The sequence below is a fragment of the Panicum virgatum genome, chromosome 7K (assembly GCF_016808335.1).
Source record: "Panicum virgatum strain AP13 chromosome 7K, P.virgatum_v5, whole genome shotgun sequence".
Lineage (NCBI taxonomy): Eukaryota > Viridiplantae > Streptophyta > Magnoliopsida > Poales > Poaceae > Panicum > Panicum virgatum.
The window spans coordinates 7081907-7153995 of NC_053142.1; the positions used below are offsets into that span (position 1 = coordinate 7081907).

The following is a 72089-nucleotide window of genomic DNA, read 5'->3' on the forward strand; positions in this document are numbered from 1 at the left end:
GTCGCCCTCTCCTCTTCTCTCTAATGTAGACGGGGAAAAGAGGAAGGGAAACGCTCCCTCAGGCCACCAGAGTTGGCCATATACAAAAAGCATCCCTCAGCCTAGCTCTGCTGGTAGGGATGGAAAACCGACAGGAGATATCCGAATTATTTGACATTCATATCTGTTTAAATATAAATATGAATATCTGTATCCGTATTCGAATTTAATTTGGTAGTAAAGTGGATACATTTGAATCTGATTTTCACTATCACTTGTAGATTTTATTGAAACAACCAGATTTTATTGAAACACAAAATCAATTGCAGGCATACACACTATATAATATCGGATTAGTTTCGCACTTTGTTCTGCTGGCTTCTTCTTCAGCTAACCAACAATATTTTTCTCTCACAGTAAACCAGCACCAGCCACCAACCACTGGCCAGCTAGCTCTCACAACAAACCGGCACCACAGCCAGGATTCGTTGCTGAGCCCACCAGTCAGCCACCAGCTGCGGACCTAGAACTGTGTAGCATTAGCATAGCGCTTTTCGTTTCTTTTCCCTTCCGCAAACCAAAATGTTGGCGGCTCGCCGGCTCTCCGCCGCCACCTCCGCCTCCACTTCTCCTCTCCTCGGCCGCCGCCTCTCTGTACAGACCCAACCCACGCCCCCTCCGGAGGCGACCGAGTCGGGGCCGGGAGCGTGGGCCCGCCGCGCGGTGGCGCTCTCGCTGCTGGGGCTGACCGGCGCCGTCGCGGCCAGCGCCGTCAGCGACCTCTCTGTGTTTCTCTCCTGCTCCAGGTCGTGCTCTCGAATCCCGTGGCGCCTTACATTCAGTATTTGCGTTTCTCGTGATGCTTGTCTTTGGGATCAGCACGCCCTTGAATGTTTGGGTTTGTAAGCCATTGTTTTAACGGTATATGTAACTGATTTTCGTTTCACCTGTTCTATAGTTAGGATTTTTTGACCTGTGACCTAGACCTATATGCGTAGTACTTTTGATCCCTACGTAGAGGATGAATGGTGACTTTGTGTCAGCCTGTAGGATTCTTGTACCTTGGAATGATGCTATGTTAGTCATGTAATGTGCTTACTTGCCATTGTTGGATTTGGTTTCCGTTGTCCACAAGAGGAATTGCTGTGGCTTACTTCTTTTGGTGCCCTTGTTGCAGCCAGGCAATAGAGAAGGCCACCCAGAACCTGCAGATAGTGAATGCCATTGGCAAGCCGATTGTCCGGGGTCCCTGGTACAGTGCTTCCATTGCTGTGAATCATGCGAGGCATTCTGTCTCCTGCACGTTCGCAGTGTCCGCCCCCCAAGGAAGCGGGCTTCTGAAGTTCAAGGCTGTTCGTTTGGGAGGTATGTGCTAGTAACATCACAAATCAAATTTGTCGAGGTCATTCCAGTCGTTATGAGTGAACTGATTAGACATTCCTATTAGGATCCTGTGATGTTACTTAAGCTACACCAGCTCAGTGCCTCCAAAAAACTGAAAGAGTCTTCCGCTAATGTCCATATTGTAGCTTAACCTTTGGATGTAGGAAATTATATCTATACTTTAGTTTTTCCCTTGTGTACTAAATGTTGCAGGAGTTGTGGTTACCTTAGTGGAAAGGAAGACTATAACAATACACATTGTTTGCAGACTTAGTTGATTGATAGCAGCTCTTAAGCCAATTTTGTCATTCCTTGGCATTACAGACCTACCAGACCTTACAATGCCCCCACTCCCCCCAAAAATTATTGTAGGACACATTAAAAAATGCTAGGTGGGCGACTGGACAAAGGTTATGGGTTATGTCTGTTATGTTAAATTTCTTTGAATTTATCAGTAAAAAATAAAAGAATCTATACTTGTTACCAATCTTTTCTATAACCTATATTGTTCTTGGCTTTTAAAACATTAGTTTTAGCTTGTTGGTCGGCTTTCATTTTAACCCATGGCCTATGAAGTTCATGAGGATTCTTATGTAGATGAAATGATGAATTGATGATTATTTACCATTTAGATAATCTGCCTAGTTAATTGCTTCGTTCTGTGTTCTCATTAAGGATTAATAATTTTAGAAGATTAGTTTAGGATTTAGCTCATGTGATAGTCATGGCATGATGACATAGGGAAGCGAACTATGTGAAGGAAACTTGATGTAATGTGGATGCAAATATAAAATACATTATCATAAGGTATGGTGCAAAGAAGAAACAAACAGATGTCAGTGAAACTACAATACTCGGTTTTAAGTGAGCTAAGCACTCATTATCAAACATCGGAGTTAGAGATTAGGAACGCTAACCACAACAAAATTGGCCCCTAGATGCTTATTACATATTTGGCATCCACATCGACCTAAATGGATCATGATACATACTTCAGATTCCTCTCTAGGAGACATCATACAGTTAGATCTTGTACCTCTCACCCAATAAATCTGGCAGTCCTGGTTTATGCTTGATATTTGGCAGTGGAAAATTTACAGAACTCAAAAAATATCAAATCATAATTCATTAATACATTAAAAACAGTATTATAATGTCAATGGACTCATTGCATACCTGCTTGATCTATGCTATCTATACTATCATGATAGCAAGATCGATAATCAGAAAATCAAGAAATAAAATGCAGGGATTTATTGATATTAAGACAGTAAGTTTTACTAATTTACCTCATGTATAATGCTGACACAACACATTAGGTTCGAAATGGTGAGGAATGGAGAGGGCACAAAGGCAACCAGAAAACTCAAGAAATTGAATATTGAAATTGCTGTACTAAATTCCTGCTGAGGGTGTGGTTTGGTGGAGTGGAAGGGAGAAGGGGGGGGGGGGGGGGGTGAAGGGAATAAGTCTTGTACTCTTGGTCTTTGTGGGGCTGCAGCATCTCCTTTTTTGCTGCAGCACGCAGTGGGTTTGTGCTGCCCCTAGAGGACAGCATCTTGGACTGTTTTTCAGTTTGCTAGGACAGCTGCAGTTAGTAGGACAGCAGCAGTTAGCATCTACTTTTCTAGGACAGCAGGAGCATCTTAGATTAGGCAGTTAGCAGTCCCTTGGCTGGCTGTATATATGTGTGGCCACCCCTCCCATTAGATGGCATGATATTGTGAGTGTGAATGAAGAAAAACCCAGAAAACTTCCCCAACTTGAGTGTCATCCTCTCAGCTCAATGAGTGAAAATTGAGCTGCTAACATCTGGTATCAGAGCCGTACTTTCCTGTAGGCTGGATATCTCCTGTTCTTCTCCCTCCCAAGCAGCAGTAGCAGCTGCTGCAGCACCAGTAACAGCTAGCGCAGCAGCAGCGGTTAGCGCAGCAGCACCTGCAGCAGCCCCTCTTCCACCTTCCTCACCCGAGCGTCTGAGGCTGCGTCTTCTCCACGCAGCAGCCCCTTGGAGGCGCGCCATGTACGACGCACCGTCTCAGCGCTCGGTCGCCTCGAGCGCACGGCGTCAGCGAGATGCCGAGCTTGCCGCGGCAGAGGAGCGCAGGCGAGCGACGGCACAAGCCGCTGCAGCAGCGGCGAGGGCAGCCAGGCTAGCTGCAGCGGAGCTGGCGGCGGCCAGGGCGGAGGTGGAAGCAGAGGCGGCGGAGGATGCAGCGCGTGCGGCGGAGGTCGAGGTTGAGACCTTGCGCGGCAGCCTCAGCGGCTCCATCGCCGGCGACACCACCGCCGACGGGGACCTTGAGGAGTTGGAGAGGGAGAGAGCGCGGGAGCGGACATCGCGGTGGGCAGCAGCCCACCCCGGCGGCGGCAGCCTGGAGGGCGGCGCGCCCGGCGACTGTCCAGGGGTCCGCGCGCCCGGCGGCGGAGGCGGCGCCCCTGGCGGCGGCGCACAGGGCGGTGGCGGCGCTCCTGGTTGGGGTGCGCGCGGCAGCGCCCCCGGCTACCACGCCCTCCAGGCGGTGGTCAGGGACGTCGGTCCCGGCGGTGGGTGGCCCACCCTCACCAAGACCAACTACGTCGAGTGGGCCGCAGTCATGGAGGTGAAGCTCCAGGTGCGGCATATGTGGGAGGCAGTCCGGTACGGTGACGTCGACTACGATGAGGATCGATGGGCGCTGGATGCTCTCATCGCAGCAGCCCCGCCCGAGATGTAGTTCACGCTTTCCAAGAAGCGAACTGCCAAGGAGGCCTGGGACTCCATCGCTGCGGCACGTATCGGCAGCGACCGCGCCCGCAAGACCACTTTCCAGGCACTTCGCAAGGAGTGGGAGAACCTGGCCTTCAAGCCAGGTGAGGATGTTGATGACTTCGCCCTCCGTCTCAACACTCTGCTGCAGAAGGTGGTGCAGTTCGGCGACGACACCTACGATGAGGAGAGAGCCGTCGAGAAGCACTTCCGCTGCGTCCCCGAGAGGTACAGGCAGACCGCTCGCTCGATCGAGTCTCTGCTGGGCCTCTCCACCATGACGATCGAGGAGGCGATAGGTTGCCTCAAGGTCGTCGACAGCGACGAGCCACAGCCTCCCTCGGGAGGCATCTCCATCGGTGGGAAGCTCCACCTTACTCAGGAGCAGTGGGAGGCCCGGCGCGGTGACAGGAGGAGGGGGGAGCCCTCTGTTAGAAGCTCAATTTTCACTCTCATTGAGCTGAGAGGATGACACTCAAGTTGGGGAAGTTTTCTGGGTTTTTCTTCATTCACACTCACAATGCCATGCCATCCAACGGGAGGGGAGGCAACACATTTATACACAGCTGCAGGACAGCCAACACTGAGGCATATTCTACTCCTAGTCTAAGATGCCAAATGAAAGGATTACTCCTAGTCTAAGATGCTAAATGAAAGGACTAACTGCTGTCCTATCTAGATGCTAAAGCAGTCCAAGATGCTGTCCTCTAGGGCAGCAATGGTGCTAGTGCATGCTGCAGCCCCACAAAGACCACAAGTACAGAGACTTATTCCCTTCATTCTCCCCCTAAGTCTTGTGCATCGTCTTGTGGGAAGATTGGACCATCCCGGTCCTGGAGCAAAGCTCAAGGAACTTGATCCTCCCAAGGGGCTTGGTGAGCAGATCCACAAGCTGATCCTTGGTGTTGATGTAGCTCGCCTTGATGCTTCCTTCCTCCAAGCAGCCTCGGATGAAGTGATACCTCACCCGGATGTGCTTGCTCCGTTCGTGGAAAACGGGGTTCTTCGCCAAGGCCAGAGCGGACTTGCTGTCCACCCTGAGCTCCACTGCTCCAGTGTCTCTGCCGAGTAGATCACCAAGCAGTCGAGCGAGCCAGAGCGCCTGAGTCGACGCGGTGGAGGCCGCTATGTACTCGGCCTCGCAGCTGGACAAGGCCACCACCTGTTGCTTGACCGACTGCCAGCTAACGAGACACTCGCCGAGGAAGAAGAGGATCCCGCTCGTACTCTTGCTGGTGTCGATGTCGCCGGCGTGGTCGCTGTCGCTGTACCCGACGAAGTGTGCCGCCCCAGGGCACCTCGGGTAGTGGAGACCGTGGTCGAGAGTCCCCGCAACATAGCGGATGATCCTCTTCACGGCCTGCTGGTGCTCCGTCGTCGGTCGCTGCATGAACCGACTGATGTAGCCGACGGAGAACGCCAAGTCCGGCCGTGTGTGGGCGAGGTAGCGGAGGCTCCCCACAAGACACCGGTACTGAGTAGCGTCCACCTCCTCCGCCGTGCTGTCACGGCTCAGCTTCAGCCTCTCCTCCATCGGAGTGAGGGCTGGGTTGCAGTCGGTGAGCCCAGCGAGCTCGACGACACGCTTGGCGTAGGCGGTCTGTCGAAGTGTGATCCCGGAGTCGTCCTGGTGCACCTCGATCCCCAGGTAGAAGGAGAGAGGCCCCAAGTCGCTCATCTGGAAAGTGGTCTTCATCTCCTCCTTGAACACCGCCACCTCCGCATCCTTGGTGCCGGTGATCACCAAGTCGTCGACGTAGACACCCACCAGCAGGGCATTGCCTCCTTTGCCCCGCCGGTAGATGGCCGCCTCGTGCGGGCTTTGCTCGAAGCCCATCCCCTTGAGCGTGGAGTCCAGCTTGGCGTTCCACGCCCTCGGGGCCTGCCGCAAGCCATAGAGGGCCTTGCGCAGACGTAGCACCTTACCCTCCTTGCCGGGGATCGCAAACCCCGGCGGCTGGTGCACGTAGACCTCCTCCTTCAAGTCGCCGTTGAGAAACGCCGACTTGACGTCCATGTGATGGACACGCCAGCCCTCCTGGGCAGCTAGCGCAAGGAGGAGTCGCACGGACTCCATCCGTGCCACGGGAGCGAAGGCATCGTCGAAGTCGACTCCCTCCTGCTGCACGAAACCTCGTGCCACCAGGCGAGCCTTGTGCTTGACGACGGTGCCGGCCTCATCCCTCTTTAGCTTGAACACCCACTTAAGGGTGATCGCGCGGTGACCGCGAGGGAGATCAGCAAGCTCCCAAGTGCGGTTCTTCTCAACCGCGTCCATCTCCGACTGCATCGCGGCACGCCATGCCGCGTGTCCCTCGGCCTCTGCAAAAGACCGAGGCTCGCCGTCGTCGCACGCGAGGTGCAACTGCGCCTCCAGGTCGTGAGGCACCAGTCCCGGCACCGGCTGATCGCCGAGAAGGTCCTCCATCGTACGGTACCGCAGCGGCTCATCGTCGTGGTACGCGTCGATGCGCTCCTCGTCGTGAGAGAGCGGAGTAGCGAACTCCACCGGGCTGTGAGCAGGTGCTGGAGTAGGCGTGCCCGGAGGAGTGGCTGTTGGTGCTGGAGTGCGCGGCGTCGCCGGCTGTGGTGGTACAGCTGAGGAACTCGGCGCAGCCGGAGTCGTAGCTGAAGGGCGTGGTGCCGCCGGTGTGGCGGGCGCCGGAGTCGGTGGAGGCTCGGGGACCGGGGTAGGCACGCTCGGCGAAGAAGAGCTGCCTACTCCCCCAGCTCCCTCGAAGTGGACGTACTCGACGGTGAAGTCGTCGTACGTCGGAGCCGAGCCGTCGTCCACCGCCTTGTCCCACGCCCATCCTCGCCCTTCGTCGAACACAACGTCGCGCGCCGTGCGCACACGCTGTGTCTCTGGGTCGAGAATGCGGTAGGCCTTCGAACCCGCCGCGTAGCCGATGAACACTCCCGGAGTGCTCCTGTCGTCGAGCTTGCCGATGTGGCCAAGCTCCTTGGCGAACGCAAGGCAGCCGAAGACCCGCAGGTGGGAGACCGCCGGCTTGCGCCCATGCCAAGCCTCATACGGCGTCATGCCGTCGAGTGCCTTGGTGGGCGAGCGGTTGAGGATGTAGACGGCCGTCACCACCGCCTCTCCCCAGAAGACAGTCGGCATCCCCCTCTGCTTAAGGAGGGCCCGGGCCATCCCCACAACCGTCTGGTTGCGCCGCTCGACGACGCCGTTCTGCTGCGGGCTGTACGGCGCGGAGTAGTGGCGCTGGATGCCCTCATCCGCGCAGTACGCCGCGAACTCGGCCGCCGTGAACTCGCCGCCGTTGTCGGTGCGCAGCACGCGCAACTTGCGGCCGCTCTCCGCCTCCGCAGCAGCCTGAGCACGCCTGATGGCGTCCGCAGCCTCTCCCTTGCTGCCGAGGATCATCACCCACATGAAGCGGGAGAGGTCGTCGACGAGCAGCAGGAAGTAGCGCCGTCCTCCTGGTGTGACCGGTGTCACCGGGCCACACAAGTCCCCGTGTACGAGCTCGAGCCGCTCCTTGGCTCGGAAGCTCGCCTGCTGGGGGAAGGAGTGCCGCCTCTGCTTCGTCAGCACACAGACGTCGCAGAGCTGCTCCACGTCGTCGAGGCACGGGAGGCCTCGCACCATCTCCTTGGCGCCGAGCCGCTTCAGGGCCTCAAAGTGGAGGTGCCCAAAGCGCTCGTGCCACTGCCATGCCTCGTCGTCCCTGCGAGCTGCAAGACAAAGAGGCTGGGCCACCCCGACATGGAGGATGTAGAGGCGGTTCTTCCCTCGAACCACCCTGGCGAGAAGCTGGCGACGGTGGTCCCAGATGCGGAGGACCCCGCTGTCGATCACCACGCGGGAGCCGCTCTCATCGAGCTGCCCAAGGCTGATGATGGAGTTCCGCAGCGCCGGGATGTAGTAGACTCCGGTGAGCATCCGGTGCTCTCCGGACTTGGCGGTGAAGATCACGGAGCCCACGCCCTTGATCTCCACGGCGGAGGAGTCCCCGAACCTGACGGAGCCACCTACGTCGACGTCCAGGTCGGAGAAGAACTCCCGCCGCCCGGTCATGTGGTGCGTGGCGCCGGAGTCGAGGTACCAGCCATCGACCCTGTCGTCGTCGGAGCCGTTGCCGAGGAGAACTCGGGCACGCGGCTCGTCGAGGTGGAGTAGAGCGGTGACAGGCGGTGCCGCCGGCTGCGGCTCCATGTCCCCGTGGAGTAGGAACAGAGCCGGCTCGTCATCCGGCTGGGCCTCCGCGACGTGGGCTTGGCCCCCACGCCTCCGCTGTGGGCAGTCCCTGGCCCAGTGGCCGGGCCTGCCACAGTTGTGGCAGGCGTCGTCTCGTGCCGCCTTGGGCCTGTCAGCGGCGCCGCTCTGAGCATCTCCGCGGGCGCCACCCTCGGTGCGCCCTTGTGCCCCGGCTTGGGCACCTCCGCGCCCCTTTCGCGGCTTGCCGCGCTTGCGGCCACCAGTTGAGGAAGAGGGCTCCCCCCTCCTCCTGTCACCGCGCCGAGCTTCCCACTGCTCCTGAGTGAGGTGGAGCTTCCCACCGATGGAGATGCCTCCCGAGGGAGGCTGTGGCTCGTCGCTGTCGACGACCTTGAGGCGACCTATCGCCTCCTCGATCGTCATGGTGGAGAGGTTTAGCAGAGACTCGATCGAGCGAGCGGTCTGCCTGTACCTCTCGGGGACGCAGCGGAAAAGCTTCTCGACGGCTCTCTTCTCATCGTAGGTGTCGTCGCCGAACTGCACCACCTTCTGCAGTAGAGTGTTGAGACGGAGGGCGAAGTCATCAACATCCTCACCTGGCTTGAAGGCCAGGTTCTCCCACTCCTTGCGAAGTGCCTGGAGAGTGGTCTTGCGGGCGCGGTCGCTGCCGATACGTGCCGCAGCGATGGAGTCCCAGGCCTCCTTGGCAGTTCGCTTCTTGGAAAGCGTGAACTGCATCTCGGGCGGGGCTGCTGCGATGAGAGCATCCAGCGCCCGTCGATCCTCATCGTAGTCGACGTCGCCGTACCGGACTGCCTCCCACATATGCCGCACCTGGAGCTTCACCTCCATGACTGCAGCCCACTCGACGTAGTTGGTCTTGGTGAGGTTGGGCCACCCACCACCGGGACCGACGTCCCTGACCACCGCCTGGAGGCCGTGGTAGCCGGGGGCGCCGCCGCGCGCACCCCAGCCAGGAGCTTCGCCACCGCCCTGCGCGCCGCCGCCAGGGGCGCCGCCTCCGCCACCGGGCGCGCGGCCCTCTGGGCCGTCGCCGGGCGCGCCGCCCCCTGGGCCGCCGTCGGGCGCGCCGGCCGCCGCCGGGCGCGCGGGCCCCTGGGCCGCCGCCGGGCGCGCCGCCGTCCAGGCCGCCGCCGCCGGGGTGGACTGCTGCCCACCGCACGGTCCGCTCCCGCGCTCTCTCCCTCTCCAACTCCTCAAGGTCCTCGTTGGCGGTGGCGTCGCCGGCGATGGAGCCTCTGAGGCTGCCGCGCAAGGTCTCAACCTCGACCTCCGCCGCACGCGCTGCATCCTCCGCCGCCTCTGCTTCCACCTCCGCCCTGGCCGCCGCCAGCTCCGCTGCAGCCAGCCTGGCCGCCCTCGCCGCTGCTGCAGCGGCTTGTGCCGTCGCTCGCCTGCGCTCCTCTGCCGCGGCGAGCTCGGCATCTCGCTGACGCCGTGCGCTCGAGGCGACCGAGCGCTGAGACGGTGCGTCGGACATGGCGCGCCTCCAGGGGGCTGCTGCGTGGAGAAGACGCAGCCTCAGACGAGCTGCTGCTCGGGTGAGGAAGGTGGAGTAGAGGGTGCAGCAGGTGCTGCTGCGCTAGCCGCTGCTACTGCGCTAGCTGCTGCTGTGCTAGCTGCTGCTTGGGAGGGAGAAGTGCAGGAAATGTCTAACCTACAGGAAAGTACGGCTCGGATACCAGATGTTAGAAGCTCAATTTTCACTCTCATTGAGCTGAGAGGATGACACTCAAGTTGGGGAAGTTTTCTGGGGTTTTCTTCATTCACACTCACAATGCCATGCCATCCAACGGGAGGGGAGGCAACACATTTATACACAGCTGCAGGGCAGCCAACACTGAGGCATATTCTACTCCTAGTCTAAGATGCCAAATGAAAAGACTACTCCTAGTCTAAGATGCCAAATGAAAGGACTAACTGCTGTCCTATCTAGATGCTAAAGCAGTCCAAGATGCTGTCCTCTAGGGCAGCAATGGTGCTACTGCATGCTGCAGCCCCACAAAGACCACAAGTACAGAGACTTATTCCCTTCACCCTCTTCCTCGACTGGTGGCCGCAAGCGCGGCAAGCCGCGAAAGGGGCGCGGAGGTGCCCAAGCCGGGGCACGAGGGCGCGCCGAGGGTAGCGCGCGGAGATGCTCAGGGCGGCGCCGCCGATAGGCCCAAGGCGGCACGAGACGACGCCTGCCACAACTGTGGCAGGCCCGGCCACTGGGCCAGGGACTGCCCGCAGCGGAGGCGTGGGGGCCAAGCCCACGTCGCGGAGGCCCAGCCGGATGACGAGCCAGCTCTGTTCCTACTCCACGGGGACATGGAGCCGCATCCGGCGGCACCGCCTGCCACCGCTCTACTCCACCTCGACGAGCCGCGTGCCCGAGTCCTCGGCAACGGCTCCGACGACGACAGGGTCGATGGCTGGTACCTCGACTCCGGCGCCACGCACCACATGACCGGGCAGCGGGAGTTCTTCTCCGACCTGGACGTCGACGTAGGTGGCTCCGTCATGTTCGGGGACTCCTCCGCCGTGGAGATCAAGGGCGTGGGCTCCGTGATCTTCACCGCCAAGTCTGGAGAGCACCGGATGCTCACCGGAGTCTACTACATCCCGGCGCTGCGGAACTCCATCATCAGCCTTGGGCAGCTCGATGAGAGCGGCTCCCGCGTGGTGATCGACAGCGGGGTCCTCCGCATCTGGGACTACCGTCGCCAGCTTCTCGCCAGGGTGGTTCGAGGGAAGAACCGCCTCTACATCCTCCACGTCGGGGTGGCCCAGCCTCTTTGTCTTGCAGCTCGCAGGGACGACGAGGCATGGCAGTGGCACGAGCGCTGTGGGCACCTCCACTTTGAGGCCTTGAAGCGGCTCGGCGCCAAGGAGATGGTGCGAGGCCTCCCATGCCTCGACCACGTGGAGCAGCTCTGTGACGTCTGCGTGCTGACGAAGCAGAAGCGGCACTCCTTCCCCCAGCAGGCGAGCTTCCGAGCCAAGGAGTGGCTCGAGCTCGTACACGGGGACTTGTGTGGCCCGGTGACACCGGTCACACCAGGAGGACAGTGCTACTTCCTACTGCTCGTCGACGACCTCTCCCGCTTCATGTGGGTGGTGATCCTCGGTAGCAAGGGAGAGGCTGCGGACGCCATCAGGCGTGCTCAGGCTGCTGCGGAGGCGGAGAGCGGCCGCAAGTTGCGCGTGCTGCGCACCGACAACGGCGGCGAGTTCACAGCGGCCGAGTTCACAGCGTACTGCGCGGATGAGGGCATCTAGCGCCACTACTCCGCGCCGTACAGCCCGCAGCAGAACGGTGTCGTCGAGCGGCGCAACCAGACGGTTGTGGGGATGGCCCGGGCCCTCCTTAAGCAGAGGGGGATGCCGGCTGTCTTTTGGGGAGAGGCGGTGGTGACGGCCGTCTACATCCTCAACCGCTCGCCCACTAAGGCACTCGACGGCATGACGCCGTATGAGGCTTGGCATGGGCGTAAGCCGGCGGTTTCCCACCTGCGGGTCTTCGGCTGCCTCGCGTTCGCCAAGGAGCTTGGCCACATCGGCAAGCTCGACGACAGAAGCACTCCGGGAGTGCTCATCGGCTACGCGGAGGGTTCGAAGGCCTACTGCATTCTCGACCCGGAGACACAGCGTGTGCGCACGGCGCGTGACGTTGTGTTCGACGAAGGGCGAGGATGGGCGTGGGACAAGACGGTGGACGACGGCTCGGCTCCGACGTACGACGACTTCACCGTCGAGTACGTCCACTTCGAGGGAGCTGGGGGAGTAGGCAGCTCTTCTTCGCCGAGCGTGCCTAGCCCGGTCCCCGAGCCTCCACCGACTCCGGTGCCCGCCACACCGGCGGCACCACGCCCTTCAGCTATGACTCCGGCTGCGCCGAGTTCCTCGGCTGCACCACCACAGCCGGCGACGTCGCGCACTCCAGTACCGATAGCCACTCCTCCGGGCACGTCTACTTCGACACCTGCTCGTGCTGAGCACAGTCCGGTGGAGTTCGCTACTCCGCTCTCTCACGACGAGGAGCGCGTCGACGCGTATCACGACGGCGAGCCGTTGCGGTACTGTACGATGGAGGACCTTCTCGGTGATCAGCCGGTGCCGGGACTGGTGCCTCACGATCTCGAGGCGCAGTTGCACCTCGCGTGCGACGACGGCGAGCCTCGGTCTTTCGCAGAGGCCGAGGGACACGCGGCATGGCGTGCCGCGATGCAGTCGGAGATGGACGCGGTTGAGAAGAACCGCACTTGGGAGCTTGCTGACCTCCCTCGTGGTCACCGCGCGATCACCCTTAAGTGGGTGTTCAAGCTGAAGAGGGATGAAGCCGGCACCGTCGTCAAGCACAAGGCTCGCCTGGTGGCACGAGGTTTCGTGCAGCAGGAGGGGGTCGACTTCGACGATGCCCTCGCTCCCATGGCATGGATGGAGTCTGTGCGACTTCTCCTTGCGCTGGCTGCCCAGGAGGGCTGGCGCGTCCATCACATGGACGTCAAGTCGGCGTTTCTCAACGGCGACTTGAGGGAGGAGGTCTACGTGCACCAGCCGCCGGGGTTTGCGATCCCCGACAAGGAGGGCAAGGTGCTACGCCTGCGCAAGGCCCTATATGGCTTGCGGCAGGCCCCGAGGGCGTGGAACGCCAAGCTGGACTCCACGCTCAAGGGGATGGGCTTCGAGCAAAGCCCGCACGAGGCGGCCATCTACCGGCGGGGCAATGGCGGAAATGCCCTGCTGTTGGGTGTCTACGTCGACGACTTGGTGATCACCGGCACCAAGGATGCGGAGGTGGTGGCATTCAAGGAGGAGATGAAGGCCACCTTCCAGATGAGCGACCTGGGGTCTCTCTCCTTCTACCTGGGGATCGAGGTGCACCAGGACGACTCCGGGATCCCACTTCGACAGACCGCCTACGCCAAGCGCATCGTCGAGCTCGCTGGGCTCACCGACTGCAACCCAGCTCTCACTCCGATGGAGGAGAGGCTGAAGCTGAGCCGTGACAGCACGGCAGAGGAGGTGGACGCTACTCAGTACCGGCGCCTTGTGGGGAGCCTCCGCTACCTCGCCCACACACGGCCGGACTTGGCGTTCTCCGTCGGCTACGTTAGTCGGTTCATGCAGCGACCGACGACGGAGCACCAGCAGGCCGTGAAGAGGATCATCCGCTATGTTGCGGGGACTCTCGACCACGGTCTCCACTACCCGAGGTGCCCTGGAGCGGCACACTTCGTCGGGTACAGCGACAGTGACCACGCCGGCGACATCGACACCAGCAAGAGCACGAGCGGGATCCTCTTCTTCCTCGGCAAGTGCCTCGTTAGCTGGCAGTCGGTCAAGCAGCATGTGGTGGCCTTGTCCAGCTGCGAGGCCGAGTACATAGCGGCCTCCACCGCGTCGACTCAGGCGCTCTGGCTCGCTCGACAGCTTGGTGATCTACTCGGCAGAGACACTGGAGCAGTGGAGCTCAGGGTGGACAGCAAGTCCGCTCTGGCCTTGGCGAAGAACCCCGTTTTCCACGAATGGAGCAAGCACATCCGGGTGAGGTATCACTTCATCCGAAGCTACTTGGAGGAAGGAAACATCAAGGCGAGCTACATCAACACCAAGGATCAGCTTGCGGATCTGCTCACCAAGCCCCTTGGGAGGATCAAGTTCCTTGAGCTTTGCTCCAGGACCGGGATGGTCCAACTTTCCCACAAGACGACGCACAAGGCTTAGGGGGAGAATGAAGGGAATAAGTCTTGTACTCTTGGTCCACCCCTCCCGTTGGATGGCATGGCATTGTGAGTGTGAATGAAGAGAAACCCAGAAAACTTCCCCAACTTGAGTGTCATCCTCTCAGCTCAAAGAGAGTGAAAATTGAGCTGCTAACAGGGGGGGTGTTCAGGGAATGAAGGAGATGCATAATGGGTTGTTTTGCCTCGATGAATGGAAGAATCGGATGGTATTACATACAGCATACAAAAGTGAAGAAATTCAGACTACTAGTTCTAAGTTAAATAGTGAAGGAGTATTAATTGTTGCTAAGAGCAGAGGATTGGTTGCCCAACTTCCAAGTAATTTTCCTATGGTTCTATCCTAGCCTTTATGTTAACTTTCAATTGCCTAGGTCCATTTGTCATTGCTGTATTTTTTCTATAGAGCTTATACTGTACTGATTTGGGCAATAATGGTAATAGCTAATCAATGGCCTCATTTTGGAAAACTGTAACAACGATGTTTAACTACAATTGGTAAGGCTTGTCATAACAAGATTCCACATAAACAAGAGCTTGTGTAGTGGAGGTAGGACTCCACTACCATGGGTATTTTACAAATGCTGTGATGTCCCCATCAATCTTTGCACCCTGTATTTCTTCTCATTCTGTACTTGTTAAATGCTGCTGTGCTTTATGCTCTTCTAGCGTTATGGATTGACTTATAGATAGGGCAGCAGGAACAAACCGGCTAGTTGTCCGCTGTGCTATTATGGCCAGCCCCTAACAAACTTACTAATATATCCTAACAAAATAACTATCCTGATGTGGCTAATAACCTGGTAACAAAAGATGGTAACAAATAAATCAACTTACCAAGGCTGGAAATATCTGGAATTACAAGTTAAATGTTCTTCTATTTCATTTTTTATTTTTGAAGTTTTCATATCCCTTATTGGGTAACAAACTTTTTGTTAGATGATGGAAAGTTGCGCAGCAAACAAACAATGGCAAATGTTGGTATGGTGATTTGCTCCGTGACACTGACAGCTGACTGGTTGATACTATTTCTAGTGCCTGCTGCTCATTATATGGAGTTATTGTCTTGCACTCTGACAGCTTTTAGTGGGTCAACTAGAAAAAAACTTAAAACAAGACAATTCCTTCTTCCTATTGTGCAACATTTTCTAGCAGATGTGAACTTTTTTAATAAAGTAGTTCATTCCCATTGAATTGAATCACTGTGGTTTGATGCTTGCAGTGGCAACTTAATTAATATCTCATCGCATTTTACTCTCGCAGATGAATCTTGGTATTCATTCCTAAAGCCCAGTGACTGGGAGATACTCATAATGGATGCCATCCTTGATATTCATAACCATTCCAGACAACACCCCTGCTCCACCTCCAGCCGACTGCACCGCATGCAAGTCCCATACAACTCCGCCTCCACTGCCAGCGGATAACTGAATTCATTTGGATATGATTTATTCATCTGAATGTGGCTACCATGGAGTGATCTGTTCTTTCCTCAATCCCCAGCAAACCTGGAGGAAATAAGTGTCATATTTTTTTTACCCAAGAAGGTGCAGATCCATATTAAGAAATAGAAGAATACTTTTTTGACATTGGAAATCCGGACACATGGGATAGGATAGGTTAGACGAAAATATGTATCCGGCCGGTCATACTCTAAACTTCTGAAGGTCATGTTTATCATTCTTAAACAGCTAAGATTTGCTTTAGGATCACTTGCTAGCAATAAAGCATGACTGAAAGTTTAGGTTGATATTCCATACGGGAAAATATAGTTAGCTAGGTTTATGACTTGTGTTCTCATTCTCTTTGCAATGCTTGCCTATTAGGACTACATAATTATGTTTTCCAGCTTTCTCGGAGAATCATGTGTCGTGTCTGCTTGCAGGGCTGGCCCTTTGGCAGGCCAGCCACAATGGGCTTTCGAGATTTGGCTAAGACCGTGTACTTCTCAATACACGGCTATGTAGTCCAACGTAAGATTAATGCCCAAGAACAAGTACTCCCTCCATATTGTAAAGAACATGTACTCCCTCTACATTGTAAAGTAAGTCGTTTTCAGTTTAAAAATATAGATATGACACTCTAAAAATATAGATAGCAAGGTATGCTGGTAATATACATGAATATGGTATTTCTATTGGTAAAATACGGTAGAATACCGCAAACATATTTCTCAAAAACGATGGAAGACGCTCAAATCATTTTCGTTTTCACTTTCATATTATTTTACCATTTTCGTTTTCATTTTTTCGATAATTATTTTCATTTTCATTTAGCTTTAAAAGTCGATAAAATTTCAAAAATGATCATCGAAAATCAAAAATTATCATTTTCGTTTTCATCCCTACGGCCTCGGCTCTGGCCCTCCTTTTTTTTTCCGTCCTCCCTGCGTCTGTTGATGTGGTGGTTCTGCAGCTAGAAGATGGGTTGCGATGCGTGAATGCGTCTCTACCTGCCCCAGCAGCTCCAGGCGTTGTTTTGCACTGCGGCGCATAGTATTTTGTTCTTGCGCACGGCCAGATTACCCTGTGTTCTGATGTTCCTCATGAATAGACCAGATTACCCTGTATTTTGACGTTTCTCATGAATAAAGGTCTTTGACGTTCGGCCAGATTACCGTTTGTTTTGACGTTCCTCATGAATAAAGATGGACCAAATTACCCTGTATTTTGACGTTTCTCATGAATAAAGGTCTCTGATGTTTGCGCTGCCGTGTTTTCTCTTTCGCCACTGGCGGTCCGTGAATCGGGCTTTCGCATCAGCACGTGCCGAGGGTTCCTCGACTGCACCTTGCTCTAGTTCTGATTCGGGGGTTAGAACCCATCGCAGAGCCCCCAAGCGTTCCTCCGCGGTCGAGCCGCCCGCTGATTGCTTTTTGGCTGAATCAGGGTGCTCGGATCGAGTGTCGAAGGGTAGACCGAGCGGAACCCTGTCGCCTCCCATACGTAGGCTTATTCTACAGATGATGCATTCGTGACTTTCTCGAAAATAAATGAAAAGGTGATAACAATGTTGCTACAAGCAATTAAACTAAAAAGAACCTCTTCAGTTTGTCATATACAAAATGGATTGGCCATGCAGATGTGAGATCCTCGTTTGCTGCACGTCAAACTTTCACATCAAAATTACGCACGCCGCATGCTAACCACACCAGACAAGCACTCTTTACACATCAAATACCTAGAGGGGTAAAAAGGGGGAAACAAGAAAAGAACTGCACAACGCACACTCTGGGAGGGCCCGGCTTCTTACATTGGGCGTAACATTTTTTAAGCACATACTGACATAAGAGCACATTCCATGAGATACAATAACCCCTCTCTTCCTCAAACGACGAATTGTATATCATGATCGATGTGTAGTGCACTATGAGCAGCCCAAACATTTACTTACTGGGCCTAGGAACTCCAGGAAGCTTGATGATTGTGGGGGACTCTGTTCCTCAGTTTTTGAAGGCAGGTGTCTGAGGAATGCCCTAACAGCACCTGCCACCCCGTCTTCAGATTCCATGGCTTTAGACAGCTCCACAGCCTTCTCTTTCACCTGAAATTTCATGGGGTATTTATTCATTACATTCAAGGGTGGATGAGTCTCCTCTAACTACTTCCATCTGACGCGGTCACAGATGTGTGGGCCAAGTGTGTCAACATCACAAGAAAGTTAAATCAGAACCCGTGCCCGTGCTACTCAACACTAGGCTACTAGTGAAATAACACATCCAACACTACTTTTATGTGGCATAGGGACTCTAATTGTAGTTTGCACGTGTGTATTCCAACCTGTCCCACGTCAATTGCCAAGAGATAAAGCTGTTGGCACCAAAATATACTAAATGTTTGTGATACATGCTAGAATTGAAGAATTTATATTCTATCACGAAACAGAAACCATGTTATGCAACACATGTCATGACTTTCTTCTTGTTAAGCTTAACCCCCATCGGAAATTAATGGTGGGGGGCATAATATTTAAGGTGCAGCAACCCTCGCTCATTAGACTAGTTATTTGGGTTGGGTCAGGCCCGAGGCCTTTATTGGTTGTGGGCTCCAGGAGACTCGGGCCTGGTGGTTCTTGCTATCTATCTCAGTATCAAGTCGCAGGGAAAAACAGCAATATCAAGAAAACAATTTATGCTCTCTAGCCCAAAAATTGCATAACTTACCGCTGGTTCAAGCATGAACTTTATAGCATCAACCAATTTCTGCAAACCAAATTGATCAACTGGAATTGGTGGAGGCCCTAGCCCTCTTGCGTGCACCCGATCGCCCCAGAAAGGTTGGTCACCGAAGAAAGGTACAATAGTTGTAGGACACTGCAAAGTCAGACACTAACATGAACAACTAAATTAAGTACAAGAAATCTCTTACAGTACTAGTGTGCAGCAAGAAAGGTGTTTTAAACATATGCCTGATTCCATCCTATTCCAAACATAGGCTGAAAGGCAAGTGGTGGTAGTTTAAAATGTCGCCCTCTTCTCAACATGTGTTTGCATCAAGGATTGCCCGGATACGCGGATACGGATACCGGTACGCGATACGGGGATACTCTGATACGCCATTTTTCCAAAAACAAGGATACGGAGATACGCCAATATATATAAAAAATAAAAATAAATAAAAGTTTCAGGAACTAGAATGTGAGAAAATAGAAGTTCCAGCGACTATAATGCGTCATAAACTCATATATTCATATGTTCTATAATTATTAGAGAAGGGAAGGGGCAAAGGAAAAAAGAACCAACCTTATCTTACCTGTTCGTCTGTTCCACGAATGGATGTCGATCGTCTTCTTCCCCAACCTCCGGCACTCTCTCTCTCTCTTTCTCTGTGTAGCGGCCAACTCCGGCGGCCGCGGCGGCTCCTCTCCCTCTCCGGAGGCCGCGGCTCATCCTCTCCCTCTCTAGCGGCCGCGCGGGCCGTCCAGAGGCGCGCTCTGGCGGCCGTGGCAGCCCGCCAGCGGCGAGCTCCAACAGCGCAGCACCACCCTAAATAGTGCTTTAACAGATGTGCGGGCCTCTGTCTGGACAGGCCGCGCAGCCGCTGGAGCAATAGGAGGCATGGACGGGTGGGCGGGCGGAGGTGATGGCAAGGGAGCGACGAGCGATGGGGAAGGAGCAGGAGGAGGCACGGACGGGTGGCCGGGCGGCGGTGACGGCAAGGGAGCGATGAGCAGCGGGGAAGGAGCAGGAGGAGGCGTGGGCGGGTGGCCGAGCGGCGGTGACAGCAAGGGAGCCGTGCGAGGCTGCTGCGGGCCTGCGGCTGCGCGAGTGGGGATGAGAGGGTGGCACAGCTGAACGGAGGACCTTTATACGAAGCGATTGAGTGGTGGTGTTAGGGTTTGAAGGTATCGGACAGGTATCCACAGGTATCCCACGAGTATCCGATTTATTTTTATTATTAGAAAATACCTAAATAGTCCGATACTTACGGGATACGTATCCGGGAGTATCTGTGGAGTACGGGTATCCGATACGGTATCCAATACCGGTACGTGAGTTTTGCGAAGTATCCACGTATCATAGGTGTGAACCACTTCCAGAGCCAGAACAAAAAGTCTGTTGTCCAGTGAAACTTACAAGAACAAATTCGAACAAACTATTGTGCATAGAACTAAAGACGTGGAGAGAGCGCTTACTGCCGCTTTAAGACCAGCAGCTGTAGTTCCAGCACCACCATGATGCACCTATGTAGGCAGGGGGGAAAAAGAGTAAAGCATAAACCTCCACTCAAATCTTAAGTAGCACAAAGTCACCCTCAAAGTATCAAATGTGAATTTGCTGTCACTATAATTAAAATTTTACAAGGTAAGACAACAAGCTAAAAGGGAGATGTTCAAAAAGTTCAAGAAGTGGCTTACCACTGCCTTACACTGCAGAAAAAGCCAGTCGTGAGGGCAGTTGTCCAGTAGATATACAAAATCTTTTGGTTCTGCCACTGCCAAAAATTCTGAATTCTGTTAGAATAGAATCTGAATATATGCCAGGCAAAAAACCGCAAAACAAACTAAGGATAGGAACTTACAGGTCCCAAGGCCACCCCAGCCTTTGTTAATGATACCTCTCTGTCCAGTAATTTCCAGTGCTTTGACAATAATTTCAGTCATCTTTTGTGGCTCTTGAACTGGCTAGTATATCAGGAGAAAAGACAAATCAAATGCCAGAAAGTTGTTAAGGGGAAACCCTGAGAAGATATTGACAGACGCACAGAGCCCCTATCACTATTTTCATTCATTCAAGTATATAATTAACTTTGTAGCTTATCCATATGCAAGCTTATAGCTTATCCATATGCATGCTTATAGAAGATATAATCAAGTAACACGTATTTATACATAAAACAATCAATGGCAATGTTCAAAAAGGCGCTAGGCGGTTTCTAGGCGGTGACCCACCGCCTAGAGCCTAGGCGAGCCTAAGCGAGCCTAGGCGTTTCAAGGCGGTTTGCTAGGCGGTGCCATATACATACTTATACCTTGTCATATACATCATATACCTCTAAAAAAACAGAGGACAATTAAGCCTTGAGTTAAAAAATAAGCCAATCAAAGCAGCCCAACAACCCAGCAGCCCAACAGCCCACCTTATCCCCTCCCCTCTCCTCCGGCCCATCCGGCCCAGCAGCCCAACAGCCCACCTTATCCCCTCCCCTCTCCTCCTCTCGTTCCCCTTCCGGTCTTCCCGACGCCCCTGCCTCCGCTCGTTCCCGACGCCGCCGCCGCTGCCTCCTCTGCGCCTCTGCTGCCGGCCTTCCTCCTCCTCCTCCGCGCCTGCCCCTACCTCCTCCTCCTCCTCCTCCTCCTCCTCCTCCTCCTCCGCCGCCGCCGCCGCCCGTCCCCTGCTTTCTCCTCCTCCGCCGGCGCTCGTCCCTGCCTCCTTCTCCTCCCTCTGCCTCCTCCCTCGCCGGCGCCGACGAGCTGGCGCCGCCTAGGGGTCCGCCTACCCCCATAGGCCAGGCGGGAACCCCTCGCCTAGAGCCTAGTCGCGCCTAGGCGCCCGCCTAATTCCGCCTTTTTGAACCGTGATCAATGGTAGCAGTAGTTCATATGCAATCACTTTTTATAATGATATATTGGAACACAGATTTGGAATGAATGGAATACTACAGATCTAGAGATGTTCATGTCACGTAAGTATTTGAGGAGAAAATCACAAAGTTCTGACATACTAGCTGGCAAAGGGTGTTCAGGGGTGATAGCACAAACTAATCCATTAGCAAAAATTAGTCTCTGGTGTCAAAACATGAACCATGCCTCAGACCGCATAATAGGCTTAGTAGCTATCAAAATTGGCTGTTTTTGAACTCAGCATTTTTGGACAAGTCATCTAAATAAATTGAGCTTAAAATTTGAAGTGAATACTTCTGTTGCACAAGGATTCTAGACTTTGTACCAAAATCATTCATTTACATTCACATATAAATGCTACCAAAGGACTACAAAGCTCCAAATGGATAAACTGCACTCTTTTAGTTATCATAACTAGTGAACATAGCATTTAAGATGCTGCTATGCAGTAAAACAGCTAAGGGTGCCTATGGTACAAGCACTGTCAATGGCATTAGGATATAATTTACAAAATACGTCATATTCAAGTAACCCTATTTAGACAAGAAGAATTAAGTACAAACCACATACACAAGTGCAAGTCAAAGAAAATTGCCAGCGTGTCTAGAATACTTTAATACAATGAATTAAACAATACAGTCAATCAGATCAAATAAGATTATAATTTGTATAAATTGAAAATAAAGACAGGTTAGCTGATCTTACAAGGCTACCAAAACCAACATATATGGGCTTGTCACCAGCTTCAAGCCATTTCACAAGTGGTTCAGGAGGCACATAATTGGAAGCCAGATCAAGGAAGCAAAATCCAACAACATCAATCTTGGGGCCCCAATCTGCACTTCGATATATGAAAATTATATTGAGATGCTGACCCATTCAAAAGTTAAAAAAAATGCTAGAGGCTAAACCATAATATACAAATGTAACACAAAATGTTTTGACAATAAGCTACTACACTAGTGCATCATGTCTCCTTTAAAATTAACTATGTGGGAAAGCTCCTCACAATACAGTTAAACAAGTAATTTTTCATGTTATACTTCAAATGACAGTTCACAGAAATTTTAGACTCCTGAAAACTACAGGCAATTATGAAGTTACTAACCAACCAGTTAGGCAGTCATAACTGAGTAACTGACGCATGCTCTCATATAATAAGAAGTCCACAAGAGCGCTCCCATAAGTCATTCAGAAGCTCAGGCACATTACTCCTCTAGTGCCATGAACAGTTAGGTTCTTCACTTACGCAAAATTTGTAATGTAATGTAAGGTAAGTTCCTTTTCAGTTAAACCAACTAGCACATGTGTTTACTCTCTTCAGAAACCCTGACTCTCCTATGACAATCTTTTCTATTCATTGCCGCTATGGTCTTGCAAGTGACAACATAGCTCAAAAGAGTGGCAGATGGATGAATGATGACCATGATCGCACCAGCATCAGGACGGCACCAAGGCGTGGCTAAGGAGTTGAGCATGTGCCACGGGGTCGAAGCACAAGATCGAGAGAAAGTTGGGAAGGAGGGAGTTCTATTTCCTTTCTTCAGCAACAACATTGCCATGTCTCTTATTAACGACCATAGTCTAAAGATAGGAGTTTGGAACCAGCAAAAGATATACTAATTTAGAAACATAGTTCCTGACTCATATAGACCAAATCAAGATGAAGTCCATTGAAGATAAACTACTAGCCATGTGAGCCACTGCTAGACATCAAGATGAAGTCTCTTGGCTGACATCTGGCTATGGCACCATGTACCACGATATGGTGCTGTGGGGCTCCGCCATTGAGCTTGAAGCCTACTATAACATCTCCATGACATGAAGTCTATCCTATTTACTCATGGTGATGGTGATAGCTCTGTCCAAAGAAAAATACATTTGTAAGTTGTAACAGTGGCTGACCCACATCACTCTGTGTAGATTGGATAACTGATTTGATCAATGACATATGGGTCTGGTAATAACATCACTTTACCATCCATATTAAGATCCACTTCATGCAAAGAGTCTTTTTTTGACATATAGCATTTTTTTCAGAATAGATCTTCAAGATTTTAACACCTACTAATAGATTAGCTGCCACCAGAAAGAGATCCAAGTTCAGAGTTCAGACCCACATGCTTTGACAACTAATATGGGAAAAGAATGACCAGTTAATTGTACAAATTTCAGCTCAAGCCAATAGATATGGCAAACCTTTTGGTTTGGGGACTAGATGAGGACTCCAAATGTATCCATGAGGAATGTCATTGCCAGAACCCTGTGCGCCACTTAGGTATGTTACAGGGCGCAGCTTCAACTTTTTCTTTCTAAATTCATTTATCATATCTCTTATTCCAAGCCAAATCATTGAGTCCACAATTTGATATGAAAGCTGCACATGGAGAAATAATTGTAAAGGCAACATATCAAATCAGATAGTCATCAAGATCATCCAATCAAGTATGTATGCTCTAGAAAATGCCTTTGGCTAGTGAGTTTGGGCTTGCTTTCCATTGCATAAGAAATAATTGTAAAGGCAAAGTATCAAATCAGATATTGTCACCAAGATCATCCAATCAAGTATGTATGCTCAAGAAAGTGCCTTTGGTTAATGAGTTTGAGCTTGCTTTTTATCACAGAAGCTTTTCATTGATTTACTGAATTTTAGCAAAAGTTTGCATCATTACATTGATCTGATATCCAGTTTGATATCAGTTGCACACTGACAAGACTGGTCTAACAAACAACATTTAACAACGTAGGATAACATATCATGAGATGATAGTAGATACCTAGATGATTCGGTTATTCACCGATACCTAAACAGTTTCTGAACAGATCAACTTAGTTCTTTTGATTTGTGGATTAATAAAGAGAATGGAATTTGCATGATGATAAAGCATTGGGATGACTATTATGATTATTCTCCTCGTGAATTTTCCATTTCCAATCATTTAGGAAGGTCCAGACCATTTGGGAGACGAGAGGAAGTCAAGTAAAAGTACTATTTTTCCCCAAAGCTAATAAGTAAAACAATGTAAACTTACTCGATATCCGGCAGATTGCTTGACACGAGAAAGAGGATGAGGAAATTCACTAGTTGGCCTGAATAAACAGCACAAGTTAGAACTGCAAATACCATAGAAGATCTGTACTCTTTAAAGAAAAAGCAGGATAACAGAGACTCACGTCCATGGCATGGTAAAGAATATATGAATTGGTACTTTTAGTGCTTCCGCCACATGCGTATGTCCTGAACAACAATCATGATTATAATTCAAATTAGTGAACTAATATAGGTCTTGATCACAAGAACAAAAATACGCTGGAAGGAGACAATCAAGTCGCAGCATGTAGAATTAACTGTAACATTGATTTTAATGGAACCTGTTTGCATTATATGACATAGACTTCAAGCTAAAAAGATTTTGCTTGTAGTACTTTTGAGAAACTGATTGCCTTCTAGAGTTGGACTGAACAACTAAGAAAAAAAAATAAAGTGTCACAGAAAGCTGGCTCATAAAGAGGTACTATGGCCTGAGCCCTCCTAAACGCTATGGCTGGGCAGTGTCTTTTCGTCCAACCTGAATGTTGCTTTTGCCGGCCTGGCCAACGCACCACATGATCAGGTCTCAGCAAATTTAAGCTTGCCTGAAGTGAAACTGATAGGACGATTTTTCTCTTGCAATCATTATGTGATTTTCTACATGAATAGTCAGACTATGCTTTTCTTCTCTATTGTAAACCAAGCCAAAGAAAGAAATGGAGGGACCTCTACAAGAAATATGAAAAGGAAAAACATGACTTTACAGATGATAAGTGTCGCTATATAATGTGTCAAAGGGAAAGATCAGCATACTACAGATGAATAAAGGAAATAATCAATCTACGGTAGAATCATCTTAAGTCAAAAATGTATAACTAACTGTCACATGCAGAATCTATCTCAAGAACTTTTTCTTTCCTTCAATTGGGGATTGTCTCTAGTGCTGGTTACAGTTATAATAAATGAAATAGATTTCGATAATCGGGAAAGAAAACAAAGCAAGATGCAAAGAACCTTTAAAATAAATGAGATATACTGACCATAAGCAGGTGGGTTCGCAATAATTGCATCTACTTTGAAAGGAATGCCAGTGTCAGGATCAGGATCCTTGCATGCGGGCAGCAAAGAAAATATTATTTCTTTAATCTGTTTTCTTTGAATAGCAATTTCTGATGGTCCCGAAGGTAGGAATCCTTTATTCTTCACCATGTCTGCTCAAATTATGAACGTATCAAATATATTATCTTAAAATAATGTAAAAACTCGGAAAAACTTGTTAAAAATCATACATTCAGCAAGTACTTTGGGATCTCCACCAAGCGGGTAAAACTCCAGGCCAGCTGTTAGTACAAACTCCTTAAAGTTGGCATGAGTTGCCAATCGCACACGGTGCCCATAATCCTGCAACAAAAATCAGAAATAACAAATGCTGGCATTCAGCTGCAAGAAGCACAAAGCTAACCTGAATTAACACAGAGAGAGCGAGACAGCACCAGAGACAGAGAACTGGATTGATAAAAAGTTTCAACAATGACTGACCTGTAAGCGTTTTCCTATAGCAACAAATGGTTGCACATCTCCTCGTGTACCCACAATAAGTATAACAATTTGCATAGGAGGCCTGTATGGTATGTCTGTTCCATCCAATGATTCGTCAACAGCAACTTCAGTATAACCATCCTCTGTCCCACAAGCTGCAGCTGGTTCCAAACCACTTGGTACATCAACAACCACAGTTCCATCATCCTTTACTGTAGCAATCCGATTTAGCATTTTGAGCTGCATGAGGTGGACCAAAGGTAAGGAAACAAAAAGATCATGAAAAAATGAGCAGAAAGCTGTCATCTTCCTACTAGGAAGCCTTTAACTTTTTCAGGAGTACATTGCAGTCTTACTTATGACTTCCTCATCAGTTCCAAATAGACATTGCATTAATTTTAAAACATACTGGGAATTAAAAGACAAAAAAAATCTCAAAAGAAACGGATAAATAGGAGCCCTGAGATATATCCACCTTCTTTTTTATTGGAATCCTTTCATCAAATAACTGTTTAGCAGGATCATCAGCTGGATTGCTTTGCCGGCGACGCTCAGTTCTGGACCTTTCCAAATTTGATGGGCCTGCAGTTTCATTGGTTATTTCATCATTCTTAATCACCCCTGGCATGGTACTTGCTCTATGGAGGCCTCTGTCATCTACTGGGAAAACAAAAGATAGTCATGTTAGCAAAAAGAAAAATAGATAGCAATTATCATCACTAACTATAAAGAATGAAGACAAAATTGTACCAACAAAAACTACAATAGTACAGATCAGTCGAATGCCAACCCCAAACATAGGTTTGGCTGTGGTTTAAAGTTTTCTGCAGCAAGCCATTCTTAATAGTTGATATCAACTAAATCATACTTAGTTATACTTGATTCACTGAAACTGAGTGCAATGCTGATTGTCAATATAACCCAGTTCTAGTAAGGTCAACTCATTGATCACACCTAAATACAAAAAATAAATAAATAAATCAATGCAATCCACTAAAGTTTGATCACCTCAGATCTCAATAGACATGACCTCTTAAGCATAGCAGACCAAGACAACAATACAATGTCCAACATGCAAGATCCTGTCAACCTAAATGAATCTAAAACAACATGCCAGCATGTGATAGCACCTAATTTTGAAGGTTCCCTCTGACTTATCTGTAGCTGGTACCAGGAAAGAAGAAACGAAGTGTTCCTCTCCACGCTTCTTGAGCACAATTTTTCACATACCATTATTAATAATCATTTTTAAACTAAAGCATGATGGATCGAAGGTCCAGCAAAGTTCAATTTCAGGTAGCAGTGTAAATTTAAGACATTTCTTAAAATCGCCAGCATTGGTGTAAGGAAAAAAAAATCTATATCTCAACAGCTTGTCAATATAGAGACTATGGATGATTTTCTTGAAAGGTGAAGAGACAACTGCAGTTGCCATTTGCCAAAGATTCTAAACCGACCACTTCAGTCCAAGATATATACAGAAGGAAATGTTGGCCCCATTTCCACAGCTTATGATTGAGCAGAACCTGCCTATTGGAAAACTGGTGAAACGCACACCCCAATTATTCTGCTTATTTGGTTCATCCTCAGATTTTGCTTGCTAATAAACTGTTGCTGAATCCTGTTATTTTGGATTTTTAATCTGAGAAGCTAAAAAATAAGAGGTGACAAACAGGGAGTTATCTTCTAGTTTGATAAGCAATAATGTTATTCACAGTTCTCAGAGATATAGCCAGAAAGCACAAACCATGAAAACCTGACAAATCCTCACCGAAATACACAAAATACTAAAATTACATATTTTTTGACCGCTCATTTGGGGTGTAACCGGAATACTAAAAAAATAAGGGCGGGCCTGGTGCAGCGGTAGAGCCTACCGTCTGTAACCGGAAGGTCCCGGGTTCGAGCCCCAGCCTCTGCACATTTGTGTGGGTAAGGCTTGTGGCTTAAAAACAACCCTTCCCCAGACCCCGCACAGTGCGGGAAGCCTACGCCACTGGGTACGCCCTTTTTTCAATGCTCTAATAAGAATGTGCATGCCTAACCATGGAGCATGTAATATCTAGGCCGCTGACTTCATTTCAACAAGCCATAAGCCTAGAAAACAACCGTAAAATGACTACCATGGGAAATGGCACATTTATGTGTCTGGCATGTTTCAGCAAGTCATAAAACTTTAAGCAAGACTAAACAGAACAAGATATCCAATGTTGCAACCTAACAGTTAGATTGTGTGACCAACAGAGACAACATCAAAGAAGCTACTAGCATAAAGCAAAACCTGTCTGCCAATGTGTATGAATGCGGAGTAATCCAGTTGTGCTAAAGCGGAGACGGGACAAAGCCGAAGCGGCCCCTGCCCCGCGCGCAGCACACCCTGGGGCGGCGGGGCGAAACCCCGGAGCCCCCACCCGACAGAAGCAGCACCGAAACCCCACGAGGCAGGAGGACCGGAGAGCGGAGGACGCGCGAGATCACCTGCGGAGGATGACCCCGCGGCCGGGGGGCTACTCCTCGTGCGGTCCCCGTTGGAAGCAGAGGGCGCCGGCTCCTCCCCTCCTGCCGCTCCCGCGACGCCGCTGCCGCTCCCCTCGGTCGCCATTTATAGACGACCCGCCCCCACCGACCGACCGGCGGAGGAGGCTCCTTCTCGCGAGCCGCCGCCTCTGCTGCTGCGGCTGCGCGCCGCCAGATCCACGCGCTCGGCGGGTGAATATGCTTGGCTTGGGCTTGGCTCCCTCCCTGGCTTGTGCGGCCGGAATTGGAATTCGCTGGCCGTGCGCCGCGGCGGAAAGCGGAGCGGGGAGAGGAGAGAGCGAAGCAAAGCGGCCGATGCGATGCCTGCAGCTCAGCACTCAAGATGCAATGGGGACCCGAAACCCGACTACCCGACGGGTTTTGGGGCTGTTCGGCTGGTCTGTTCTGGTTTCTCTCGGCTTGTCTTGGCTTATTTCCTCTCACACAATACTATTTATTCTACCAACTGAACATTATTCATTCTGCCAGCCGAACAGCCTCTTTACCCGATAAAAAGACGGGTATGGAATGAGTTTTCTATCCGTGAGTATGCTATTGGGCAAAATCTTGTACTCGTCGGATATGACAGGTACGAGTGCAGATATATACTACCCATACCCATTTACCCACGGATAAGAAATATCCGCACAAAAGTCAAGCTATCCTAAGTGCCTAACTCATTTTAACATATATGGCCCATGAATTTGGCCCAAATCCAATTAATTCTTCCTAGTATATATATTGTTGAACTCTCCTTTAAATCTTACTCCACACTCACTCCAATTTTAATTTGAAATGAATTATTTTTTATATGAATATGTGATATTTATATGTAACTCTCGGTATGCTTTTCGGGTACGGGTTACCCGTCGGGTATAAATTACTCGCCGGGTACGGGTACAGAAGCATTTTCCTACCTGTGTACGGGTACGGGTAACCCGACGAGTAAAATTTAGTTTTAGGGGCTGTTCGGCTGGTCTGTTCTAGGCTTCTCTCGACTTGTCTTGGCTTATTTCCTCTCACACAATACTATTTATTCTACCAACCGAACATTATTCATTCTGCCAGCCGAACAGCCCCTTAGCAGGTACAAGTATAGGTGGCTACTACCCGATAGGTATATACCTGTTGCCATCTCGACTCAGCACCCGCTCTTCTCCCCCTCTCCCTCTCTCCGCGCCTGCTTCGCTGTGATTATTTTTGCTTTTTTTGTTTACGTCTTTCCTTTTTTTGCCTTTATTATTTTCTGCCTTTTTTCTCGTCCCAACGACTCAACCTGAGGTGTGAGCTGTGGAAATAATAAAAAAGACAACTCGTAAATGGCCGTATCCTTTTCCGTTTCCCCGGCGGCGGAATCATTGTGTCGTGGGCGAGAGAGAGCGAGCAGGTGTGTGTTTAGGGGTCCAACTTCACTGACTTGAAGAAGCGAAGGCACAACAATGAACAGTGATCTGAGTCTGGATGAACAGTGATCCCTACCGTAAATCACTGTAGCAGGGTACTGTAGCAATCAATCCTGGCCGTCCATCTCAGATCGGGCGGCCGGAAATACACCGAAAGTCACCGCTACAGTGTTCCCCTGGCTTGCCTTCAGCAAGTCAGGGGATCCCGATTGTGTGTTTAGATCCCTAAAAAACCACTCCAAAATTCAAACTTTCTATCACATCTTCATCACATCAAAATATTAAATATAGCAAATGACTCATGTATGGAGTACTAAATGTAGGTAAATAAAAAAACTAATTGCATAGTTTTGATATACGTTGCGAGACGAATCTTTTGAGCCTATTTAGGTCATGGTAGGACAATATTTACCACAAACAAATGAAATGTGCTACAGTGTGCTACAATATATGATGTGACTTTTCGCATCCTTTTTCACTCCATCTAAACACAGCCCAGAGGGAGCGCAGGTGGTGGCGGCGGCGGTGGCACGTTGACCGCTTGCCCCGATGCTGCCTGCGTGTGCCCTGGGCAGGTGGTGCGGTGGCGAGGGCAGTTTTTTTGAAAAGTTGACGAGGGCAGTTTGGAATGCGTTTTTTTACCATCGGTTGAACGGATTTTAGGCCCATTCCAAACGCAGGCGCGGCTGCTGAGCAAAAGTGGCTACCGTATTGTGCTAAAAAAATTCAGAGAAATAATAGCTATTACTCCCTCTGTCTCTTATTAAACATCATTTTTTTTATTTTCGTGCCACAAATTTAACTAGATTTATAGAAAATACGTGCAACATTTGTATCTCCAAATAAATTTATTAAAAAACTAGATTTAAAGTTCTATCTAATAATATCAATCATGTATCATAAATATTAATATTATTTTATCTAAAATTAATCAAAGTTATTTCTCGGAAAGCGAGAACGACAGATATTTAGGGACAGAGGGAGTAGTACGCAGCAAAAGTAGCAACCGTTTTTCTAAAATTCACTAGAATAATGTAAAGGTCTTCTTGCAGCCTAAAATTATTTTTTTCGAAAAGGTTCCTATCAAACACATATAACAGCCGTTTCGTTTTTCGGAGAATCAAACTTTCTAAACTTTGGCCACCTGTATCTGTTCTTTCTAGCCTTGGAAACACATAAATTGAATTGTCCTTAATGATGACTTTGTTATAATATATTTTGCTATGAATTTATTATATATGATGGGTAACATTTGTTGATAGAACGAGTATGGGAGGGCTTTGTATGGCCAGTGTGTGCATGGGAGCTTGGGGGGTGGGGATCTATATAAGCCACGTTACTTCTATTTTTATTACCAGATTATCAGTGTCCTCTAAAACCCATCCGTCCATGTATCATCTCCTCACCCTCCACTAGCATCAACCATAATGATCATAATCCTCCACTAGCATCACACATAATTATCATAACTCGAGCGCCACTACTGATGGCTTTTCAGCTCATCGTCTGAGTTCTCTACTCCCTTCAACTATAAAAGGCACCCCCAACCTCTTAGAGTTTATCAAAAAAAAAAAACTCTCTCCGCAGCAACGCACTGGGAAGCACCTAGTGTCAATTGTTCTTGACGACAAGAGGGAATTAAAACTCCATGTTCTCATATGGGCATGCGGATGTAACTCTTGATGTTCTGTTTGATTGTTTGTAGTTGCAGATAAAAGTTACCACACGCAATGTTGATGCTGATGTCTACAAGTTTAGTATTTTCTTGTCTATTTTCTATTAGGTACTACCTACAACTTCAATGATCCCTTACAGATACCCTTGTTTTGTTTTCCAAGAAACGACTTATTTTCTATAATAAATATTAGCTTACGATATTAATTAACATGTATAGTATGTATAGGCTCCCAGACCCCGCACAGTGCGGGAAGCCTACGGCACTGGTACGTTTTTTTTATAGTATGTATAGGCTACATTGACAATTTTTGGGTTGTCTATGTGCGGAGGTCAAGCGTTTCAAGCGTGCATACCTTGGGCAAAATCACGGTACAGCTAATACGATAGAAACAAATTTGAGTGTTGGTGGGTTTCAAAGCACGTGATTGCGTGTTAGCATTCTTCTTTTCATTTTTCCCCCTTCGAAACAAATCCGATGGCGACTTGAAGGTGAGCTGTGGCGATGAGAGCGCTTGCGTATGGAAATCGTTTTGGCCCTTCCACGAATCATTTTCGTCTATCACATAGATAGAACAAATTAGATCCAACATGTGCCGCGTTGTTGGTACCGCTTCTCGCCCCGCAACAAAAACCACTGTTATATGTTCAGCAACACTACAACAGGCACATCTGTAGATAGGGAATATATCAGATGCAAAACCAACCTCTTGGTGCAAACCGTGCAAACTTGAATCTGGGCCATCGGATCAACATCCAAGGGCATAGGAGATTGGGTAATTTTACAATTAACCGTCCGCTCTTGGATTGGGTAATCACACTTTTGCAAATCCCCCCACCCCTCTGCGCCCTCTCCCCTTAAATGTTGATCCGATGGCCCAGATTGAAGTTTGCACGGAGAGTTTGGTTTGCACCTGATATGTTCCCTATCTCTACGTGCAAACCATGCAAATTTCAATCTGGACCATCGGATCAACATTCAATGGGCATGGGGGATTGGATAATTTTACAATTAACCGCCCGCTCTTAGATTGGGTAATCACACTTTTGCAAATCCCCCCTCCCACCCCCCTGCGCCTTTCCCCTTGGATATTGATCTGATGGTCTATATTGAAGTTTGCATGGTTTGCACGGAGAGGTTGGTTTGCACCTGATATGTTCCCTTATAAATATTATACGTCAACAATGTACTTTTAAGAACTTAAAATATCCAGATCCTCGATCCAAAACACATAATTCATGCCTTCGCTGTAAGGCGTGCATAATGAATCAATGTTCTGGCCAAATTTGCAGATCACATAACACCATGTACATTCAGAATGAGATCCTTACACTGATCATTTGATGGTCTTACTTATTACCCAAGTTTGCAAGCATGACGAAGATGTTATTCCAACCGCACCCAAAGTCAGTTTAAACATAAAACAGATGATGAAATAATCTCAGAAATCGGAAACGTCGATGCCGCAGTTCACTCTCAAACACCAAACATCAGGTTGAACTATTGGTGGCAAGAGGGACAGATATGATGGCAACTCCCAACGCGACACCGAAAATACGGTGCGAGATTGAGAACGTAGCACTGAACTGTGGCTTCTTCAGTGGGAGGTGGGGCGACAATGGGCGGTTTGCAACAGGAGCTGCCATGGGGCGGCTTGTGTGCATGGCTCGGCTTCCAGGTGCAGACACATTTGGTCGCAGGGCTGCTAGAGGCAAAGATGTGTAGCCTCTGGCTTGCTCAAGATTTGAGTTCGAGCCACCAATAGCACCTGAAAAGATGAATGCAATAAATTTAGAATGGCCAACTGTGTGGAATAAACGGAGCAGAGCCACACTGCATTTCACCTAAAGCACATGTAATTGATTTGCACATAATTTACAACAAAGGACGCACTACGTGGACGGTAGTTTTTTCCATGAAGCTGTATACCAAATTTTGCATTATACCCAAATAAAAAGACGAGACATAGTTGAAATGACCACGTGTTGACATCCAAAATTGGCACACATGAGGTTTGCTAAACAATCTGGGCAGATCGGTCAGACCTATTGTGTAAACCGGTCAGACCGATCAAGACAAGTTTGTCAAATTATAAATTGGACTTAACCATTGCGTAGATCTCATCAAGATGATCGAAATGCATATACATAACGTCCAATTTGGACTTCGGATGAAGAAGTTATGCCTCCCGGAAGACCTGCACCCCGGTCAGACCGGTCCAGGGGCGGTCAGACCGGTTCGGAGACCGGTCAGACTGGTCCGAAACGCCCAATTCGAGTTAGGAGTTGTATTTTGACACGGGATTTGTAAGGGTTTCGACTCCTAATGGATACAGACCACCCCATCCTATAAATATAAAGGGTTACGGCCGATTGAGACACATCCAATCGAATCAATCTACTACTCTTTACCTTTCAAACCCTAATTCTCTTCCAATCTCGACATGCTGTTCATCTACTGATCTCCACGACCAGAGATGGCGTCCTAAGGCTTGCTGGTCGACCTAGGGCACGTCCGGCGACGTTCACGCCCTGACGGGGTCCCTTCCAGGCGAGAGCTTCGACGGCCTTTGCTAGTTTGCTCATAAACTAGTCACTCTTCGTCACGTACGCGCATTGATTATCCTTTGCTAGTTTGCTTGTAAACCTCGCCGTCTTTCACCACGTAAGTGTGATAGTTACCCTTCTCGAGACGACTGATTTCGGCGAAACCCTACAAACTGGTCTGTTCAACTGGTCTGGCCGGTTTGCGCGGTCTCGCTGCCCTTCGGTCCGTTTGCGACTCGCACGCTCGAGTGTTCTCGTGTGTTGACCAAGATTTGCGTCAACATATTTTGGCGACTCCGCTGGGGAAGATAATTCTGGTTATTGAAACAGCCAAATTTTTCAGCCCTAGCCCTAGCCCTGTGATCATTGATTTACTATCTTGATTTGCCATTAATATTGCATCTAGTGTTTAGACCGATTGCATCTATACTTGTGGTATTGCATCGGGCTGCCTAAGCCGATCGCAATTCACTTTGCTTGCTGCTACATATCGAAGATCAAAAGAAAAGCAAAGTGTTGGTCATTGAGTGCTTGGATTATCGAGATTTATTGATCACAAGACTGGAAGCATCAAGACCTACTAAGGAGTATTCATTGCGAGTTATTCTTATTCTCCACAGCAGTATTACTACACCACGCCTGAGGTACAACACACAAATACATCACATATTACTAATAATTATTGTGCTAGTACCACAAATTCTCATGTTGATGTTGCTAGATATAATGATAGTGTGCATATTGCATCGGCTAGTCATTATTCAGATAATAGATTTTATTATGCACATCTTAATAATTCTGAAAATTACATGCAACAACCTATGTCAAATAACATGCATACTTCGATTTTTTATGCTACTAGCAATATACAACATACACCTTTTCATACATCGACAGCGGAACAAGTTCAAATGCCGATAAACAATTATCATGGCCAAACTAACATGGTGAGTTTGGCCAATCTTTATAAGGCACTATATGCTAATAATTTTAGTACTATTCAGCAAGGTGTTTTACATATTTATTCATCGGCATCAAATTCACAATATTTGCCTCCATCTCAGAGTATGCTGATGAATGAGAAAATTGGCCATACTGATTTTAGCTATCCAGCCAATTATTCTCAAACCTCATATACTGCACAACATGTTACTACAGCAGAGATTGCATCTATAATTTCAGCACCACATGCAGATTTGAATTCTTATGATTCGGCTCCAAGTGTTATTTCTGATCCAAGCCGAGTTAGTGAAAATTTAGCAACCTCACATGCACCTTCGAACGCTAGTGCAACAAATATGTTTTCCGAATTTTATCCACTCTTTGAGCAATTATTTAGAGCTTGGAACCAAGAGTATAAATTTGAGAAGGCCAAAGAAAGTGGTGAAATTCATCAGTCCAAAACACATGTTGATTGAGAATCCAACACATCGGACGATGAGAAAAAAAATCGGATATGGATAATAATTTGGCTGTGTTAAGAACCGAATCAAATAAAGATTGTTCTGAATTTATTGTATCACAAGAAACAAGTCTAGCTGTACAAAATCATGACAAATCCAGTAAAACAGCTATACTTGATTTTTCTAAAGCCGAAGATGTTATACATTTTAATAGTGATTATTGTGTTATTGAGCAACATATTCTGGCTGAGAAAAGTTTAAGCATTGAAGAGCGTCCAACTGTTGGAGAACATGACAATGGAGGCAAGGAAGGAACATTAGCATGTCAGCCGAAGGTGATTTCCAGCAGCTCTGGAAAGACCGGTCTGACCGGCTCTATAAATCGGTCTGACCGGTCCATGGAGGATACGACTGTGGGCTGCCATCAAGAGGAGAAGCACGATATCATCCATATCAAAGTTCCACGCCTTTCCAATATATTCGATGAGGTACGCTTTGCAAGTAATTTACCCAATTCCAAATCAAATCGTATGGTTTCAGTCGATACATCTACTTGTGACGTGATTGTGAGTAATCTTAGAAGATCAATTGAAGAAGGTAATTTACTTGCTAGCAACAAAATAATTTCAGATAGTATCGGCCAATGCATTGTGAAAATTAGAAAGGCCGATAACAGTGATATTTTGGCATTTAAACTCACTCCAGCATCATTGCCAAATTTTTTCTCTACATGGTTTACTTGTGGTCATTCTGAAATTAAAAGCAAGAAACCAAAACCGAAAAGCATTGTGAAATCCGATGATGATATAGTGATAAGCTTTAAAACATCGAATATGAGAAGCACAAGAAAAGGTATAGCCGAATGGATCAATGAGAAATCTGAACAGTTCGTTTGCTCAGCCTTAAAACCTTCTCCACAAAATTGTCGGTTAGAGAATGTAAAATACACTTTTTATTTGACTTTGTGTGATGAGTTATTTGATATCTTGCTTGAGCAGAATTTTATTAAACCTTTTGATCACAAAGTCTTGTTATCATCTCTTGATGCAAAGGATGCAAACTGCATAATTCATTTGATCATAGAATTGCAATATGTTTCACCAAATTATACAATTGGCCATTAACTCCGGACGATTAAAATTTGCTCATGCACAAGAGAATGACCAATTGAAATCAATTGGTCTTGGTGATAAGAAGTTACAAAATTGGCCAGCATCGGCCAGTTCATGTAACAACGAAAATATTGGTGAAAAGGAGGATTCTAACTCCTTGAATAATGAGAAAGACATTGTCTACGAATTGCAATTTGAGGATATTCTTGAGGATGATGAGCTTAGTGGAATTCCAAGGAGATGTGGAGGGCAACCAGGATATTCACAATTGGGACAGGAACCGGTTATTCCTGCTATGCTGGCAAAATAGGTCAAACTAGTTTGCTCAACTGGTCAGACCGGTTTTGATCAAGGACACCCAGAAAAACTAAAATCAGAGTGTCCTAAGACAAATGGGGGTAAAGACCATTGTAGGCACAAGGGCAGAAAGCCGAACTCAGTTTTGATGAACTTCTGGCTAAATATCTAAAAGAGAATGAGGCCAAACGTGCTAATCGGTCAAACGATGTTAAATCATCAAGATTGCCTCCTAAACCTAAATCCAGGAGTTGGAATTGACAAAAGAAAAACTTTTATTCAGCAGCATCATTTTCTCCTTCGGAGCCATCAATGCCAATTCCATATGCTCCACATCCCACGGATTTTCATCGTTATTCATCATGGGGACATGATGATTCATGGTCACATACTCCTTCATATTTTAGACCATATCATGTAGAGTATGCAGCGCCAAGAGAACCAGTGCATGCAGGACAGCCACATGTTGTAAGTGACCGTTTTGTGTTAAAAAATCGGTCTAGAGTGCATGAGAAGAAAAAAGGTTGTCAAGCAGATTTACATTGTGAAAAGAGATGGCCGCAAAGATACAAGTTCAGATCTGAATACAATTGATCAAAAGCCGATTAATGTGTTAAAGACTTCGGCTATTGGTGACAAAGGAAAGGAAAAATTAAGTGTTGATATTCCTAGTGTCAAATCTGAACAAAGTAAGTTCAAAGGGACAAAAATCAAGAAGGAAGTGCCACTGTCCAAAATTGAAGTACGACCGAGATGCTTACTCGGTTCATCAAATTGGCAAAAGAAGAAGCTCCAGAAACTTAATGCCCAAAAGTTGAAAGAAAAGAACATGGCATGGGTTCCTAAAGGGAGCATTCGAACTCAAGACAAGGATGATGGTCAAGTAAAAGGTGCAATGCAATTAAAAGAGAACAGAAGGTCCAAGGGGCGATCTTCGAATATGAGATTTGCACCAAATCATCAAAATTATTGGTCAATCCATCATCCATTTGATTTACAAATGCCTCATATGCCTATGTTTTGGAATTCATCCTTAGATGTGTTTGGTTATCCCTCATATTCTTATTTTGATCCTCGGATGCCATATGGGTCATTATATCATGGAGGATTATTACCAAATTATTACGCATATTGAGTAATTTCAAAAGCCGAAATATTTAGTTCCTAGAGATGGTTATAATTCTTGTGTGTGTGTGTGTGTCTATATATATATATATATATTTCTGCACTTTATTTTGGCTATACATATTTTTGTGGATGAATTCTCTTTGGACGATAATTTATATTGTTCTTGGCTGCATATACGGCTGATGAATGTCTTTGACCAACGTCCTAAAGCGTTAAGCTTCCCGATAAGAGTTCGCTTAGTTGCTTTAATACTCGGGGGGGGGGGTGCAGGGTGTTACTTAAATGAGCATTTTTTCCCTTATGGATTTATATTTTGTTGGATCGGCTTGAAAGAGTTCTCAAGGCATTGGTGCTGTTTTATTTCATCAAGTGATGCTATTTTAAAACATAGAGCTGGTTTAAATGTTTTTACGCCAATAATTAAGCTGAATAAGAAGTTTTACATTCGAGCTAAAAATCTTGTGATCCATAGGTGTGAAATATCCAAAAATGTTTGGTGGTTCAAATATTGATAGGTGCAGCAAGTACCCAAGTTAAAATTAATGCTTACTTGGATCGCTAAATGCTTATTATGGGAATGTCTAAATGTCATATCTTACTTTAATGGATTCATCATATATCATATATCTAGATATGTCAATAACGGAGTTGATATTTTGAAAAATCAAACATCTAGCTATGTGATTAGAAAGGGTCAATTTCATATTAAAAGGCCGATGTTTGTGGATGCCAAAGTATACTCTCTGGACAGACCGGTCCAACCGGTTCATCAGACCGATTCATGATACCGATCTGACCGCTTGTCAAACCGGTCTAACTACTTGTCCTATAGAAAATACTAAGTCGGCTCCAGTGGCCCAGAGTCATGATGCAGCCGAGGTTAGTGTTTGGGAACAATTTTTTATTGATTATCAACAGATTTCTAGCTGTATAAAGGTTCGGCATTTCATATTTAGTTATGTTTTGATGATGAGTTATGCCATCGAGATGCCGAAGGTTTGTTCTTGACAATAATTTAATCTTGGCCATTTGCACTATGATTGTGGTTTATTCATTTATGAGGCCGATTATGCTATTGTTGGTCGAGGAACATTGCAAAGATCAATTGTTTTTATGATGATTTGTTCACTTTATACATTTGAGGTTATTGAAAGAGTGTGAAGATGATTCTAGCCATAGCATCAAATGCTCATAGCTGAGGTGATGTGTACTCAGGCTCATATCTCAATGAAGATACGGGAACGTGAGCAGCAAGGTGAAACTATTGTCTTGAACCGTATCAAGATGTGTGGTTGACCGGGTTCCTTCATCATTAGAGATAAGGTGTGATTGGTGCATAAGTGTTTCTCAGTGTTTCAGTGCAGTTTTGTCTTTGAGAAGTGTTTCTTGGTACGCAAGCTTTACCAAAAAATAGGGGGGGACATATGTTGACATCTAAAATTGGCACACATGAGGTTTGCTGAACAATCTGGACAGACCGGTCAGACCTATTGTGTAAAACGGTCAGACCGGTCAAGACAAATATGTCAAATTGTAAATTGGACTTCACCATTGCGTAGATCTCGTCGAGATGATCGAAATGCATATATAGAACGTCCAATTTGGACTCCGAATGAGGAAGTTATGCCTCCTGGAAGACCTGCACCACGGTCTGACCGGTCCAAAACGTCCGATTCGAGTTAGGAGTTATATTTTGACATGGGATTCATAAGAGTTTCGACTCCTAATGGGTACAGACCACCACACCCTATACATATAAAGGGTTACGGCCGATTGAGACACATCCAATTGTCAGACCCGGACCCACAGAATTGTGCACACCCCTTCTTGAGTTCTACCTGTACTCGGAATTCGAGTAAAAATCAAGACGTAGGTGCTTCCTGGAAAAAAGAGCATTGCGGCTGCTTCTTTGCTGACACGGATGACAACTAGCAATCAATGTTGTCGCCCCTAAAAATCCCTCCTCCGCGCATGCATGGATGAGCTGCCCATGCATGGATCAGCAAGCGTGAATTGGGAAGGAATTGCTGGGTGCACACGAGATGGCTACCATGAAGGCTCCAATATGCTAGCTAATTGTACACGAATGTGTACGCGCGCTACTCTCCAAGATCTACACAGCAACGAGTGACGTCCATACAACTACGACTACTCGGCGTCGACTACTTCGACTACTCGGCAACGTCAACGATTTCCGTCGACTACTCGGAGGCACGGCGTCGACTACTTTTCTTGACTAGAAAACTAGTCGAGAGTGGACCTCGCACCATCAATAACTAGTCGGACCCAACTCCGACTAGTCGGCATCAATCAAGGTAAGTCACTTATACCTTTTTCAACTTGTTTTTCACAAGATCGACTACTTTTTTGTGTACGCCTCTTGACCGAACCTACGCTCGGGGGCTACACCATAATCGAATGCTTTGTGCACAACCCGCACTCTTGGCGACCTTTTTTTTGTGCGCAACCCGCACTTTTGCCGACTTTTTTGTCCGCAATCTGCACTTTCAAGTGCTTTATGCGCGCCGCGCATCTTATTTGTCGCCTTGTCGACTTCTTCTCTATTTTTGTTGTCTTCTTCAACGGTTGCTAAAATACTCGAGGAGCACACGCCAACCTCGACTCTTCTGTACGCCTATGTTCCTACACGTGCATGCGGCCAAGTTCCTTGCGCTATGGGCTACGGCTATCAGGGATCAGGTGCTTACACGTAATAGACTAACTGCTCGGGACATGACCGCAAGACACGAAAAAAAGTTTTATATGCATTCTTTAATGCTGGGATTTTCTCCCGTTCTTTTACATGCATTTTCTACAATGCTGCGATACTCCCAACTTGATATCATGTATATCATTTTACAACATATTTTTATGTTTATTTCACAGGAGATCGGACCTGGAGCATGCTGCTGGCATGTCCTGCTCTCAGGCTCGGGGGCTGGACACCTAAACTACTCAACGTGGCTTCCATGGCTTGCCTGGCTCGCAGGCTCGGGGACTGGACGCTGCAAAACTACTCGATGCTGACTCATGTGAAGACCGGAGGCAAGAAAAATTCTACACTGCCTGCCACGACTTTTGTATCCTTTATTCCAAATCTTGGAATTTGGATTCAAGGCTCGGGGCTGCGGGACACGTGTCATCGACAGTTTATTTTTCAAAATTTTGGAAGATAAAGACCAGAAGATTGAAGACTGATTTGACCCTCAGCCTGATTCTGTGATTCAACCTAAGGCTCGGGGGCTACTCCATATGGAGCGCGAGTTCATCGCGCACCATATAAAAGAAGACTTTCGGGGCTTGAGCACCTCACATCCTCGATGCAGCCGGAAGTACCCAGAAGATCACTTGAAGCACTCGACGGAGCACTTGAAGTACTCGAAGACGATTTCAGAAGTACTCGCGCCTGCAGTACTCGGCTACGAAGAGCTCGGGGGCTTGTCAGACCCGGGCCCATAGGACTGTGCACACCGCATAGATATGAAGAAGATTCCGGATACACACAAGGAAGGAAAAAATTGTAATCCTCCTAGGACTCTACTTTGTAATCCTCCTGGGACTCCTACCTTGTAAACCGACTAGGATTCCACCCCCTGGACTATATAAAGGAGGGCGGGGTACCTAGATCGGCATGAACCAGCGCAGGGCGCAATATACCAAACCACCACACAGGACGTAGGGTATTACGCTATTCCGGCGGCCCGAACCTGTCTAAATTTGTGTCTTGTGTCTTTATGTTTACCTTCAAGTTCCAGATTCGGCGATCTGCTCCCAACCATCTTCTATCTTAGGGCATCCTAAGGTAGGCGAGTGGTAAAAGTACTGACACCAATCGAATCAATCTACTACTCTTTACCTTTCAAACCCTAATTCTCTTCCAACCTCGACATGCTGTTTGATCTCCATGACCAGAGATGGCATCCTAAGGCTTGCTGGTCAACCAAGGGCACGTCCGGCGACGTTCACGCCCTGACGGGGTCCCTCCCGGGCGAGAGCTTCAACGGCCTTTGCTAGTTTGCTCGTAAACTAGTCGTTCTTTGTCATGTAAGCGAGTTGATTATCCTTTGCTGGTTTGCTTGTAAACCTCGCCGTCTTTCACCACGTAAGTGTGATAGTTACCCCTCTCGAGACGACCGATTCCGGCGAAACCCTAGAAACCGGTATGTCTGGTCTGTTCAACCGGTCTGACCGGTTTGCGCGGCCTCGCTGCCCTTCGGTCCGTTTGCGACTCGCACTCTCAAGTACTCTCGTGTGTTGACCGAGATTTGTGTCAACACCACATGATATGGATCCTTTGCCTCCAGGTCCCACAGAATTCATGATTAACCATGAACTATTACCTACCAGATATTAATAGTGCAAAATCACTGGCAACTAATGGACATTATTGATCTTCGCTTGACTTGAGCTCACCACTCTTATTTCATTTCCAACTATATTACTAAATATTCAAAATAACAATCTACTTGGAAAGGTACTAGAGTGCTTTCAGCCTGCCACCATCTCGTAACGAGTACCCAGTGTTGTTGATAACTCAAAACTACAAGAAGCATAGAAGACATAAAAAAAGTGCAGGTCTCCAAGAGTACTTACCACGGAGAGCAAATGGAGCATCTCTCAAGGGCGCAAACTGAGTGTTGTTATACTTCTCCATTGCTGCCCATTCAACCAATAGTCGTGCATCAGCATCAACACAAAATCACAGTTTGGTAAAAAAAATGAATAGAACATTTTGCAAACCTTAATGTAGAAAGAGTAACTAATTAATCAATTAAATTGAAGAATATCAAAACCAGTTGATCCTAATAAACATGATTATTTAGAACAAACCAAGTAACATATTTCAGCATATTCCTGGACCCTAGTCAGTGTCAAAGTTAACCAAAACCTGAAATATCAAAATGCAGGACAATCCAACATAACATCTTAGGCTCCACATTATGTAAAGTGTGACTGTATGCAGTGCCCAATAGGATATTGGAAGTTCTCACTGTACGGAGAACACAAATTTGAGCATTATGTCATTGAAATTTCTAAGAGCTTCACTCATATTTAAAGAAAGCCTGTCTAAAAGTCCAGTACACACGCACCCACGCACGCACGCACCCACCCACCCACACACACATTGTAAATAAGCACAAAGCATGAGTTGCCATTGTTGACACAGAATCGCACCAACACACTCGAATGCGCTAGAACGCGCAGGAGATCGTCAAAACGATCTGAACCAGCGATGCCCTGGCGGACCGGTCTGACCGGTGTGGAGCAATGAACCGCGAAGACCTAGAAACGCGAGCTCGGGAGGGACCCTGTTGGAGCTTGCGCGGCTAGGGTTGCTCTGAGGTCGGCAGGCCACTCAGAACGTCTTCAAACGTCGTCGAGACGAAAGAAGAAAGCAATCTAGGGTTGGAAAAGACTAGGGTTTGAGAGATAAAAAGTAATGCGATATTTTGATTGATTCGATTGGGAATACCTCAATCGGCCTTAGCCTTTATATTTATAGGCCGGGGAAGTCGTACCCCTCTCCAAGTCGGTTTATACAATAATTTCCAAAATAAAACGAAGCCTCCAGCCGGGGAAGGAGGGTCTGGGCCCACAGATCCGGCGGCGGGAGAGGAGAGGAAAGGGGCCGCACGGCGGAGGAGGAGCAGGGTCCGCAGATCCGGTGGCCGGAGAGGAGAGGGATAGGGCCGTGCGCCAGAGGAGGACCAGGGGCTGCCGCACCGTGAGAGGGCCGCGCCGGGAGGGGCTGCCGGACCTTGCGCCGTCCGCTGCCGCTGCCGGAGCTCACGCCGCGCAGTCCGCCCCCGCTGCCGAAGCTCGCGCCGCGCCTGGAGCTCACTGCCGGTAGGGGGCGCTCCCGGTACGCCGCCGCCGCTCCTCGCCCCGCCGCTGCTCCTCACTACCGGTGAGGGGCGAGCAGAGGGGGAGGGGAGGGGAGGCAGAGGAGGGGCCGCCCCGCCTGGCAGGAGAGGGGAGGGGAGGAGAGGAGAGTAGGAGAGGGGAGGCGACCAGGCAGGAGTGGAGACCAGGAGGGGGCGGCGGTGGATCTGAGGGAGGAGAGGTAGGGAGGTGGTGCCGATTAAGTGTGTGGGTGGGTGGGTTGGTGGGGTGGGGGGTTGTTTGCCGTGTGCCCCAGATCTGGGCACACGACAAACAGTTTACCGTGTGTTTTTTGCTCGACACACGGAAAATGGTCAGTTTGCCGTGTGCTCGAAAATTTGCACACGGCAAAAGTTTGGACACACGGCAAACTGGCCGTTTCCCATAGTGCTATCAGGTGCCATAAGGAGATTGATGAACTCTGCTTATATGAACAATGAAAACAACATGGTTGGCACTACAAGAAATGTGGTGATCTATGACGAAAATTTTATGACATTTTAATGGAGCGTCACAATTGCACATAATCTATGACGAAATTGAAGGTATGGACCCTAGGCCCAGAACTTTATGACGTTTTATTGAATTCGTCATAATTGAGCCCACAAAATATGACGTTTTATTGAATTCGTCATAACTGAGCCCACAAAACATGACGTTTTAACATTAATGTCATAAAAATCGTCATAGCTATTTTAACTATATGTTTTGACATTTTTCATTTTCAATTCAAGTTTTTGCTTCTCTTATTTGATGCTTATGTGGCAGCCTAGTCAGCACACACGAAAAGGAAACTAAAAGCCTTAAACCAAATTTCAACATTTTACTAAGTCCTATTCTGCTCCCTATCCTCCCGTGGTACATGTATGTGATTGAATAAAAAAAGTGATTGGAAAAAATTTGAATTTGGTGTTAAACCTATCTTCCCACAGTATGCATATGTGATTGGGAAAAAAATTGTCGTGTTAAAAAAAAGTGGAAACAGGGAATCGAACCTTGCATCTTTGGCTTTGGAGAAGAGAGCAAATACCACGACACCACTTCTACAATTGTGTTGTAGAGTAGTGTTGTAATTATACATATGGCTGGCGCAGTCGGTGAATAAATTTGGAAAGTAACGGCGCCAGCCACGCCACCAGGATTCGAACCAGCGTCTTGAGGTTCCAAAAAGAAAGTGTTACCAGTATGCTGCGCCTCTGTTTGTGACCAAGTGAGGTATTATTCCATTTTATCTAATCACTAAGAAAATAGATCTGCTAAGAAAAAAACGGGTAGTGTGTGCAGTTGGGGGTTCGAACCTGGCTGGCTGGGTTCTCCAAGCTCGGGCCTTTCCACTACACCATGTGTCTGTTAAGTTTTATTTAGTAAAGGGCAATTTTTATACTTTCTCTAATGCTTGCTGGATTGAGATGAAAAACACATGAATAGTTCATCTTTCTCTTTTTAATTTGGATTTCAAAGTTACAGATGGTTTTTCTCCCTCAGAATAACTCCAAATTTGATAGGATTTTTTTCTGTTTTTTTTCTAAAATTATTATATTTCATTTAGTGGCATTTTTTAGTTATTTACTATATTCTATCGGATCTTTTTCCTAAGGCTTGTTTTCTCCACAAAATAGAAAATAGAGTAAACATTTTTTTTGCACAACAAGTGCTAATGTAAATCGACAAATGCTAATAGGAGAGTGAAGGTAAGATTGTGTCCAAAGTTGATGTGTATGTGAGCAAGAAAATACTGTAGGATGTATAAATCTCAAAGTTTGAGTTGAGTTGTATGAAACAATGTGAGTAGTCTATCCATTCTATGAACAATATATACTTCAATCTTCATGAAATCTTTTGAAATTTTAATGTTAAGCTTATAAACCCATAAACTAATTCTATGCCAATTTATATAATTTTCAAAAAGGTTTTAAATATTATTATCAGTATTTTATAATAAGGTTTTGAGTAGAAATTTGAACTATCCCTAACAAACATTTCTCAAATGAATCTAGGATTAATGACCAATGTATACTACCACTTTCTCAAATGAAAAAATGATCTAAATAAAGATTGTAGATCTTGATGGGTTATGAAACTTTGGTATTCACGACTTTTTCGGCTCAAATCATTTAGTGATCCAAAATCTTGCTTTTAGCTATCAATTTTTGAAATTCAAAATTTGGATTATTCAAACTTTGTCACATGGATTAATGACCTAAATAAAGTTTATAGATCTTGATGAGTTCTACAACTTTGGTATTCATGACTTTTTCATTTGAAATCATTTATTACCCTAAAAAATCTATTTGAATTCCTTAGACTACTAATACTATCACTAACATGATGGACCCACGGCGTCAGGACAAAAAATTGGCCATGGCAGGCTCTGCCACCGACATAGCGGACCCACCGCGCCATACCAAAAATTGGCAGCTACACCTCCCGCTCTCCCGCGCTGATTCTCTCACCGACAAATGGAACCCACCACGCCTCCCGCTCAAGAGGTGCGAAATTCCCCTCGTGCGCGCGGCCGCTGCCTGCCTTATCCTTTTGGTCAGTCAGGCAAAGGGGAAAAATCCCCGCAGGCCGCAGACCAGGGCCTCCTCCTCCCTCCCCTCAACGTAGCGTCGCCACTCATCCCACCGCCACACCAACGCCGGAGGTCGGAGCCGCGTATCACACCGCCACACCTCCACCGGTGGCCGGAATCCGCCCATCCCACCACCACATCAACGCCGGAGGTCGGAGCTGCCCATCCTTGACTCCCTCCGCTGGTTGACCTTCGCGGCTCCGCACAAGGCGCCTTCTCCAAAGTTCAACACATCCGGCCTGATCTGAAGTAAGTCTAACCTTCTATGTCCGAATCCACCACTACTTCCATTGCCGTTACTGATCTGTTAGTTCTTTCTTCAACTTCTTTACAGAAACTGAATCTAGTTTCTGCTCTTTCTGCGTTTCATTTGCGCCGGCCGGGCTGAGCGCCGCCGGTCCCATCCGCACCGGCCGGGGCCGCGGGGCGGCGCTGCAGGATCTCATTCGCGCCGGAGGGGCAGATCGAGATGCGGATGGTCCGGAGGCGAGATGCGCTGTTGCAGGTCCAGAAGCTCCCCTTTCCCTCTCCTTCCTCTCAGTTTGTTATTACCACTAAGAAGAAGCCGCTGTTGCAGGTCCACGAGTGGCAGGCCATCACGTTCCTGTGACTTGCCTATTACTGCAGTGGCACGATTTGAGGCAACTTCCTCGGGGGAATATTTTAGGTTCCTTCTCCAGCTGTAGATTGCTCTATTTCTTGTTTCCTCTGTTCTTGCATGTTAGCACCAGGACTTCAGTTATGAGAAGTGTCCCTTTCACTCTACATTAAGCAATCATTGGCGTGTGCTGTCTTAGCTTCTCGGTGGAATTCTTGCATTGACTATTGTCGCCCAAATTTGTCTATTCTGCACATTTGTGTGGGTAAGGCTTGGGGCTTAAAAAACAACCCTTCCCCAGACCCCGCACAGTGCGGGAAGCTTACGGCACTGGGTACGCCCTTTTTTTACTATTGTCGCCCAAATTATGTATTCCCTGATATGTAAGTTAGTTTTTCTTGCTGGTTAGTTTTTCTTGCAAGCAAGTATTCAGTTGAAATCTGCTATGCCCATAAACTCAGTAGGACATGCATGTACATAACCTGTTTGATTTAATCCCTCAATGCTCAACAACTATTTACATGTGCCTACATAAATTGTCTCCGTTTCTAGTGCTGCTTAGAATATTTTACCTGCCATTTGTGTCATGCATTTAAATATTCACTAGTTCCCTTCTAGAGTGAACTGCAGTCCATGTTTGTTCTGATATGTGCTAGTCTGCTATGTAATTTGAGTTAGCTCTGAACTTATGATATTTTCACTAAAGCATCTGATATGTGCTAGTCTACTTATCTCTAACTAGCTAACTCTGCTTGCCTGTTTTATTCTTCTGTGCAGTTCAGAATCGTTGGTCTAGCAACAGCTAGGTGCCTAGGTAACAGCAGCTTGCACAGGTATAGTGAATGTGCCATCTGTGAGATCTATGGTGAAATAATCTCATAGTGAATGCCATATCTTTGTGATACATTTAAGGGACCTGTGTATAGTGAATGCATGTGTGAACTCCATGTTCCTGCAACTCTGCAAGTATCTATGATGAAAAACAATTTATGGTTTGATTTGATCCATATGCTGTTTGTGCTTTGCACCTCTACATAATTGAAGCATCATATACAAAGGTTCGAGATAGCATTTCATGTTTTCAATGACTACTGTATGTGCTGTATACTCTTCTGTCCAATGCGATGCATGCATGACTTGAATGGAATTAAATTTCATAGCAGCCAGAGTACTATATGTGCTGATGCATAATTTTATTTTGATTGCAGGTTATTATTGGATGCAAGCTAAAAAAGAATGTAACTAGCTATTTTCATGTGCTAAGATTGTAACCTGAGATTTTGTATCTAATATGCTGTAATTCTGATATGGCTCAATATTCTCTAGCTTCTAGCAAGAGGAAGTTATACATCTGACTACTCATTGCTGATGTACTAATCTCTGACTCTGATCTTTCTTTACTTTTGGTACGCAGGTGCTGTTGCTGGTGGAACCGAATCCTACATCCTGGGGCTGCAACATCCCATAAGTGATGCATTGCCTTTTCCAATATACCATGCTTATGTTATCTTATACAATGTATCATGCTTGTTTACTTATTTGTCAAAGTAACATGATCTAGTAAAAGTAACTTTCTTCATGTAAAGTTATTACTGTAACCTATTCAAATTTGAGTCTTCATTAAATTGCTTGTTTTAATTGAATGATTATCTTCTCCAGGCTATTCTGTTGGTCATGTGTCAACTGTTGGGTCTCTAGTTGTAGCTATTCTAGTGCTTTCTATTTACATGTTTAGAATAAATTACTAGAACTCGTTTTCTATGGCGAGTATTGAAAAACTATACTGGTAATAATTCCATTTTGCACTTGTGCTAGTACTCTGGCATGCATTTGAGATGTTACCAGGATGCTTGTTTCATGTTGCCTGACAACTAGCTCACTTTTGATCTACTCATCTTTGTATCGTGACTCTAATCTTTTTGAGTTTTGCTGTGCAGGTGCAATGGTGTTCTGTTAGCTTTTGGTAGAACTTCAAATCAAATTTTACTGCTGCTGGTTCATATTCTTGATGAAATCCACCTTTTGTTGTTTCTGGTCAACTATGTGGTCTTGGAATGTTACTACTAGTTTTCATAAATGGAAATGTATGTGATTGAAATATTATTCATGTCAATTTTGGCCTGAATGGGTTGTGTATAAAGCTAAATCTGAATAACTAATAATTAATTTTGGGCTGAAATTAGGCCCAACTTAGTGCCCCACTCTGAATTGGGCCCATCCACTCATGGGCTGTGCTGCTGATGTCACCTGCCACGTCGCTTGCCATGTCACTTGCCACGTCGCTCGCCACGTCGCTCGCCACGTTGCTTGCCACGTCAATCGCCATGTCACCTGCAATATCAGCACTACTTTCCATGTCATTGCCATGTCAGCCACCATATCATTGTCCACGTCAATTTACACGTCATCATTGTCATCCACGTCATCACCATATCAGTAGCCACATCATCCTCCATGTCATCACTGTATGACATGATAATAGAATCAGTGACGAAAATTATATTGTTCGTGACGTTAATTTTCGTCATAGAAAATGGGCTTGGGTTGGGCTTCAGGGGCCCGGAGACATTCTATGATGGTTTTAAAACGTCATGGATCAAGTAATCTATGACGAAAATTTAAGAAACGTCACGAGGTGTGATCTGTGACGCTCAATACATGACGTTATTTGAAATCGTCATAGATACTGTTTTATGACGGTTTTTCAGTGATCTGTGACGAAATTCAATCGTCATGGATCACCAGATTTTTTTTGTAGTGTGGTGAGGTGTTATATTAAGTATGATATTGTTTCAAATTTCTTTTATGCTAACTCAAAAGGATAATTTTATTCAGGCCAGTTCCTGCTCTTGATTGTGCTCGTGGCTTTCCCCCTAGACACCGGTATTAAAATAATTTATAATTGTGCTGTTATTGGCATCTTGCCTAGCTGATATTTGCAATTGAGGTTACTAGGCATTGTCAGGATCATAACAACATGCATTTAGTTCTTGACTAGCTGATGTTTGTAGGTCATATGCATATGCTTGTACTTGTAGTCTATAATGACCTTACGATCGTGCTAAAGGATTATCAATTGCTTGGCCTTCGAGTTGTGTGTGATATAGCTGATTTTTTGAATATATAATATTACAACTAGCTTAATTTCTCTATGCAATTGGAAATGATACATATTAACATATATTTCTAAATGTAGGTTGAAATGATCAATGACTGAATTCTTATGTTTGGATGCATTCGAGTATGGATCAAGAAACAATGAATTTCAGGATTCCAGGATACTTATACTTAATTTTTCCTTTCCATAGTGTAGACTTTGTATACTTCGCTACAATGTAACATTTGTTTTCTACATGTATACTTAATGTATATTATATATATTTGTTTCCTTTCTACAATCAATGTACCTCCTTTTGATTATTGAAAATTACAATTTGTGTGATTGTGGAAAATCATGCTTACTCCAAAAAAAAATCCAACATTATTTGCTATAGGCAATGTGTAATAATGTTTTTTTTTTGAAAATTTTGAATGTGTTACAATAAGTAAAACATGTGTTACGAACCATATGTTTCTTTTGCCAAACTCTGTTCTTTATCACAATGTAGAAGTGTTACTAAAGCTAAAATATATGTTACAAAAGACAAATATTGTAACACTTGATAAATGTTCCACTAGATTACTAATTGTGTTACAGTGTAGTAACACTTTTTAGGATATAAAGGAACACATGTATTTTGTTCTAATAGATTAGGCTATAGTAACATCGCATATAGGAACACTAACAGGATGTGTTACTAGGAGAACTAGTAACACATTTATTAAGTTATTGTAACACAAGTTGGTGTTACTAAAACCCTGTTCTGTAGTATATATCCTTCTACAGGTGTCACACTCAACTACATAATTGGCTATTTCTCTCTACATCCTTGTCCACCAAAACCTCTGCTTCAAGTCTTGATACATCTTATTGCTGCCGGGATGGATAGAAAACTTGGAGAGATGAGCTTCGTCCAAAATTTCCTTTCAGAGCTCATGATCCTTGGGAACAGCAAGTTTGTTGCAAACCAAAGAACTCCATTCTCATCTTCTTTATAGCACTCATACTTGGGTTCCTTTGTGGCTAACTTTTCCTTGATGATGCTGACAGCTCTATCCGTGCGCTGGGGCTCAATGATCCTATCTCTCAATGTCGGTTGTAGCAACAACTGATTGACCGTGGCATGAGGGACAATTTCTAATTTCAATCGGCTCATCTCATGGCAGAGGGCATCGGCCAATGATTCGGATATGAGTTGGTTGCAGTGGTCCTTGCGACAGAGTGCATTGGCTACTACATTAGCTTTTCCAGGATGGTATTGCACTGTCAATCCATAATCCTTGATGGTTTCCAACCATCTCCTTTGTGTCATGTTCAGCTCTGACTGGGTGAAAATGTACTTGAGACTCTTGTGATCCATGTAGACATTGCAATGGGATCCAAGCAAATAATGCCTCCAAATCTTGAGGGCATGAACCACTACAGCTAACTCAAGATCATGAGTAGCATAGTTCTTCTCATGGGTCCTTAGCGCTTGGGATGCATATGCTATAACTCTATTTTCTTGCATCAAGACACATCCAAGCTATGTTCCTGATGCATCACAATACACATCAAATGGCTTGCTCTGGTCAGGTTGTGTCAATACTGGAGCTGATATGAGCAATTTCTTCAGGGTCTGGAAAGCTTCTTCACACTGATTGCTCCACACAAACCTTTCTCCCTTCTTTAGCAAGTCAGTCATTGGCTTGGCTATCTTGGAGAACTCAGGGATGAACCTTTTGTAATAGCCAGCTAATCCAAGAAAGCTTCTGACTTGATGTACCGCCTCGAGTGACTTCCAATTCAAGACATCTTGTACTTTACTGGGGTCGATTGATATTTCCTTATCTGAAATAGTGTGACCTAAAAACTTGACACTGTTAAGACAAAATTCACACTTGTTGAACTTGGCTATAGCTTATGACCCCTTAGTCTCTGCAAGACTATCCTTAGGTGCTCGACATGCTCTTTCTCTTTCTTGGAGTAGACCAAGATGTCACCAATGAATACCACCACAAACTTGTCCAATTCAGGCATGAAGACTGAGTTCATGAGGTACATACAGTAGGCACAAGCATTGGTAAGTCCAAATGACATGACCAGATACTCATATAGGCCATATCGGCTAGAGAAGGTTGTCTTGGGGATATCGGCTGGAATAATCTTGATCTAGTGGTAGCCTGATCGGAGATCTATCTTGGAGAAGACCTTTGCACCTGCTAGCTGATCAAACAAGATGTCGATCCAAGGTAAGGGGTACTTGTTCTTGATAGTCATAGCATTAAGTGGTCTATAATCCACATAATCTCAACTTGGTGTCATCCTTCTTCTTGACAAACAAAATTGGACAACTGATGTGAACTAGGGTTCCCGATCTTTCGAAAGGTTCCGATAACTCTCGATTTGGTGGAAACTTGACACACGTCGATCCGGCTTCCGAACAACACGTTCCGAACCCCATAATCACAGCACCACGTCTCCTCAGGTTATCGGCCAGCGGTCAACCTCACCAATAAGGCTAATCCCTGTGTACGAATCGAAGAACACAAGCAAGAATAAGGAAGAGTGCAACACAATTGCAGATGTATGATTAATCTCACGAGTTGGGGTCTCACAAATTGATGAACGGTGAAACTGTTCTTGACAGATTAATCTAAGCAAAACCCAAACCCTAATGGTGGGGCAGCGGCTGTTTATGAAGACTCTAGGGTTGTGGAAAGACCCCTGGTCTCGCTCCTAATGGGTTCCTAAATGATACACGGGCCAAAGGCCAAAATACGGCGCTGCAGCGCCTGGACAGATTCTGGATGTCCACTTGTTTCGACGATTCCCGTTGACTCAGACATCATCTGGATGTGGGACTGGACCATTGGAAGCTCTATAAAATTAGCTTTCCAACCATATGTGGATCGTTGAAAATGGACTCCGTATGTGGCCTAGGCCTCCAATCTAAGGCAGACTGCTCCTGGACTCCGAGATGGACTCGAGGCTGATGTGTATTGGGCCTCCACGTGTCTTGGACGTCCCTTGCTGGCCTTCTCCGACTCCAAGCCCCTCTTCATGCATCTCCTGGTTCATGTTTTACTTCTCTTTTACCTTTACTACTAGCAATTTTATATTTTTCAGTCATCTTTTCAATGTTGTGCTTAGTTGTTTCATATATTTTCAATATAAAATTAGCATGGCCTTTAGCATCACTATGAATTCTCTCACTAGTAGGCAAAGGTAGAATATCAATAGGAGCACAGGGATTGAAACCATACACTACCCGAAAAAAGGACTTACCTTGGTGGTAGAATGTGTTGCCCGATTGTATGCAAACTCCACGTGAGGCAAACATTCTTCCCACATCTTCAAATTCTTCTTTAAAACAGCCCTCAACATGGTGCCTAAAGTGTGGTTGACCACCTTAGAAAATCAGTTTGTGGATGACAAGTGGTAGAAAATAACAATTTGGTACCCAACTTGTTCCACAAAGTACGCGAGAAATGACTCAAGAATTTTGCATCACGATCTGAAACAATAGTAGAAGGCATACCATGCAACCATACAATCTTTTTAAAAAAGAGGTTAGCAATATAGACAGCACCATCACTTTTATGACATGGTATAAAATGTGCCATCTTAGAAAATCGATCCACCACAACAAAAATGCTATCCCTCCCCCTCTTAGTCCTAGGCAATCCCAAAATAAAGTCCATAGAAATATCTGCCCAAGGAATAAAAGGAATAGGAAGAGGCATGTATAATCCATGTGGGTTCAAGTGAGACTTAGCTTTTTGACATGTAGTGCAGCGACCAACGAACCGCTCAAAATCTCTCCTCATCTTTGGCCAAAAGAAGTGTGTGGCCAAAACATCCTCTGTCTTCTTAGCACGAAAATGCCCCATCAATCCGCCTCCATGTGTCTTCTGGTCCTCTCCAAGGTTCCTTCTTATTTGATGGTAACCACCGCGGTCCAAAAGGTCTTGGAGTTGTCGCTGAATTTCTTTAGTCTCCTCTGGGTTGGTTCTATAAGCAGCACGGTTTGGAAAAGCGGCTCCCGGGATCAAATCAATTTGATGCTCTATCCCTCTCAATGGTGGCAGCCCCGGGGGTATCTCAGCTGGAAAAAATGTCCTCATACTCCTGCAAAATGTTAGTGACCGCAGGAGGCAAAGAGCTAGCAATATCATCAAGTGAAAACAAAGCTCGTTTGCAAATCGAAGCATAGCAAACATCATCATCAGAAATTTCAGCAATGTCATATTTTGTTGCAAGCATAACACCCCACTTTAATTTAATTCCATCGACCTTAGAATTAGGTCTAGGCTTCTCCTGTTTAGGTGGAAAAACAGAATTAGCAACTTGCTGATTTTCAGATTTGTCATCTTTTAAACTAGCAGCTCTTTCTTTATCAGCTTGTACAATTTCAGCAGGGGTCAAAGGAACCAAGGTAATTTTCTGATCTTTATGCATAAAGGTATATCTATTACTTCTACCATGGTGTGTAGCATCATTATCATATTCCCATGGGCGACCCAACAAAAGTGAACTAGCTTGCATAGGTACCACATCGCAATCAATAAAATCAGCAAATGCACAAAAGGAAAAAGAAACTCTGCAAGTTTGTGTTACCTTAGCTTTCCCAGAGTCATTTAACCACTGAATATGGTATGGATGTAGATGTGGTCGTGTGGTTAAGCCAAGCTTCTTGACCAAGTCTGAACTCACCAAGTTATTACAGCTTCCTCCATCAATAGTCACACGTGCACGACAGTTCTTGATGACGAAGAAAGTCTGGAACAAGTTGTGGCGCTGCAACCTCTCAGGCTGCTAAATTTGTGTGCTTAGCACACGATGAACAATAATGTTCATGTAGCCCAAGTATTTCTACCACCAAGGACATGGCCCTTGTCGTCATCAGAAACGACATCATCAACATCTTCTTCCTCTGTGTAGGAGGTGCTGATGTAACCTCCATCATCTATCGCCACGTATGCCCGCTGACTTGGGCAATCCTTCTTCACATGGCCTAGTCCATGGCAACGATGGCACTGAATGCCAGAACTGGATCCCGTCGAGGCAACGGATGAGGAACTTTGGGCAGGAACCTGAACAGAAGTTTTGCCTGATTTCATAGCACGTGAGGGAGGCTTGTTTGCTGCAGTAGGAACACCGCTCACTGCTGGCCGCTTGTCTGTTGGTGGAGGCATCCGAAAGTTGGAGACCTTGGGTTCCTGTGAAGGCACCGATGTGCGTGGCGCGAAGGATGTTCGGGCGCTAGTCTTGTCTCGCTGCTCACATCCCTGCAATTCCTTCTCTGCAAGCATAGCAAATTGGAAGAACTGGTTGACAGTGTTAAATTCCTTATAATCAACTATATCCTAAATATCGCACCTCAGACCCGAATAAAGGCGACAAATAGCATCCTCGGTTCCCTCCACTATTCCACAATGCATCAAACCCTTCTGAAGCTAACCATAGTAGTCCTGCACAGATTTATCTCCTTGTTCTAAGCACAACAAATTCTTACGTAGATCTCTATGATAGGATGGTGGGACAAATCTATCACGCATAGCAACCTTAAGTTCTTCCCATGTACTAGGCGTAGAACCATCTGCAGCTAAACCAGTCCACCAAATTATGGCAAAATCTTTGAACTCACTAGTGGCTTGTCTAACTTTACATTGCTCAGGCACAAGATGGGCACTAAATTTTTGATCTATTGTCATCTCCCAATCCAAGTATCCCTCAGCATCATAAGGTCCTGAAAAAGAAGGTATTGTAAATTTATTCTTTGCAAAAGGATCATCAGGTGCACAAGTGTGACTACCTGGAGCTTCACCACCCATACCTATGGTGTTAGTGCGAAGACGACATCGTAGCCATGCTTGTCATGTCGCTGCTTGATTTACATTACGATGGGCATTATACACCACATCCCCTGGGTGTCCTCCAATGTTGCTGGCGTCATCTTCATTGGTCGGTTGACGAGTTTCCAATGCAGCAACCCTATCGGTTAGTGTGGATACCCGTTTGTCAACCCTCTCAACGATCTCGCAGAGCTTGAGTTCAATGATCGCGTCAGTGACGGCCTTGGTGGCCACCTCCTTCATGTCTTTTTGAGCATTGTCTATGTTATTTTGTAGTTGCCCTTGGCTGACACACTCGTTGAAGTCCTTAGGAGTGTTTGCATCATCACCTGCCACAAAAACAAGAACAAACTGTGAAGGTTATCCCTAATAATCTTCTATGCAGGTGTGTTGGTGCCTCTCAATCAACACAGCAAAAGGAAACACCTTACCAAGCTCTTACAAGGTTCTTACCTGTAAGGCAAATGATACCTTGAAAGCGTAGTCCGCGATTGCGAGGGTCAAGAACCTGTGCTGCGCAGAAGTAGTATGTGGAGCTATAGGAAGGCCAAATATGTGTGAGTGGAACGCAATTCAATAACAGATAGCAATGCTGAATAAGTGTCCAGAGTTGTCCTTAGTTGCTGGTCTACTCATGTCCTTAGAACAGTAATGTCAGCAAGCAAGGAGCAAGAATGAATATAATGTTCAGCACTGTCACGATATCAGCAAGAATCCAGCAGCAAATACAAAGACAGCAATGGTTTCATCTCTATGTGTCTCCTGTTTCATCTTTTAGCACTAGTAGAAATCAATATTTTTTTCTTTCTTCTTTTATTTTTTTGATATTTTTTCTGAACCAGGAGTACAAAAATAGGAACACCACAAAGTATCAGCTCAATCCGATGTAAGATGTGATCTATAGAAAATCACGAGCGTTCGGTAAAACTGGTGCTCGAACTTCAGATAAAGAATCGACAACCTTCTTGATTTTTTTTGAATTTTTTGAAATCATATGTGGAAAATTTTTCAAGCAAATTTTTTAAAAAATAACGCTTCAATCGGAGTTTCAAGCGAAAAGTTATGCCCGTTTTAAGAAAGACTGTCCGTATCAGGTTTTTGATGTGGTCGAAATCAAATCGGATGGCGGCAGCGGATGACGGATTGCAAGGGATCACACGACTGAACTAAAGCATGATCTAAACCAGCAACAAAAACACGAACTAGGACACAAAATCAACACTACGGACTCTGAAACAGAATTGTGCAAAGGCTAAACATGGTCTAGGATGGGAAAAACATAACAACTAAATTTTTTTTGGCTTTTCTATTTATTCTAGGACGAAGGCGAAAACAAACGAACTAGGGTAAGGGCGAACTTGATAGTGAACCAAAAGCTCTAATTACCAACTAATGTGAACTAGGGTTTCCGATCTACCGAAAGGTTCAGATAACTCTCGATTTGGTGGAAACATGACACATGTCGATCTGGCTTCCGAACAACACGTTCTGAACCCCGCAATCGCAGCACCACATCTCCTCAGGCTATCGACTAGCGGTCGACCACGCCAAGAAGGCAAATCCCTGCCTGCGAATCGAAGAACACAAGCAAGAATAAGAAAGAATGCAACACAATTGCAGATGTATGATTAATCTCACGTGATGGGGTCTCACAAACCGATGAACGGCGAAACTGTCCTTGACAGATTAATCTAAGCAAAATCCAAACCCTAATGGTGGGCAGCGGCTGTTTATGAAGACTCTAGGGTCATGGATATACCCCTGGTCGTGCCCCTAATGGGCTCCTAAACGATACACAGCCCAAAGGCTAAAATACGGCGACGCAGCGCCTGGACAGATTCTGGATGTCTAATTGGTATGACGATTCCCGTTGACTCAGACATCATTTGGATGTGGGACCAGTGCCATTGGAAGCTCTATAAAATTAGATTTCCAATCATATGTGGATCATCAAAAATGGACTCCGTATGTGACCTGGGCGTCCAATCTAAGGTAGACTGCTCCTGGACTCCGAGATGGACTCGAGGCTGATGTGTATTGGGCCTCCACATGCCATGGACGTCCCTTGCTGGCCTTCTCCAACTCCAAGCCTCTCTCCATGCATCTCCTGGTCCTCTCCAAGGTTGCTAATCACAATACAATCATTTGGTAGTAAACTATTCTCAAAATTATAAAAAGAAGTGCTTAGGAACGAGCTCACCTCTAGACTCAATTGTTGCGCGCGAGCTCTAGTGATTGAACCTTGAATGTCAACTTGAATGTCTTGAATGTCCAGCGGAGGAGTGTTGTGTGTATCCAAAGGAGTGATGTCCTCATCAACAACCCCAGGGCGAAGAACTCAGTCGGATGGATCCTTTATCCAATAATTCTTGCAGTTGCACCTTCAGCTCGGCTAACTCATGTGGTGGCATTCGATATAGTCTCTTGGATATGGGTGGTATCAACTCAATGACAAACTCTAGGTTCCTGTCGGGTGGCATGCCCGGAAGATCATCAGGGAACACATCCGGAAACTCGCAGACTACTAGGATATCTTCTAATTGAACTCTGACCATCTTGTAGCTGCTGGGTTGTGAGTCTTTGGAGCTAGGCAAGTCAAGAGAAAACGTGCCATGGCTCGGGGAGTTGATCTCTATTCCTCTATAGGCTATGTCCAACACAACTCCATGTTGTTTCATCCATTCCATGCCTAGAATTATATCGATGCTCTATTCCTCTCGGCCAATCAACTCGGTGTGAAACAGAGTACTGTCAGACCCGGGATAGCGGGACTGCTTATAGACATCGAATGTTCTAGAGTAAGGGATAGCTCATGGATGTACCTTACCTCTTTTGTAACTACCCGAATAGGCATAGAACTAGCTGCAGTATAAAGGAAACTACTCGATTGTGTTTTAGTAGGATTCCAACTGTACTCGGCTAGGAATTTCCATGTAACCCTGTCCCCCGGATATATAAGGGTGGGCAGGGACCCCCTCCAAACAATCATCTACACCTAATGCAATACAAACCACCACACAGGACGTAGGGTATTACGCAACTTGCGGCCCGAACCTGTCTAAATCCTTGTGTTCCTTGCACCATCGAGTTCCAGAGCCGTCGATCCCTACCTACAAACCCTACTGCTAAGGGTATCCCTGAGCAGGCTTGTCCATAAACACCGACAGCTGGCGCGCCAGGTAGGGGACTCGGCGAGTTCATCGGCGAATTCGATGGCCACTTTCGCTTTCAGCACCACGACGCCTCCCAGAGGCGTCACCTTCATCTTTGGTTCGTGGGTCTGCGTCGCCAATGGTTCAGGCGGCTTCGATAGCCACTTAACCAACTCTCCCACGCTGAAGAATCCTACGTCGGAAGATTCCAACAAGTTCGCCAGATCTCATGATCGCGGCGTTACGTTGCTTCCCGACCTCGCCAAGGAGACCGAGCCGAAACTCGAAGACAACTCGAGTTCTACTCGGACTCAGATTGATCTCAAACCGAAATCTACTCGGATTGGGACCCTTCTTGCGCAACCTGTCTTTGGTCTGCACAATTCATCATCTGCTTACAAATAGATGATTAAATCCATCTATGAAAGTAGCTTGGATCGCCCACTTCGCATCGAAAACCAATGCGGGAGGCACCCGTTTTTGACGTTTACCCAGATCCAGTCGAGTCGTCTCAAGACAGCCTGGATTTCATCACCAATGCGGTGGCCAAGATGCAACTCAAATCTTGCTGAGGCCACACTCCCGCAGAACTACTCGACAACCTGCGAGAAGTCGCCAGCATTGACGATCTCCCGTTCCAACACGGCGCTCCCCTCGTAACCGAGAGGGAAACTAGCTTCGGTGGAACTGTCCTAGCTGATTACGGATCAGACCTGGAGAGCTTCTCTCGCGAACGTTTGGTTCCCGTAATCATCCAGCACGGGGAAGCTCCAAGCCACCATGATCGAAACGAAGCCTTAGATCAGATCTCAGCAGACAATCTGAACCAAGACGCCTCAGCTGATGAAGACGAAGTTACTCGTACAGCCCGCAGGGAAAGGAATCAACGCAAAGAAGTGCGCAGGATTCGTGCGGCCGAACGTGCCAATCTTCCGCCACACAACCTCAACAACGAATTCAACAATGTTGCGGATCCTATCTTCAGAACACTAATTGCCACAATGACAAAAGCGACCCTGCGACTCATGACGATGCCCCAGAATCCCGAGCTGGAACAAGTCATAAATCTCACTAAAAATGCTGTTGAACAACTCGAGAAATAGAACCCCCTGTCCTCGCTTCACGGTACGCGATCAAGGGCTACCGCAACAGCAATACCTCAAGCAAGCCGTACCCCCGGAGGCCACCAGCGTCAACAGCAGCAGGAACAGCAGAACCGAAGAAACCAAGAGGATCAGGAAGCTACGAGTAGTCATCGCCCCAGAGGTGGCCAACCACAAGCAAATCAAGCTCTTGGCCCTCAGCCAAACTGCAACAACAACAACCGTGGGAACAACAGGGAAGAGGTAGCCGATTCCATCGTGGACGCATGGGACATCATCAACGCAAGACGCAGAGCCCAGCTTGCAAACAACTCCGATCGTTTCCCCGCCCTCAGCAGTGTCTTCGACAATGTCGAGTACCCAAAGGATTTCAAGCCGACAAACATCCAGAAGTACGACGGTAAGCAAGACCCTGCTCAATGGTTACGTTTATATTCGACCGCTGTTAGTATTGCAGGGAGAGACACCAACAGCAAGGTCCTCTACTTCCCGATGGCCCTGGAGCCCGCACCCCTCACGTGGCTCGAAAGCTTGGCGCGCGAGTCCATACACTCATGGGATGACCTCAAGAAGGCCTTCATCGACAACTTCCAAGGGTCGCTACACCGAGTAGCTACTCGACACGCCCTATCCATGTGCAAGCAGGAGCAAGGCGAGTCGATCAGATCCTACGTCAAGCGCTTCTTCGACACAAGAGCCACCATCCCCAACGTCGCCGACGACGACGTCATTGACTACTTCCAGAGCGGCATCATCGTCCAGTCACTATACCGCAACTTTGGGCGTAATCGGCCCAAAACGGTGGTAGATCTACGTGACATGATGCAGCACTGGGTAGATGAAGTGGAGCAAGAACGCAGTCGCTTCCCCCGCCGCAACAATGATAACAACGGGAAGCACCACAACGATCGTGGAGGGCCCAGCAACCAGCGGGATCCTGCGCATAAGCGTAAGCCTGATGACACTGTCAGCACCATGGATCGCACACCGCGTGGTAAGAAGGGCGACAAACCGCAAGACCAGTTCGACAAGATACTTCACAACAAAAGATGCCCAATCCACCCCAAGAGCAACCACTCGATGTGGGAGTGCACGATCCTGCGCAAATCATTTCAGTCGGCACCTGCAACTACTCCAAAGTAAGAACAAGACAAAGATGATGAAGACGACAAGAAAGACCGTGATGGTTTCCAACAATAGCAAAACACCGTCAACGTCATATTTGGAGGAGACTCTAGCTTTCCCAAGCGAGCTCAGAAGCTCCTACTCAGAGAGATCCTCTCAGTCGAACCAGCAATTCAGAGGTCACTCAAATATAGCGAGGTCCCCATTAACTTCTCCAGGGAGGATCAGTGGACCAGCTTCTCTGAACCTGGAAAGTTCCCGCTAGTACTCTATCCAGTCGTCCAGGGCTCCAAGCTTACTCGAGTACTCATCGACGGCGGAAGTGGGCTCAATCTAATCTTTGCAAGCACATTGGTAAAGATGGGCCTCAACTATATGAGTCCGCTTACTCCAAGCAAGGCTCCGTTCTACGGCATCGTCCCCGGAAATTCCTCTACTCCAATTGGCTCGGTCACCCTCCCAGTCACATTTGGTACAGAACTGAACTTCTGGACAGAGTACATCAAATTCAAAGTAGCAGACTTCAAGTCCTCTTATCATGCTATCTTGGGAAGACCTGCACTAGCCAAGTTCATGGCAGCGCCACACTATGTCTACCTGCTCCTTAAGATGCCAGGCAACACAGGAGTCCTTTCACTACGAGGAGACCTCAAATCCTTCGAGTGCGACAAGGAAGCAATAGAGCATGCTTCTACTATCCGGGTTCCTAGCTCTGTCAGCGAAATACTTGCAGCTGCTAAAGAACTCTCACTCAAAGAGTCGATGCCTTCCAAGAAGTCAAGCCAATCATCGGTTAAAACAACCAACGGTGTGGGCACTAAGACTATCCAGCTACAAGAGGGAGACGACTCCAAAACAGCCATCATCGGAGCAGGACTGGGTGATAAATAGGAACTCGAGCTCGTCAGCATCCTTAGGGCCAACCGAGACGTATTCGCGTGGAAACCAGCGGATATGCCAGGGGTGCCCAAGGAGTTGATCGAGCACGCCTTGAAGGTCGACCCTAAAGCAACACCAAAAAAGCAACGGTTACGGCGGTTCTCACCGGACAAGCGAGAAGCCATCAAGAAAGAGCTGGCAAAACTACTCGTAGCTGGGTTCATCAAGGAAGTCTACCACCCTGATTGGTTGGCCAACCCTGTGCTCGTCCAGAAGAAGAACAACAACGAGTGGAGGATGCGCGTCGACTACACTGATCTAAACAAGCATTGCCCGAAGGATCCTTTCGGGCTACCACATATTGATCAAGTAATCGACTCGACAGCAGGATGTGTCCTGTTATCCTCCCTCGACTTCTGCTCAGGGTATCATCAGATCGCCCTAAAAGAAGAAGACCAAATCAAGACGGCCTTCATCGCCCCTTATGGGGCATACGCCTACAAGACCATGTCCTTTGGGTTGAAGAACGCTGGCGCTACTTACCAGCGTGCGATACAGCTGTGCTTCTCGGACTAGCTACATCGCAATGTGGAAGCTTATGTTGATGATGTCATCGTCAAAACGAAGACCCAAGATCAATTCATTACTGACCTAGAAGAGACCTTCAACAGCCTCCAAAAATTCCACTGGAAGCTCAACCCAACAAAGTGCGTCTTCGGTGTACCCTCTGGAAAACTACTCGGATTCATCGTCAGTAACCGAGGAATTGAGGCTAATCCAGAGAAGATCAATGCCATCATGGCCATGGATGCCCCAACTACCATCAAGGACGTCCAGAAGCTTACAGGCTGCATGGCAGCCTTAAATCGATTCTTCAAACTCGTAAAGTGACAAGATAAATTTGAGTGGACTACAAAAGCCGCGGAAGCACTCGAGAATCTCAAGCAACATCTCCAGTCACCGCCGATTCTAACAGCTCCACTACCCGTTGAGGAATTACTCCTCTACATCGCTGCGACTACCCATGTAGTCAGTATGGCGATAGTAGTCGAACGCTCGGACGAAGGTCACGCTTACGGTGTTCAGAGACCAGTCTACTTCATCAGCGAAGTACTGTCTGAATCAAAGGTTAGATACCCATCAATTCAGAAACTTCTGTATGGAATTCTAATCACCTCCAGGAAGCTCCGGCATTACTTCGATGAAGACAAGATCTCAGTCATAACTGACTTCCCATTGGGGGATATACTCCACAATCGGGATGCCACAGGACGAATCTCAAAGTGGGCAGTTGAACTGGGAGCTTTAGAAATCAACTTCAAGCCAAGAACAACAATCAAGTCACAGGCACTAGTCGACTTCTTGGCTGAATGGCGGGAAAACCAAATTCCAGCACCTCAAAACATTCCAGAGCATTGGGTGATGTACTTCGATGGCTCACTCAAGATCGACGGAGGCGGCGCAGGAGTTTTGTTCATCTCCCCCAAGGGAGAACAATTGAAGTATATGTTCCAAATCTTATTCAAGGTCTCCAACAATGAAGCTGAATACGAGGCATTGCTACATGGCCTCCGACTAGCAGTATCTCTCGGCATCAAGTGACTACTCATCTACGGCGATTCTCTACACGTCGTTCAACAAGTCAATAAAGAATGGTACGTCAACAAGGATACAATGGACACATATGTTGCAGAAATCAGAAAGCTCGAAAACTAGTTCTCAGGATTGGAAATCCACCACGTAGATTGTAACAACAACGTGGGAGCTGATGTCCTCTCCAAACTTGGGTCCACTCGAGCAGCTGTTCCACCAGGAGTTTTTGTCCATGAACTTCACCACCCATCAGTCAAGGAACAAAGCCAACAAGCCACTGACACGGAGGCCCCGGCCACAGTCAGAGAAGTGCTGATGATTGATGAAGATTGGCGAACTTAGTTTATTGATTTCATCAAGGAATTCAAGCTTCCACCACATGTTGATCCTAAAAGCGCTGAAGCTACCCGCATCACCAGGCACAACAAGGGTTTCGTCCTCGTCGGCGACAACCTATACAAGCGCTCTGCTTCAGGCATCCTCATGAAGTGTGTTACTCTTGAAGAAGGCATAGACATCCTCTGAGAAATACACGAAGGAGTTTGTGGCAATCATGCTGCATCAAGGACATTAGTCGGCAAGGCATATAGGTCAGGATTCTTCTGGCCAACAGCTGTCTCGGATGCAGAAGACCTGGTCCGACGGTGCCCTAGTTGCCAATTCTTTGGAAAGAAGACTCACGTCCCGGCACACAACTTGATAACAATCCCTCCATCATGGCCGTTCGTCTGTTGGAGTTTGGACATGATTGGACCATTAACTGTTGCTCCAGGAGGATTCAATCATGTGCTGGTAGCAGTCGACAAGTTCACCAAGTGGATCGAGTACAAACCCATTGTCAAGATCTCATCAGATAGAGCAGTGGACTTCATCTCCGACATTATTCATCAGTTTGGTTTTCCTCACACCATTATTACAGATCTTGGCTCAAACTTCACGTCACAATCTTTTTGGGATTTCTATGACAATTCCTGCATCGAGGTCAAATATGCTTCCGTGGCTCACCCTCGGGCAAATGGTCAAGTTGAGCGCATTAATTACTTAGTACTCGACGGCTTGAAGAAAAGACTCTATGACGCCAACACCAAGAAAGGCGGCAAGTGGATTCAAGAACTACCTCATGTAGTTTGGGGGCTGCGAACCCAGCCTAGCAAAGCAACTGGACAATCTCCTTTCTTCCTTACCTATGGGTCAGAGGCTATACTACCCGTTGATATCATGTGGAAATCTCCAAGAGTAGAAGCCTATCAAGAAGGAGAAGCAGATGAAGCTCGACAACTTGAGTTAGATTCAGTCGAAGAGGCCAGAGTCAACACCTTAACTCAATCGGCTATATATCTTCAACGAGTCAGACGCTATCACGATCGCAACGTCCAGAAAAGATCCTTCAACATTGGAGATCTAGTACTTCGCCGGATTCAGGGCGAAACATGATTGCACAAGTTAAATTCCGGATGGGAAGGTCCCTTCATCGTAACTAAGGCTACAAGACCAGGTTCATATAGAATCACTGATGCAGATGGCAATGAGGTACCGAATTCTTGGAATATTGAGCACTTGTGCAAGTTTTTTCCTTGATCCAAGCAGACTAGTGGTGTCAGTTGATTTTCTTTAATAAAGTGAGGATCCCTATCGACATATCGACTACATTAAAGGCAATCTGACAGCATCACCAGTCCGGGATAAGCTTACACAGTTTTTCATCAGAACAACTACACAAGCCGCATCCTTTCCCTTAAAAGGCACAACCTACTCGCCTAGCTCGAGAAGGTGATTGGATACCTTTACTAGTTGTCCATCTTGGATAACTCGATGGAGTTCATCCTAACAGGTCAACTATGAGGAACTCCAGCATTGATGTCATTGCAAAACTACTCGCTTGCTCGAGTACGTTATGGATACTACTACATTTTGTCCATCTTGGGCAACCCGACGGGGTTCGCCCTAACAGGTCAATCTTAGTAGTTACTCCAGTCTACAAGTTAGACACCTTACTCGCCTTGTTCGAGTAAGTTTTGGATATCTTTCTAGCATTTACGTCTTGGACAACCCGACAGGGTTCGTACCTAACAGTTTTGCCTTAAGGATTACTCTAGTCCTTGATTAAAGGACACCTTACTCGCCTTGCTCGAGTAAGCCTTGGATATCCCTATGACATTTATGTCTTGGGCAACCCGATGGGGTTCGTACCTAACATTTTTGTCTTACGGATTACTCCAGTCCTCGGTAAGGACACACTACTCGCCTGATCGAGTAGTTTATGGGTATCTTTACAAGTTTTTTAAATTTGATTGTCCAACGGGACTCATCCTAACTAATTAACTTTAAGGATTACTCCATTGGTCGACTAGTTCACACTTATCATACAGTATCAGATTATGCTTCTGAAGACACACCAACAGGATACAAGCTATGAAAAACAACAAGAGCTCACTAAAGATTATAAGAATTATTACATGCAGTCTACTCTGCTATGTTCTTCAGAATTCCCTCCGCAATCACTTCTGATTCCTTATAATACTCTCGGAATTTCTCATCAGAGCAATTGGGAGCTATTCCTTTAGCTATCGGAGCCAAATTAAAGTGAGGCAAGTATGACTTGACAACTCCTATTATGTGGGTTAAATAATTCTTGGAAGTAGCCGTCAAGACATCAAAAAACTTCTGGGGCGCTTCTTCCAAGCGCTCTACCAAGGATTTGCTATTTGACGACCCTCCTTCATCGACCACATCCACAAGAGCTTGAGCTGCTGCAACCAGTCGAGTATGGTCTTCTGGAGAACCTGATGGAAAGGTTTTTCAGTAATTATCATTGACCAAGCAAGATCAAGGAAAAAGATCGAGTACTTACAAGCTTGGGCAGCCTACACTTGTTGTTGAAGCTTGGAATTTTCTTCCTGCAGCCTTGATTTTTCTTCTTCAAGATTTTTGATCTGGAGCTTCATATTACAAATCTCTAGATGATGCTGTTGATTTGCTTTATAGAGCTTATTACGAGCCGCCAGGGACTCATCCAGACATTTGGCAATCATGGCTCTCTGATCCTCCAAGACCTTTATGTTGTCCACAGTCTTATACAGAGCATGAGACTTTAAGAAAGATCGATTGGCTACATCCTGAGACATACAAGGCGAATCTGGTCAGATATCAACAACTACTCGACAAAGACAAATAGTGGCAGAGGACTCACCTTGGTGAATTTAAAGCTCCACTACATACAATCTGCAAGTTTCTTCATGTTGTCTAGAGACAACAGCAGATCATCAAACAATTCCTTTCCCAGCTCTTCTTGGGCTGACTGAGGCATAGACTGGAATGGTACCACTCGAATGGAAGGACCTTTTGACCCTTCTGCTCCACTACTCCCAGATCCACCAGCTTTGGAAGCTCCCTCAGCAGCCGCTGGAGTATCAGATGTTTCAGGGCTTGGCTCGCTTGGTTTCTCAGCTGTGTCTACACTCGGGCAACTGGCAGTCGGGTTCTCGATCAACCCGATTACAGGAGAATCGGGGGCTGATCGACTAGCTTCTTCCGAACCACTTGACACCTAGTTGCGGAAGTCCTGGACTTGATCATTTTTATGCGCCAAAAGATATTGGACCCTAGCCAAGCAAAGATTCTGAATAAGAAAGCTCAGGCAAATGGGATACAATCAACAAAAGGTTATATACTTACTGGCCGGCATCGAGACGAGGAACTTTCCTCTGCAACATTGATCCGGGAGCCACCTTCTGTTTCTTGCTGTCATCAGAATCAGCATTTGCGGAAGTCGGAGGCATACAATACCAGGATTTATAATTATTCTGCTGAAAGAAGCCAATACTTAGACAGAAGATCAAAAATAGTTAACTACAAGTACTCGACATGGTATCCAAAGCACGTACCCAGGCATTCTCGGGAGGATTTTGTGCCAAGAAGAGTGTTGGAAGCGTCAAAGACTTGTCGAAGTTATCGAGTACTTTGCAGCATCTTTTTATCACTTCAGACTGAGCCAATGGTTCTGAGGACATCCTAGTGGGATCCTGCGTACCTTCATATCTAAAGGCAGGATGTTTTCACAGCTGGAGAGGCTGCGTCCGCCTTCATATCTAAAGGCAGGATGTTTTCGCAGCTGGAGAGGCTGCGTCCGCCTACTGATAAACAAGAAGAACACATGATCTTCAGTGACTCTTTTTTTCTTAATAATGGCAATCGCACGAAGAATGGATTCAACTTGCTTGCCACCAGGTCCTCTACTCGACCAGCTCTCTTGGACTTGGGGGGCACCAGCAGTCCTTTCTGGAAGTGGGGATTCAAAGTTCCCAATATGAAACCAGAATTTCTTCCATTCGACTCCTTGATCCGCCGGATCATAAGTCAAGTACTTGCCTCGGTTCTCAGGGTGGAGTACTAATTCACATCCCCCGATGACGGCGGGATTGGCGGCATTAGGGATAGGAACAAGGAAGAAGAAATGTTGGAAAAGATGGAAATGGGGGAGAAGTCCAAGGAATGCCTCACAAAAATGAGTGAAAATTGAAAGATACAAGATGGATTGGGGAGTGAGATGGTGTAACTAAGTCTATAGTAAAATTCTGACACGGGAAGAGTGAGACCACGTTCTACAAAATCACGAAACATAACGGTCTCAAGAGTACATTCCATGGGGTAATCTTCTCCTTCACCAACGCGCCATTGGCTTACGCCTTGTTCTTGGAGGAGACCCATATTCTCCAACTCTTGGACTAGTGATTCAGACATCTTGCTTTTATGCCAACCTATGGACATATTGGCGATAGTTCCCTCATCAACTTTGGATTTGTTCTTCCTGGGAGCCATCTCAAAGTCACGAGTTTTGGCTCGGGGGCTATAAGAGGGGCTTTTGGATTTTGACTGAGAAGAGGCAAATGCGAAATCTGAGTTTGACGGCGGCCAGGAGTTCAAGGGGTAAAACCCTTGGAAGTTTTCAACCGGCTTTATATGGTCTTCAGGGGAAATTTGTGAATATTTGGGATGCCAACAGGCTCTTTCCTTCTCAGGGAAGTTTTCAGTTCTTGCCACGAGTTTACAATGATTCTTAAATCTAAATGGAGGGATTTAAATTCAAGACTCGGGGGCTGCGGAATATATGTATCAGAGATTTATTTTTCAAATTTTTTGAAAAATAAGGAAGGAGAAAAAGACTGAAGTGACCCTCAGCCTGATTCTACGATTCAACCTAAGGCTCGGGGGGGGGGGGGTACTCCATATGGAGCGCGAGTACTTCGCGCACCATATATGATCAAGATTTCCAGGGCTTGAGCACCTCATAGCCTCGAAGCAAATAGAAGTACTTGAAGGACTACTCGACGTATCTGAAGGAAGGACCAGAAGCAACCAGAAGGATGTTCTGTCTACTTGAAGTACTCGATGACGCCCAACCAAGTACTCGACGTCTGCAGAACTCAGCTACGAAGAGCTCGGGGGCTTGTCAGACCAGGGACAGTGGGACTGCTTATAGACATAGAATGTTCTAGAGTAAGGGATAGCTCATGGATGTACCTTACCTCTTTTGTAACTACCCAAATAGGCATAGAACTAGCTGCAGTATAAAGAAAACTACCCGATTGTGTTGTAGTAGGATTCCAACTGTACTCGGCTAGGACTTTCCATGTAACCTTGTCTCCCAGATATATAAGGGCGGGCAGGGACCCCCTCTAAACAATCATCTACACCTAAGGCAATACAAACCACCACACATGACGTAGGGTATTACGCAACTTGCGGCCCGAACCTGTCTAAATCCTTGTGTTCCTTGCACTATCGAGTTCCAGAGCCATCGATCCCTACCTACAAACCCTACTGCTAAGGGTATCCCTGAGCAGGCTTGTCGATAAACACCGACAAGTACTGCCAAGGGTAATTGGCACATCCTTAATGTAACACCTCTGGTGTTTAAGGCATAAAAACAAGGGAATTTAAACTTAATCGAATGCTTTAGATCATTTCAAAAATTGTGAGTATGAGTATGTGTGCATAAGTTATACTTGAGATCCTAGGTGTTTGTACATGTTTAAGCTTGTGTTGACAAATGAACCCTATCAAAAACCTTCCTAATTTGGAGTCAAACAATTTCACTTAATGGTTCAGCCGTTTTGCTACAAAATTAGCTCAAAAGCACCCGCACACATTCTCAAACATCATCTGTGGAATTCATTAATTAAATAAACCTATCCTAGCATTTATTCCACATTATGGTTGAGTTTTGTGCAGGACTTGAAGGTCAAAATGAGTCATTAGTGACCGTCAATAGCAGCTCTGCTAGTCCTCGTTCTCGGGGGCTGGGCGCCGCACACCAGGTTGCTGTGCTTCCGCAGCTATGCTAGTCCTGGTCCTCGGGGGCTGGGCGCCGCACACCAGGTCGGCGTGCTTCTGCAGCTGTTCCAGTCCTCGTGCTCGGGGGCTGGGCACTGCACACCTGGTCGGCGTGCTTCCGCAGCTCTGCTAGTCCTCGTCATCGGGGGCTGGGTGCCACACACCAGGTCGGTGTGCTTCCACAGCTATGCCAGTCCTCATCCTCGGGGGCTGGGCGCCGCACACTAGGTCAGCGTGCTTCCGCAGCTCTGCCGATCCTCAGCCTCGGGGGCTGCGCACTTCACACTAGGTCGGCGTGCTTCTGCAGCTCTGCCAGTCCTCGTCCTTGGGGGCTAGGTGCCGCACACCAGGTCGGCGTGCTTCCACAGCTATGCCAGTCCTCATCCGGGGGGGGGGGGGGGCTGGGCGCTGCACACCAGGTCGGTGTGCTTCCGCAGCTCTATCAGTCCTCGTCCTCGGGGGCTGGGCGCCGCATCTCAGGTCGGCGTGCTCTTGTAGCTCTGTCAGTCCTCATGCTCAGGGGTTGGGCGTCATCACTTAATATTGTCTGATTTAATGATTATTTATCAGGTCGGCATGCCATGTGGTTTGGCCTAACATCTGTGTTAAAAGGCCTTTATCAGGTCAGTGTGCTTCCGCAGCCTTGCCAGCCATCATGTTGGGTGCTTTGAAATCAGGTTAGCATGGCACCTGAAGCTTTGCCAAATTGCAAATAATGCTGCATTGTTTGACCATTCGAACGATTATACTAATCCTTCCAATGCTCGGGGGCTACTCCATATGGAAAGCACCTCACGGCGCTCTCCATATCATCTTTTGTGAGCAGTTTCACACTTCTCTCATCAAGCTACTACACACCATGGTGTTCAGTTCCGCATTGCTCGGGGGCTGCTAGACATGAGGTCTTTTGAATTTCTTAATTCTTGAGCCCTGTGCACCCATACTTCGCTTGGCTACACATCGCTCGGGGACTTGTGGGATATGGGTACCCAGGGGCCCATGACGGCCCACATTGACAAGGTGGCCCCGGGCCCACCTCTGATAAGCCGACCTCGAGGCCCACTTCTAACAAGATCTCGGGTGCACGGCCTGGCCCATGCCGTGTCGGCCAAGCAGGGGATGACCAAATAAGGAAGGACTCTGGTCAACCAACTTCAAGCTATTTCAAAGATCATGGAGATCCTGCTGTATGCCGATAGGATTAGTTACCATAAACTGACTTGAAACCCTAGGTCGTTAGACTATATAAGACGGCCTAGGAAGACAGGCCATCGCATTACGCAATCCCATAGCTCCATAGCGCACAACATCCGTGCTTGTACACACATCCATTGCAATACAAACACCCCTGACACAGGACGTAGGGTATTACGCTCCGGCGGCCCGAACCTGAATAAACCTTGTGTCACCATCATACTCTTGGTTCCACAGTCCCTTAGCCTAAATCTACCACTTGGGCTATCCCCTTGTGGATTGCCGGAGCAAACCTCCAACAGATACTAGTTGTGGCGAACCACCTCAAATAATCTAGCTCAAAGTTGAATTAGCCCGAGTTGACAACACTCGATCGGCCGAGACATTGAGTTTCAACCAGAGTATTTAGGCGCACTCGGGTATAACGTCCCGACTAAGGCCACCGTCTCACACCGTTCACAACCACACACGATGGTGAGTATCTAGATACATACATGTCATCACAAATTTTTACATCACAGAGTGCTCATAGATTCATTCATAAAAAACCAAGAGATACATTTTATCTGATCACTCATAGGGAATTCAAACTACAGCGGAAGACTTTATAGAACAACTCAATTTGATTACCTCAGCATGATGTAGAGCTATTACATGATGAACAACCCCAACACACAACACACAAGCTTCAGATCGGCTAAACACAAGGTGTCAGCCGATCACAAAAACTACACTTAGCTGATCAGCAGAGGCACCGGCTAAGAACAAAAGAACTCTGCTGATGCTGCCGATGCAAACACTCATCAACAACATCCGAACAGCCTACAAAAAACATCGGCTGCATGTCTACTCGTCGGCAGGAACGAGCTCCAGGCGCCATTCGTCGGGTAGATTCATTGGCCAGATGCAGGAGGCATCGGACAGGGTCGGATAGGCTGAAACACATGTAGCCACAAGCAA

The 72089-nt window shown here is 47.0% G+C and overlaps 2 protein-coding genes, 1 long non-coding RNA gene and 1 pseudogene across 4 annotated transcripts; 2 read left to right on the forward strand and 2 right to left on the reverse strand.

Moving 5' to 3' along the window:
- Positions 1–487: 487 nt before the first annotated feature.
- LOC120639696 lies at positions 488–15796 on the forward strand (annotated as a pseudogene).
- Positions 15797–17060: 1264 nt separating this feature from the next.
- LOC120639697 (sterol 3-beta-glucosyltransferase UGT80A2-like) lies at positions 17061–28529 on the reverse strand. Of its 2 annotated transcripts, none has more exons than XM_039915575.1 (14): positions 28155–28529; positions 26152–26333; positions 25677–25916; positions 25427–25538; positions 25178–25348; positions 24281–24344; positions 24139–24196; positions 23306–23483; positions 21812–21942; positions 20065–20167; positions 19901–19977; positions 19679–19726; positions 18207–18356; positions 17061–17587 (listed from the first exon to the last, which is right to left on the reverse strand). In XM_039915575.1, exons 1-14 carry the CDS (start codon positions 28276–28278, stop codon positions 17411–17413), a joined length of 1815 nt encoding a protein of 604 aa, XP_039771509.1. In that variant the 5' UTR covers positions 28279–28529; the 3' UTR covers positions 17061–17410. The 2 variants fall into 2 exon arrangements, with proteins under 2 accessions (XP_039771509.1, XP_039771508.1); XM_039915574.1 differs by having other exon boundaries at positions 26152–26336.
- A 4232-nt stretch (positions 28530–32761) lies between these two features.
- LOC120639884 (succinate dehydrogenase subunit 3-1, mitochondrial-like) lies at positions 32762–42411 on the reverse strand. Its single transcript, XM_039915809.1, has 2 exons — positions 42351–42411; positions 32762–33039 (listed from the first exon to the last, which is right to left on the reverse strand). The coding sequence occupies exons 1-2, from the start codon at positions 42409–42411 to the stop codon at positions 32762–32764; spliced, it is 339 nt and encodes a 112-aa protein (XP_039771743.1).
- A 3781-nt stretch (positions 42412–46192) lies between these two features.
- On the forward strand, positions 46193–47979 carry LOC120639698. The gene is made up of 3 exons (XR_005661618.1): positions 46193–46464; positions 46550–46882; positions 47591–47979. It is a non-coding gene; the product is annotated as an uncharacterized LOC120639698 (long non-coding RNA).
- Positions 47980–72089: the final 24110 nt, after the last annotated feature.

Bases quoted from the DNA above. Each gene is read 5' to 3' on its own strand.
- LOC120639697 (XM_039915574.1), bottom strand. From the start codon at position 28,278: ATGGCGACCGAGGGGAGCGGCAGCGGCGTCGCGGGAGCGGCAGGAGGG. The intron at 25,539-25,676 runs GTCAGTCATTGT...TTTTTGTTGCAG, and splicing joins CTATAGGAAAACGCTTACAG to GATTATGGGCACCGTGTGCG. The intron at 20,168-21,811 runs GTAAGATCAGCT...CTGATATACTAG, and splicing joins ATGTTGGTTTTGGTAGCCTT to CCAGTTCAAGAGCCACAAAA.
- LOC120639884 (XM_039915809.1), bottom strand. From the start codon at position 42,411: ATGGAGAAGTATAACAACACTCAGTTTGCGCCCTTGAGAGATGCTCCA. The intron at 33,040-42,350 runs GTAAGTACTCTT...TCATCTTTTCAG, and splicing joins TGCTCCATTTGCTCTCCGTG to GTGCTATTGGTGGCTCGAAC.